This window comes from Euprymna scolopes, chromosome 14 (assembly GCF_053919585.1).
Source record: "Euprymna scolopes isolate OS-2025 chromosome 14, ASM5391958v1, whole genome shotgun sequence".
Lineage (NCBI taxonomy): Eukaryota > Metazoa > Mollusca > Cephalopoda > Sepiida > Sepiolidae > Euprymna > Euprymna scolopes.
Genome location: NC_136495.1, coordinates 72,711,072 through 72,783,160, shown reverse-complemented (window position 1 = coordinate 72,783,160; position 72,089 = coordinate 72,711,072). Strand labels below are relative to the sequence as shown.

Below are 72,089 nucleotides of genomic sequence, written 5' to 3'. Positions count from 1 at the left end.
TATATATATACTAGCAAAAGTACCCGTCGTTGACTGGGTTCAAAAACAGCCTACAGAAAATGGACTCTGATTTATGAAAGTATGATAGGTTATGAAAAGGAAGGCTTGTAAATTTGGGTTGAATTTGGGGGTATCAAAACCAAAGCAAAATATGATGAAAGTAAAAATAAAATAGATAAAATCCATAATTTATTATACCATACCTGTTCACACGGAAATACTTATCACAATATTCTGTGGATCTATATTAAAAAACCTTGTAAAACTTTGTGACATATTTCCATTCTATGGAAGCCAGGTGCGAAAGAACAACCCATAATTTTATTATACCATATTTCTTCAAACTGAAACATAATTATCAAAGTATACTTACGCAGATAGATATGAAAAGTCTTTATTAAAGTTTGTGCCTATTTCCATTCTATGGAGGAAACCCGGTTCTCCAACTTCCAACGTAGACCCCTACTACCATGTCTCCTTCTCCAACATCAGGGGTCTTCGTTCTAACCTTCCAGAGGTTGAAACCCAATTACAGGAGACTAAACCAGACCTTTTATTTTTAAGTGAAACTGGCATTGGACAGGCTATTTCCCTAGATGAGTTTGCAATTTCAGGATACTCTAACTTAACTTCTAAATCTGACCCCCAAGATCGCCATGGGCATGGAATATGTGCCTATATTAAAGATAGCTTTCCATGTGGGAGGGACATCTCCAGGGAAGATCCTAACTTACCCTATATGTGCTTCCGGGTTGCTTTAGCTCACACTACTGCATTTATATTTACTCTCTATCGCCCCCACAACAGCGGAGTTACTATCTTTCAAAGCATATCTGAGAAAATTGACCAAGTCCTTTCTACTTATCCTTCAGCTAACGTTCACGTATGTGGAGACTTCAATGTTCACAACGTCGAATGGTTGACCCACTCAAACAAGACCGATGATGAGGGGAGGTTCTGTCATGATTTCTCCATTGCCTATGACCTCACTCAGATTGTTCAGGAACCTACCCGTGTGCCCGATAATGACGGCCAGTATGCGAGCCTACTAGACCTTTTTCTCACAACTTGCCCTGAACTATGTTCAGTTTCTGTTCTGTCGCCTCTTGGATCTTCCGACCACTCTATTGTATCAATTAAGATAAAAATGAAATGTAATAAGTCCCCAGACGTACCTCTTCATCGTACAGTATATCGATACACTAAGGCTGACTGGGATAGCTTCCGTACATTTATATCTGATCTACCTCTGCATTCCATGTTTAAAAAGGATGTGTCCTCTATAGTATTAGACCTAACTGAATGGTTAATTGTAGGTATTGACCATTTCATACCCTCTAAAAAGTTTCAGCAAAAACCTAACAGCCAGCCATGGTTCTCTCCAGAATGTGCTGCTGCCATTGCGCACAGAAATCACTTTTTCCACTGCTTCAAACGTAATAGATGTATGGAAACTAAAGCCGTTTTCAGGACTGCCAGCAACCATTGTAAGAAAGTAATAAGGAACGCAAGAGTGTTGTATGCTCAATCTGTTAAGTCCAAAGTAGCTGAGCAGAGGCTTGGTTCCCACCAGTTTTGGCAAATAGCAAACAGAATCCTGAATAGAAGCGTGTGCTCCATCCCAACTATTATCAATGGACCTGAGGTAATCTCGTCAGCATCAGACAAAGCCAAACTCTTTGTCAAGAACTTTGCAGCTAATTCTACCCTTTGCGACCAAGACCGCCAACCTCCAATATTTCCTCCTGTATCAGAAAACACGCTATGTGATATACGTATATCTGTACGTGATGTTGCGAAGCTAATCAAAAACCTTGATTCGAGTAAAGCAACTGGCCCTGATGGTATTCCAATTATAGTACTCAAAAAACTTCAACTTGAATTAGCGCCCATACTTACAATACTGTTTAAACGTTGTCTTAAGGAGAATAGTTTCCCATCTCCCTGGAAAATCTCATCAGTATGCCCTGTATTTAAGAATTCAGGTGATCGCTCATCCCCCTCTCAGTACAGGCCAATAAGTCTCCTCTGCGTCATGAGTAAGTTGCTAGAATCTGTGTTAAATACAGAAGTAATCAAACATCTCAACAAAAATAACCTTCTTAGTGACACTCAATATGGTTTCCGTTCTGCTAGATCTACAGCAGATGTCCTTACAGTTATATCGCATAGGATTAGCAAATCTCTCGACGGTGGCAATCTTTCTAGGGCAATTGCTCTTGACATATCTAAAGCCTTTGATAGGGTATGGCATAAAGGTTTACTTCATAAGATCGCTAGCTATGGTATAGCTGGAAAAGTCTTCTCAATTATTAAATCATTTCTTTCTGATAGGTTCATAAGAGTAGTAGTTGAGGGGCAAAAATCAGAAGCTCACAGTATTAATGCCGGTGTCCCTCAGGGATCAATCCTGGGCCCAACTCTTTTCCTGATCTACATTAATGATCTTCCAAATCATATCCTTACATCATTTGTAGACATTTATGCTGACGACACTACCATTTATGGTAGCACATTAGACAGTAAACGACCAAGTTCTCTCCAATTCTCTCTCCTCTGATCTTGAGCACGTAGTACAATGGGGAAAGGAGTGGCTGGTTACTTTTAATGCATCTAAAACCAAGCTTCTCTCTTTACATCATCAACATTCTAATTCACATTTGTCATCAATTGAAATGAATGGCTCTCGTCTTCAGGAGGCCTCAAGTTTTGACAAGCTTCTGGGCTTGACCATTACTCCTGATCTTAAATGGAACACGTATATCAAATCTGTTGCCAAGGCCGCTGGAAAAATGGTGGGATCTTTCTATCGATCCAGTAGATATCTCACTGCTGATGCTATTCTCTACCTATATAAGAGCCAGGTACGTCCAAGGATGGAATACTGTTGCCACATCTGGGCAGGAGCTGCTAGAAAGGACTTGTCCTGCCTTGATAGAGTTCAAAATAGACTTCGTAGCCTCGTAGGAGATGTCCTTTTCTCCTCCTTGCAACCTCTATCTCACAGAAGAGATGTTGCGAGTTTGTCTCTGATGTATCATTAGGGTGGTAGAGAGCAAATTTATAATTCTTATTTTCTTTATGTAAATATAATCATATCTTGCTACGATGTGCAGATCGTTTCGATCATTATTGATCTAATCAGGCAAGAGAAAATTTGAAATTTATAAAAGTGTTAAGAACTTGAATCCGACTAAGCTTCTTTCCTTTAACGACTACAAGGACCCTTCTCAACCACCGATTTCCATAACAAATAACATATTACCCGAAAGCTCATCCTTCAAACTCCTTAGCTTAATATTCACAGGCAACATGAATCGGAACAAATGAATCGAGGACATTGCCAAGGCTGCTGCATAGGTGGGCTCCCTCTATTGTGCTAGGAAAATACTCACTTTTGGGAGTGTCCTAAATCCCTATGAAGCTACAATTCGTGCATGCATGGAGTATCGTTGCCACATCTTTGTTGAAGTATCCATCAAAGTGACACTTTGCCTTTTAATTTGTATGCCGCCGCAGCGTATATCAATGCGCATCAACAAGGTCTTCGTAGGATTCTAGATGCGATATGTTTCATGTGCGATGAGTAGCGAGATCACGTTTCTGAATTTTTGAGATGAGGATTTTTTTCTTCATATTATCTTCATTCTTTGGACTACTTGAGTGTCATTTTCACAACGTTTAGGTCGATCTAATCTCCGACCTTCTTCAGGTTTATCTTGTTGAACTCGGGAATGCTTCTGTCAAACTCGGGAATTTAGGTGGAATTTCAAACGGAACATTTTATTTTACTTCACGGAGGTAGCATGCTCTCATTCCGTCAGCCATGGCTGAATAGAGGTTTCAAATAATTCGCAATTGTGTTTTTTGGTCATCCACATTGAGATTTGAACCTTCAACCTTCAGGAGAATATCACTTTTATAATTGATGCTTTTTAAGTACTCTACGAGTCCTTATGATAAGATACACATGAAGAAGGTCGGAGGTTACATCGACCGAAACGTTGTGAAAATGACTCTCAAGATAAGAACACTAGTCCGAAGAATCCAAATAATACGAGTAGAGAGATGTTTGTTCACATTACATTTAAACGCCTAGTAAAGCCAGGGAAGCAGGAAACAGGGACGGAATTCCAAAATCTAGCAGTCCGAGGGAATAAACTATTAGAGTAGAAATCTTTTCAGCATCTAGGGACTTTGTACAGTGAAGGAGTTGGATTTTTTTTTTTTACATGACGGGTAAGACGGGATTTTTGTAAATTGCAGCATCCAAAACCTATTTCGTCGGAATTGGGACACATTCGACAAAAAAATAAAATAAAATAAAATAAAATAAAAACACAACTTGGATGGGGGCAAAGGAAGCTTTGCAAGTCAGTTAAAATTTGTTTTATATTTTTTTCAAAGTTGACCTTTCGAATTCAAAAAAAAAAAAAATAGAATGAAAGAGATGAGAATTTCGAGAAAATTACAGGAAAACGCTTTTTAGCTGCAATCGCTATTAGAGACAACCTACAGAAAAAAAAAATGTAAAAAAATAAAAGAAGAAATTTAATGAACTTAACAAAAATATGACCTCGTGAGAGCAATTTTCTGAATGGGCCAGCGATCGACTGTTACAGATTTGGATACTAGATGGACCAGATTCTTTAAAGAAATTCGTTCATAAATCCATCCATATATTCCTACAAGGTACCTTAATAAGTTTTCAGAGTTTTTTGTCCAGGCATTTAAAATTGCTGTAGACTCTTGGAAATTCAGTATGTTATTGCTATACATCTTATGAGATGATTGACCAATTTTTATGATTTCAGGTTCATATGAACAGCTACAGCAGGAATTGGAATACAATCTACTAAAGTCTAATTGTCACAACTGGGGAATTTCAAAAATGCAATCTGGACGCAAGGACACTTTATAAGAACGATATGCAATAAAATTCTGTTTTGAACTTAGAAAAAATGCCACAGAAACGTATAGAATGCTTCAGACTGCTTTTAGACTATCTTGCATGAATCGAGCATCAGTTTTTGAGTAGCATAAGAGATTCAAGAAAGGCATGGAGTCTGTGAGGGATGATGAGAAGTAGAGGAGGAGTACAGGCTCCTTCAGTCTTGGACAGAATAAGGATACTCACGAAGGGTTGTCTGCGCGTGAAACTTTTGTGGCAGAAGGTGCGCAATCTCCAACCACACCTCTCCTGCGACGACATTGTTAAATACCAGTGGCAAGATTACTTTGAAGGGGACTAGAGTTTCATATGTGTGCTATCAAAAGTGCATAATACGAAAAAAGTCTGGAAACTTATTGAAGTCACCTAGTATTTGTTGATAATATTGTACAACATTCAACCTTGGCCAGTTGAACCAGCTTCCCCCAAAGGAGCCAGTGTCAAGGGAATATTGAATTCACAGACGATCTCCAGTTGCCTGTAGTGTTTAATGCATTTTGGGTCAGGAAGCCAGTATCTTCAGACAGCCTGATCTAGTAGCACCAGATGCCCTAACAGGTATTGCTCTTCTGGGCCGAAGTTGATTTGAAAGCAATGGTAAATAAGGGGATACTCCACATTCTCCACAACGCCCAAACGGGACCTCATCACTGGATGTCTTTAAAGGTCATACCCAGGACAAACATATCTATTGTCATACTAAAATACAACTTCCACTAAGGCTTTTTTCGTATACACCTTAATAAAAAAAATATATGCTAAAATATTCCTCAGTTTTAAGAGTGAGTTATGTTTAAAATTCTGCTTTGAATGTTCTAATTATCCATAAATTATAATCAATTAAATTTAAATTTATGCCCAGCCCGCTCTGGTAAAACATTTACAACAAACACTCGTCTTTCTACAGTTACTATTACCAATTTAGCTTACTCTATCTACGATTAAAACCAAATAAAAATTCAATGAGCAAATTTTTTTCCTGGAACTGCCTGTCTGTGGAACATAATACTGCAGGGCTGCTTACCATCTGATCTTAAATGCACTAAATGTTGATGTTATTGTTTTTTTTATTATTTTTTACTTTCCCTTTGTAAAGCTTAATTACATTCTGGAATATAGGAACGCCGGGTCTTGTAACTACTGTCTTCCATAGTTGTTGTGGTTGTTGTCTCGCCATAATTAACGGGGATACAGCTACAAGACTCAGCATTCCTACCCCGTTGTGGTTAACCACCTGAAGAAGGCCAGAGGGTGAGTTGGTCGAAACGTGGTGAAACAACAACAAAAACTGTGACGATGAGGATAACAGTCCACAAAAAAAAAAAAAAATGAATATAAAAATTATGAAGGATTCCACAAAATAAAAATAAAAAATAAAAAACAAAAAATACAAAATACAAAATAAAAATAAAACAAAAAAAAAATAAAAATAAAAATAAAGACAAAAAAAAAAAAATAAAAAACAAAAAAATAAAAAGTACAAAAAAAATGAATATAAAAATTATGAAGGATTCCACAAAATAAAAAATAAAAAACAAAAAATACAAAATACAAAATAAAAATAAAAACAAAAAAATAAAAATAAAGACAAAAAAATAAATAAATAAAAAACAAAAAAATAAAAAGTACAAAAAAAAATGAATATAAAAATTATGAAGGATTCCACAAAATAAAAAATAAAAAATAAAAAACAAAAAATACAAAATACAAAATAAAAATAAAAACAAAAAAAAAAATAAAAATAAAGACAAAAAATAAAAAAATAAAAATAAAAAACAAAAAAATAAAAAGTACAAAAACAAAAAATAAACAAAAACAAAAAAATAATATGTAACAATTTTCCTCAACAAAACAATCAAACCAAACACCATGAATAAATATTTGAAGGCAGAAAGAACTTGAAGCATGAAATATTTTTTAACAAATTACTACCAAATACAAGGATATTTATTTTGTCTGAAATCTTCTAAAATGTTATTTCAGGGAAAATAACTGTCCTTTTATTTCTACAGAAAAAGCAACTATTTTTTTTAGGTCGATAATAAAACTTGTGGTGTAGTGGATAAAGTGCTTTGTAAAATTCAGTTGTAAAGTCACACTCTTCAATCGTCAGTCCAGGCGACATTCAAAACAAAATTGCGAATTACTTAGGACGTCTACTCAGTCATGTCTGATAGAACAAGAACAAGGTACCCTCGTTGATTAAATAAAGGGTTTTATTCAAAATTCTGTGCAGATTTTTTAGCTCAAGAGAAAGATTCGCAAGTTTGACAAAATACATCTGAAGAAGTTCGAAGGTTACATCGATTGAAACGCAGTATAAATAACACTCAATATGAGAACAGTAATCCAAATTATCAATCTTTATCTAAAAACATTCAGGAACTTAGTAAATACGACACTTGGAAATGGCTACAAAAAGGAAACTTAAACAGGGAAACTGAATCACTAATAACAGCCACACAGAATAACGCAATTAGAACCAACCACATCAAAGCAAGGATCGACAAGACACAAGAAAACTGCAAATGCAAACTCTGTGGACAAAGAGATGAAACATTAAATCACATAATAAGTGAATGCAGCAAACTAGCCATAAAAGAAAATAAAAATAAACACGATCAAGTAGGGAAGGCAGTACATTGGCAATTGTGCAGATAGTTGCATGATGAACACTTAGACAAATGGTAGAAACACAAACCGGCAGCAGTACTGGAAAATGAAAGTCACAAGATCCTATGGGACATGGATATACAAATGGATAAACCCATCCAAGCAAGAAGACTGGATGTCATAACAGTTAATAAGAAGGAAAAGTTCCGCCATTCCAGCAGACCACAGAGTGAAGATCAAGGAGACTGAGAAGCGGAGCAAATACACAAAACTGGCCAGAGAGCTCAAAGAGATCTGGAAAATCAAGAAAGTAAAGATAACACTACTAATAGTAGAAGCGCTAGGAAGAATACTGGAAAACTTTGCAAAAAAATGGGAGAGATTGGAATCAGAGGGATGGCTGATAAGATACAACAGGTAACAATCATGAAAACTGCAGAAATATTAGCCAGACCTCCGCTGGATAAGTGCAATGAGGACTGAGACCTTACAGAGGCTTATTGCCAGTCAAATTCCAATGAAGACCAATGGCCGCTGCCAACGAGAAATCAATGGTAATTGTCTGTTGCAATAACACAAATTCTTTTGCCAAGTTTATCAAAAGATGTGGAGAGTACTGGAAATCTGGGGAGACTAGTTGTCACTCAAACTCCAGAGAACACCACAAGTTGTTCTTAAGGAAAAATTTTTGATGATGGCCTGTGTGACTACTCCCAATGAGTAAATAATAATAACAACAACAACAACAACAACAATAACAACTACTACTACTATTACTACTACTACTACTACTACTACTACTAATAATAATAATAAATAATAATAGTACTGTAACATAGTGTGGACGGCTATATACAAATACTGAGCCATGAGTGACATGATGTTACAGTAAAGAAAAAGAAGACTATAAAAAGGAGAGAGCACGCTTAAGAAGATGATAATGTGAGAGATGTGGATGACGTTCGAGAGCACATCTGAGAAGACGATCGCATGACAGACATCACAACCGTAACGTGAAGTCATGCATGCCAGGATAATGAGGAAATAACTTCTGTTGTACAATAAAAAAAATGAGTTAAAGTGCTTTCCTATTCTTTGCCTACTTTGCGACTGAGGCTACAACGTGTTGGGTAAGATTACACTACTACTAGTAATACTGCTACTACTACTACTACTACTAATAATAATAGTAATAATAATAATAATGATAATATTACTAATAATAATACTACTACTACTAATGATAATACTAATACCACTATTACTAATGATGATGATGATGATGATGATGATGATGAAACATAGATTGGATGGAACTTGTCCGGAAGTAGAGCACCAACCAGATCTCCATTGAAAGGCCGTGGAGAGTTCTATAAACTTGTGGAGGTTATACAAGTAAAAGTCGTGGACCTTTTTTTTTTATTTTGATGCCTCGAAAGTTCTGTGTGGCAAAAGGTCATCAGAATTAAGCATGTCTTTAAACTTCACATTACACATCCATCATATCATTCTCATATCATTTCTCTCCATGCAACGGGTGTCCTCAACTCTCACTGTCTATTTCATGTCTATGCATCATCAAACGGCACACACAGGCTGGATAGACCCATCTCTTGAACGAAAGTGGTAATGCTATGCTGATTAGTATTGGAAGAAGTTCTCTGGCTTTACTCCGTCTCATCTTAACTTTTGCAATCGCTGTAGCACCTGCGTTTTTTTCCCCCAAGTAATTGTGGAAAGTTTTTTTTATATTGTTGGGCCAAAACTTCTGTCATCAAACACCACAATAAAAAAAAAGAAAAAGAAAAGAAAAAGGAGTTTCTGGCCTTAAAAGTACCCCATAATAATCAATCAATCAATCAATCGATCAATAAATCAATCAATCTTATTAACTGGCAGCATATTCATCTCACCAATTTAAATCTGCAAGCAAACCATTCTGTACTTCCATGTTGTTGACATTGTCAACTTTGTTTAACTTTGCATCTAATATAAACAGATCTCTTGCTTCTCAACTCCCTACACAGACATGGTCTCAAATATTAGGTTGGTGCAAAAACAATATCGTTTTCTCATATATGTTACTTTTATCTATGGTTTCAGAAGTAATTCATTGATATATATAGCCATGTTATATATAATTTTGAAGCGCGTTTTTCACTTTATCGCATTGTGTAATTCGTTACCGTTCTCAATTTCTTCATTCATTTTTTTGCAGGCTTTTCGACAGCATAGACAAAATTCAAATCCGGACGATTTTTTTAGTTCAGTTCAAACTAGGCCGAAAAGCTGCTGAGACAGCTCGTGATATCAATGATGTGTTTGGCCCGGGAACCACTAACAAACGAATGGCACAACGATAGTTCAAGAAATTCTATAATGGTGACGGGAGCTTCGAAGATGAACACGGTTGTGGCCGGCCGACTGTGGTTGATAACATTTGAAAGCCTTAATTGAAGCCAATCCTCGCAAAACCACATGAGAAGTTGCTGTTGAACTCAAGATCGACCATGCAACAGTCGTTCGCCATTTAAAACAAATCAAAAATGTTGGATAAATACCACATGAATTGAACGATAATAAAAAAAAAATCGTTGTTTTGAGGTGTCTTCTACGTTCCATCTGTACAAAAAACCCCACCTATTTCTCAAGCGGATTTTGACATGTGATGAGAAGTGGATCCTTTATGACAACCGGCGACACTCGGTACAGTGGTTGAATGCCAGAGAAGCTCCATAACATTTCCTGAAGCCGAAATTGCAAAAAAAAAAAAAAAAAAAAAAATTATGGTGACTGTTTGGTGGTCTGCGGCCGGTCTCATCCATCACAGCTTTTTGAATCCAGACGAAACGATTACGGCGGAGAAGATGAACTTGATGAAATGCACCAGAAGCTCCAACGTATATGTCCGAAATTGGTCAATATGAAGTGACCGATTCTCCTCCATGACAATGCTCGTACACATGTTGCTCAACTGACCCTGCAGAAGATGAACGAATTGGACTACGAGACTGTCTCATCCGCCATATTCACTGGACCTCTCACCAACTGATTATCACCTTTTCAAGCATCTCGACAACTTCCTGCATGAAAATTCTTCAAATGCAGAGATGATGCTAAATCGCCCTTCAATGACTTCATCGCTCCCAGAACTTTGGATTTCTATGCTAATGGGATAAATAAACTTGTTTTTCGTTGACAAAAATGTATCGATTCTAATGGTTCTTATTTCGATGAGTAAAGTTTATTATGAAAGGAGTTATGATCTTTTTAAGTTGAACATTAAAAACGACATTATTTTTGCACCAACCTTATGTTTAAATTGCACTGTGCTTTGTTAGTTGTGAATAAAAGTAAAAAAAAAAAAATAAATAAATAAAACAATGACTATTGCACGTGTGAATTGTTTGAACAGAGTAAGGTTTTAAAAAAAAATAAAAAAAACAAACAAAGTTTATATAAAATAAGTTTATTTTTCTTCAATGTTTTTTTAGTACATATTTTTTTTCAGTACATGTTTTCATATAAATTAAAAAAAAAATCTGACCATATCTACAAATAATTTGTACAAAAAGAAACCGAAATTTTTTTTTATGTCTATTCAGTTGACCAATTCGGAGGTCAAGAAAAAAAAATATTGGTGAAAGGGATCCTAACCCCCTTTTTTATGATACTTTTTCAGTTATGTTAAAGAGGTTTTTTGTTTTGTTTTTTTTTTGTTAAGTGGTGGGTAGATTTCGAGAGTTAGGGGGAAGAATACCAAAGCAAACACCTAGGTATATCACAGAATACCAATACCATTCTTTATTTAAACTTTGAAATTAACATGGTTATTATAGCGAAATTCGAAAGTAAAACCAATGATATCTACTAAACTGTCATGTCGCAGTCATGTGATACCCAAAAAGTACGAAAAGCTATAACAGTTTTCGAAGATAATTAACGAAAATGAAGGTTTGTTAAATAGGTTGAAGATTTCCAGTTTTCAGAAAACATTTAGCTCCCTTTTGTTAAAATTAGAACTCTCTGGTTTCTTTTTCTTTTCTTTTATTTTTTGCTAATTATCTTCGAAAACTATTTTCATTAATAATTCATTTTCTACTTTATCGTGTTTCGTAATTTTTGGATATGTTCATTATTGCAAAATAACAAGCGAGTAGATATCATCGGTTTCACTTGAAATTCAATATTTTCGAATTTTGAATTTCGTTACAATAACGAAAAAGAACCATCTATTCTTAAGTACAAACACTATAACGTTGATTAAAAAAAAGGTGTACACCTAAGAAACACTCCTCCTTATGGCCTAGTGTACCATAGCCAATCACAGTTAAGAAATGTCATATTAGAAATTATAGCAACAAAAAATAACTTCAATCTTATTCTGATTGTATTACTTTAATTGTTCAGTTAATTTAATGATTGTATTACTTTAATTGTTCAGTTAATTTAATGGTTTTCAATTTAATTAGATGGTTAACAATTGTTTTTTGTTCATAAAAATGCACAAAAGTTTTCCACATTTCATAAGAGGATATATCTCTAATCTTAAACAGCTTTTTTTTCCCCTAAAATTATATTTTGTTAAAAAACAGTCTTATGCTACAATAACGAAAAAAAAAAAAAAAAAAAAAAAAATCTGACAAATTAGGACACGATAAATGTATGACAAGAAACGGCAACTACTTCAGCTAATTCCTCTATTCGCATTATATTTAGGCACGTCATTCGAACAACCTAGGATTCTTATGTCAAAAACAAAAAGCAATGTAATTTAGACGGACAAGCATACTGTTTTTTGGGAGGATGGGGATGGGCGTAACAATCTTTATAAAAAATAAGCAAGTTTTTATCTACTTTTTAGACTGATGGGCTGAGATTTGGGGGAATTAAATAATTTACTTTTCACTGATTTTTTTTTTTTGTAAATATTTACGATTAAGAAACAACTCAAATACTAAAAGAAAAATATTAACGATTAAATTTTTTTTTTCTTTTACCTTTAGGGAACAGTAAAAAGTTATTTTTTTGTTTGACTCGTGTTTTTTTTATATTCCCCCAAGTCTGAAATCTATCATCGCTTAATCTATCGTGTCTTAATATCACATGAATAGAAACGCAGCAGAAGAAGTTGTACATTTGTCGTGTGTTACTTTGCCGTGAATGAACAGTAAAATCATTGTCGAAAGAGAAATATGTAGTTTTTTTTTTCGAACACAGGAACGGATTAATGTTTAAAAGCTACAAACAGCAATACAAGTCCATAATGAATATCAATATTGTGCAGGCCTGCCTGCATTGGAGAAATTTCAAATGTTTGCATTACAATAATTTGGCTTTGAAAAGATATTCTATTGAATTATCTTGAATGAAATTCACTAAAAGAACAATATATATATATATATATATATATATATATATATATATATATACATATATATATACATATATATATATACATATATATATATAATAATGACTGAGTTTTACGTTCGTTTCAGCATTAATTTGCAAGATGGCTTTCATTTTTTTTGCATCTCCTTTTTGTCACAGACCAGTTCACATTTTATGTCAAACTTTCCTTTTATATTCAAGCATTTGTTCTTATTCAAAATTCAACCTAATAAAAACAGCAATAAAATACAGAAAAATCTTTACGATACCGTACCTATCACACAACGAAGATGTCATATTCCAAAAATCATATAAATCGATTGAGAAGTTTTATTTTTATTTAAGAAAATCAAACTTTATGAGTATCTGACAAGCAACCGTTCCAACCGCCATTATGACAGAGATGCCAAGAATGAAAGAGAGATAGCTCATAGTTATTAGATTTAGGTTATAATGCCGACGAATTCCCATTAATCAGGTCAGGGTAAGTCGCTTAAAAATGGTTTTTCTTAATAAAAATGAAACTACTTGATCAATTTACGTACTTTTTGGAATATGACATTTCTGTTCCGTTACGAGTACGTAACCATACAGCTTCTTTTGTATTCCTTATTTATTAGGTTGAATTTTAAATAAAAACCGAAGCGTTACTTGGTCATTTTGAAGAACAATTTTCATAAATTTGGTACCCAGGTTTGTCGGTAATTTTCCCCAACATTAGTTCGTTTCAAAATAAACACACACACAAAACAAAAAAATTTTTTTTCAGCAGTTGACTGTTCAGAATTTCTTTTTTTCAACACTGCAAACAATATTGCAGTACGTTTTTTTTTTTTTTTTTTTAATTTATTTTTAACTTTTAATTCCTCTACAGTCTTAAAGTGTTTTTTTTTTTTTTTTTTTAATTTTTTTTTTTAAAATTTAAAAAAAAAAAAAATTTTTTTTTTTTTTTAAATACAATATTTCACATCCTTCGGCCACTTTTATTCGCTCTCTGCCAATTTGGAGAGAAAAAAAAAAAAAGGTGTCCTTTTCGATTTCCTACAATCACTTTCACAGCAATTCTACATAAGAGAAACACGAACTTGGGCCAATAGACATGCGACAATTGTCCATAGCAGAAATTCTATCCTTGCACTCTGCCAAAGAAAGATTAAATTTACAAAATGTCCACGCATATCTACCAAGAACGCATTCTAATGAAGCCAAGTTTTTTTTTTGGAAGCCGTGAAGGGCAACATAGCCAACCCGCGAACGGACCAAACTTCGTTTTTAGCATTGTTCTGTACTCACTACTGCAATTTAAAAACTACATTTAATTATATTAATATATCATATGATACATATAATATAGTATAATGATCATAAAAATATTGATATTGATAATAATATTAATAATTATATAAATGACAATATTAATAACGACCATCATAATGGAATTAATAGTAATAATATTAATAATGGTACTACTGATATTAATACTACTAATAATATTAATAATCATCATAATAATAGAATTATTAATAATTAATAATATTAATAATGGTAATTATACTATTAATATTTATAATAATCACAATAATACAATTATTAATAGTATTAATATAATAACATTAATAATATTATTAAAAATAACATTAATATTAATAATGATCATAATACCATTACAATAATAATAATAAGATTAATAATGATCATAATACCATTACAATAATAATAATAATATTAATAATGATCATAATACCATTACAATAATAATAATATTAATAATGATCATAATACCATTACAATAATAATGTTAATATTAATATTAATAATGGTCAACATGATGGGTGTAGTAGTAATGGTAGTAGTGGTAATAAAGTTGTTTGGCGGGCTTTTTCCATCTTCAATTGGATTTCAGTTCCAGGCGCAGAAGAAGGTTAATGGGTGCTAGATGTAGACCACAAAGGGTTTACGATTTTTTTGTTTGTTTCTGTTTTGAAATAATGTTCACAGCCCAAAATTTGTCATCATGTTTTTGCCTTTATTATTTTTTTTTTTTTGAAATTCAAAAAACAAAAAAACTTAGAAGACATTCGACAGCTGATCCAGATGAGGTGTTGTTTTAGTTGTCTACGGTCGTGTTGCCTAATCTCAGCACAGCTCGTCCGGTAATTCGCGACAGCGTGAGGTCTTCAAACACCTGGTTGGCATCTTCAATCGGGAAAACCGCGTACGAAGGCGGACACACCTGGAACAGAGAGGGTAGAGAGATTAATATAAGATGAAGCCTTCGCAACTTAATTCGAGCGAAAATTTATAGACAGATGAAGAGCTACCAATAATATATATATATATATATATATATATATATATATATATATATATATATATATATATATATATATATATAGATTTCAATGACTTAAAAACATTATTACAATGATCCAAACATAATTCCCAATGAAAAACCAAGACACGGAATAATAAAATAATGTTAAAAAATACACATTGTTGGTGACCACTCCCTTATTTAAATATACGTCTTTCTTTCATTGGAATTTCTTAACCCATTTTATATATATATATATATATATATATATATATATATATATATAAAACAGTAGATGTATGTGCGTGCCTGTGTGAAAATATTTAACAGATAAACTCTTGAACTACGGGTCACATAACACTGAAATTAACAGGAAATAGTGATCATGCACCAAGAATAGTTTATAATGAGTAAAATCTTTGTTTGGATGTATGAATAACGCGTACAAAAGTCGGCAAGTTAAAATACAAAATGTTCATTTCAACTTGCCGACATATTTGTATTACTTTTGCGTATTCATTCATATATATAATAATAATATATATACACACACACACATATATGTAATAATACACACACACATATGTAATAATATATACACATACACGTGTTATAATATATACACGCATGTTATAATATATACACACACATGTTATAATATATACACACATAATAATAACACACACACAAACAATAATGATACACACACACAAACAATAATGATACACACATACAAACAATAATGATACACACATACAAACAATAATGATACACACACACACACACAATAATGATACACACACACAAACAATAATGATATACACACACAAACAATGATATACACACACAAACAATAATGATATACACACACACACACACACATATAAGAAGGCTATAGCAATGCAGGGAACCAAGTTTTAAAATGATGTGCAGAATGGACAAAAATATACAAACGAAAGAGGGTCTTGTAGAACTTATTTTTATATTTTTATATGTCCATTAATTTTCTATTTTCCAGATAAACCACTGTTTGAGATCACTGGGATTGTAGAAGTCTTTGATACTTCGAGAATTGAATCTCTTTTTCAGAAAGAAAGGGACAAATGCATGTATGCACAAATGAGAATATAATTGTAAAAACATACGCAACTTACCCGTCCGGTTGCGACACACTCGACGAGCTCCGCTAATTGTTCTGGAGATCCTTTTGGAATACTCGTGATACTTTGTTGTTTTGCGGATAACTCATTTAAATTAATGCTGATTTCTTTCACTGAATTGCCCCCAACAATGATGAGACCCTCCTGAAAAAAGAAGGTAAAGGTGCCATTAGATAGTGCCATAAGAATATACATACATACATACATACATAAGCATAAGAAAATTTCTAATAACATCTTCTTAAGATGTATATATATATATATATATATGCACATATTCATATATATATACACATATATTGACTCCTTGTAAGTAAAAAATACTTGAGCTGAGATCGAAATCAAAACCATTGAGTCAAGTACGATAACCATAGTCCAGCTTGACAATATATATATATATATATATATATATATATATATATATATATATATATATATATATATATATATATATATATATATATATATATATAGTAATTTATAAAATATATATGGCGATTAAGCTACACTGAATATTCGGCGTTTCATCCACTCTAGGATTCCTCAGGCTTATGCGCGAATTCTGTGGTTGTTCATCGTTTTTATATGGTCCTCTTCTGTTGAGGATTTTAGATACTAGAAAACTGGTTGGCTAACTAAAATCCTCAACAGAAGAGGACCATATAAAAACGATAAACAACCACAGAATTCGCGCATAAACCGGAGGAATCCTAGAGTGGATGAAACGCCGAATATTCAGTGTAGCTTAATCGCCATATATATTTTATAAATTACTAACTAGCTCTACCTACGTATTGAGCACTTTTGAAGTAAATACTTGAAGTTTACGCATAAATCTATACTTTCGTATATTAATTTTATGTGAGTAAATGAAGTAGTTATATATGTATATATATATATATATATATAAGGTTAAAGATATTCGGGTTTGTATTACTGTACACATAGATTCGAAAAAGTTGTCAAAAAACAAATATATAACAAATAAATGTTATCAAAGGCAAGATAAGTTACTTTTCTACCAAACTAGATATATTTTTTGTGTTTTTATTCAATGTAACATTTATTCAGCTCGAAAAACATGCAGTGTTTACCGATGTATTGGACAATTCCAAATGGCGGCCGACTCTCTCTTAAACACGGTAAGTTCGGGAAAAGATGTTATAAATAATAAACTAGACATAATGCTATTAAAAAAACACCGAATATATGTCAACCTATGTCACGGTAATATATATTGAGCGAATTTCTTACAGTATTTTGTCTATTTTATTATTTATAACACCTTTTCCCGAACTTACCGTGTTTAAGAGAGAGTCGGCCGCCATTTTGAATTTTCCAATACATCGGTAAACACTACATGTTTTTCGAGATGAATAAACATGTTAAATTGAATAAAAACACGTGAATTATATCCAGTTTGGTAGAAAAGTAATATATTTGTTTTTTGACAGCTTTTTCGAATCTATGTGTACAGTAATACAAACCCAGATATTCAAATATAAAACCAATGAATTTAACGAGGTTATTAATATTGCTCAATAAAAAGAGCAGGATAAGTTTTTATTTTATTTTAAGTAAACAATTTATAAGTTGACCAAAAACATTGGCATTGTCTGTGTCATGACATTGTTTTGTGAAATTAAATAAATGTATTAGAGAGAGAGAGAGACAGAGAGAGAGAGAGAGAGAGAGAGAGAGAGAGAGAGAGAGAGAGAGAGCAATGTTTTTTTTGTTTTTTTTTACACAGTGATCACCACTTATCAAGGCCCGGAAGCCACTCAGGGATAAGGCTTATTGCAAGTACATTACGTTAGTGTGGAGATTTGATGAAGTGTTTTATTAAGGGGGCGGTTCATTAGGAATTTGTTAACATTGGACTTGAAGACATCCAAGTTGTAGTCCGGAGGGAAGCAGACAGACGGAACAGAGTTCCACGGGCGTGCAGTTCTAAGAAAGAAGCTATGTTCATGGAATCCGCGTTTTGATTTAGGCACAGATATAGAGTGGGGGGAAATTTTTCACAGTGGATTCAGCTAGACGGGTGTTTTTCGTGAAATTTGTGATTAAAATTAATTTCAAATTGGAAGATTCCCAAATGCAATAAGATATAATAAGATATTACTTACTTTGTTAAGAACTTGGAGAGATCGGTTCATTGTTCTTCGTGAGCTGATGTAGTCGATAACAACATCAACACCACCGCGACAAGTTTCTAGTGTTCTCTCAACAATATATTCCTCATGATCTGGAAGAAGAAAAACGAAACAGATTTGTGATTCGAGATGTTGCAACGAAATACGGCAATCAACGATGAACGTAAGAAGCTTCGGGAGAAATAAAATAAAAAACTACAAGAAAATATTCGAAATTGTACACGCGCTCCCTAAACATAAACAATCTCCCTAAACATAAACAAAGGTGCAAGACTGCAAGACAGTTCGACACACGAGACAAAGCACCGATGTTGTTCTGATCTTATATAACATGTATGAATACATATTAGGCTCTTGTTTGGGAATTTTTCTTAATAACTGAGCACTGTTGGGATTCTCTATCAATATATATATATATATATATATATATATATATAAGCAGGGCGCCCGGCATTGCCCGCCCGTAGAATACGCTTAAGAATATTTTGATCAATGCAGATTTCGTATTTATTATATTGGATTCAGCTCCAATATATAATAATGATTTTAAAAGTTAGAAACAATTAAAACATTAACCAATAACTATTACGTTACGCATGCATATTCGTAATGCCATCATTCAAACCTCACTGGTAAATTACATTTCTTTAATTTTCACACCTTTGCACCGATTTTCCCCGCCTAAAACCAAAATATAGTTTCGCATGGGTTTGAATACCCTATATATAAAGTTTCATGTCTGTAGACCAAGAAGTTTGGTAGGTAAATTTTTTAAAACAAATATATATATATATATATATATATATATATATATGCATACATAAATATATATAGAAAGAGGTTTGTGTTTACTATGAACTTTTAACGCAAATATTACGCAAGTATATATATATATATATATATATATATATATATATATATATATGATCGTTCACAAATAGTAATTTCATCGTTTACAACTCATCATTGTAGCTAGACATAGCCGTTGTATTAATGCTAACATACGTATTAATGTATACGATATGGTAGTTTATGTCATTTACTAAAAAGGAATATATTAACATTATTTAATAGAATTACGAACAATTTTTTAATATTAAGTTTTTAAAATGGAAAAAAAAAAATGTCCAATTCCTGAAATTCTCTGAAGCCCCTCACTCTCACCCCTCTATAAAATATGTGGATGAAAAGTAATCGAATGAGTGAATCAGTCATTTATAAGACCTGTCTGATTCTAGTTTACTGTTGGGTGGGGTTACTGAATTCGATTAAACCAATGTTTATTCTTTTTAAGACTTGATTGCTTACCTTCTTCATTCCAGTGGATGCAGTCGTAGCAGCCATGTTCCTGTGCGGTTAATAATCGGTCAATCTGCAAAAAGAAAAAAAAAAAAAAAAGGAAAGTTAAAAATATTGATGAGTAAAAATAAAAAAAAATACAAAAAATGTCAGACTTTTTTGGGGGGATTCTAAACAAGAACGGAATTTTGAATTACGCGTTTAAATTATAAACAAAAGTAAACCTGTTTAGTCATCGCTAGAATGTCTTCGTTTACGTCAAGGCCATATTAAGTTACAATGCTGTTAAAATGATAACTTGAGGAACTAAGATTGACCTATCACACCCATTTTAGTTCGAAAGCTTATAAGTTACGCATAGTTACTTATTCAAGCGTGGCCAACGTAAATAGAAGGCCCTTTCATCAAGTCACGTGACTTGCTGATATCACAGAATAAAGTACAATGGCCACAGTTAAGAGATAGACGACTATTCCGAGGATAGGATAACGTTACTAAATGATGGCGTGAATTTATTGTGAGGAAAAAACACCAGTAGGCATCATTTTTTTTTTCTGGTTTTGGTTAAATATTATTATATGAGGACTCTTTTCTATTGAAAAAAAACCCAACACATTTTGTATTGAGAAGCACACATTAAACATGTAAACATTAGATAAAGAATAACAAGTTATCCAAAATGGCCGTTCATTTGAACCATAGTGGATAATTTTACCTAATGTTTATAGGTGTGCATTTCTCAATACAAAATGTGTATTTCTCAATCGATTTTAACTCGAAAAGATTCCTCGTATCAAAATATTTAACAAAAACAAAAACTTTTTAATGCCTACACAAAATTTTTCTCCTTGCAATAAACTGACACCGTGAATTAGTGATTTTGCCAAAATACTGATGATCAAAATGATCGTTAAAAAATTTTAAAACCAGAAATGACTTTCTATTCGGCAGTTTAAATATTTTTAAATTTCAAAGCATCACGAAGTAATTCATTTTTCTTTTGACTATTAACGAAAGATTAACATGGCGGCGTGTTAAGGAAGTCAGCGAAATGCATTCTGACGGATTTAATTCCTCAATAAAAAAATATTTGGTACTTGTGTATCTATGTTGCCGTGCTGAAATAATGACGTTGTTTAGAAAGCCATTCTTAACATGTGGAGGGAGGGTGGTTTGTAATTATTCTGTACTTTCATCCAACAATTTAGTAAAGATATCGTAAAACTTGAAAATACTATTTAAAAAAGATGTGAATTTAGCTTGAAAATACTATTTAAAAAAAAATAGCACGATAACATACGGGCACAAGCACCAAATATTTAACAAAAAGAAACAAAAAAATAATATCTATACCGAAAAATTTTGTTTCTCTTTCTTTCTTTCTTTTTAAACTTACGTCATAATTTAATTTAGTTTAACGCATTCTGAATGGGAAATTCTAAGGATAAACTTACGCTGCTGTCGGCTGTGTATATTCTCACATTGTTGTTTTGTTCGCCAATCAAATACTCTGCCAATCGCAAAGTCCACAGACCTAAACCGCCAGCACCGACCAGCAAAACGTTAATAAGGGCTGCAAGAGTGGAGAGAAAACAAAGTAAATTGTTAAAAGAAATACCAATAAATAAATAAGAAAGCAAGACATTAAAATGAATATTTTTTTTAAACCTTTTTAGACTTAATAAAATCAATCGGTAAATTTGTACAGTTTTTAAAATCTAAAATGGCGGAAGATTGTGACGTCACTTAACCGTCTGATATTTTTAAGCATTATATTTTGGATCCATTTATAAAAAAAAAACATCTAATTTTATTTTCATAATATAATTGAAAAAAAAAAAAAAAAAAGCAAAAAGTAATATTTTCTTATAGTAAACCATTTTTTTTTATAACTGCATCCGAAATATAATAAAATATACCTAACAGACGATTCGTTGATATCAGTGTCGTCTGCCATTTTAGGTGAAAAACTACATTTTTACTCATGCACTAGGAAACATTAAAATGAAAAATTGTTCTTTGCTTTCAAAATACTGATAAAATATCCATCCAATAACTTCCACCGTAGATTTCTATCATTTTTTTTTTTCATTTTCGAGTTTATGCGATTTTTGAGACTCCCCTAATGATCGTCTCATGCCAGCCATTTTTTTCTTGTTCTAACTTAGCAGCTCGACACTGCTTGTGTTTCAAACTTAAGTTTTTAAATAAAGTAAAACATTAAAAAAACTCTTATCCAGGTGGGTAAAAGAATAACTTAACTTGCCTTTGGTAACAATTATATAGTTATTGATTTTTTTTTTTTTTTTACCAGTTTTTCGTTTTGTTGTCTTTAGTAAAACATGTCCGATACTTGTTTTCGTTTGAGAGGAAACATAAAAGATGTTAAAATCATCTAAGCATTCTAATGATGATATAGATTTGACAGAAGAAGAAAACAATAAAAGATGAAGAAAAGATGTATAAAAAAAAAGAGCTGAATAAGAAAAAGATAAAAAAAAGATGAATAAGAAAAAGATGAAGATAGTAAAGAAAAAGATGAAAAAAAAAATGAAAAAGAAAAAAAAGACGAAGTGAAAAACAGACATTTTATTATAATAATTAAGAATAAAAATTAAGAAAAAGATGAAGAAAAAGATAAAGAAGAGGAAGAAGAAAAAGATGAAGAAAATGACAGGGAAAATAAAAGATGAGAATAAAATGAAGATGAAGAAATAAGAGAAGAAAAAAGAAGATAAAAAAAGACCAGGGTAAAAACGAAAAAGATGAGGAGATGGGAACTATGAGGTTGTTTACTTACGTTTTGTTTCTGCAAGTTTCTCGATGTGGGGTTTGGCTTTAAGGACCGCACTGTAACCAGTGAGACCCCCACCGGGAAGCATTGCAGCCACAGCCAGGGACATATTCAATGGCAGTTGGTAGATTTGGTCGACATCTTTGATTGGTAAGAATTCGGTATAACTGTCGACAGAAAATAATGTTTCATATAAAAAAAGACGACAGAATTCTGCAGAAAGGAAAAATAAATATTTAAATACAATTTTAGCTGTCTATCATCCAGCATTCGCTCATCATCATATCGTGAAGATTGCAAACATCCTTATATATATATATATATATATATATATATATATTGTGAGGTCCCAGATTAGCTGGGGATATTTTTTATTCCGCCCGAATGGATCAGAGGAGATGGAAAATTGGGTTGTTATGATGACTGAACTTATGCATGCATGACCTGAAAATTACACATCTCTGTTGCAGATATTGACGGTTTGAGACTCTAAGAATTCAACCTCTATCATGGACGTTAGGCAGAGATGCTTCATTGAATTCCTGGAAAATGTTACTTGAGAATTCCTGGCGTTGATAATGGTGGTGACTATGTAGGCAAATAAATTCTCAGTGATCATAGCTGTAGAAACTATCACCGAGTGTCTAAGGTCCCTCTGTATAGAGGTTTGTCGGAACAAGCTGGCATGGGGATACTTTTTCCTACAAGCAGGGACATGCAGAGCTTGGGATTCCCAAACACCTGCCTGTTTTACCCATGTTTTAAAAGTGCCCTTTTCAGAGGAATTTTTGCCGTTTTTTTTTTCACTTGAGCACCTGCTCTAAAAACGTTCTCTGCAAGTCATTACCTAAAGTAAACCATGACTAAATATTCCAAATAACATATTATTCACAGCACAAATAAGACCTCACTAGGACCAACCTACACTGGCTTTTACAAGGAATTATTCACCTTCAAGTGATGTTATTACTAAAACCCAATTATCACATCTGGGAACTGTACACACAATTATTCATGAAGAACTGAAGATGTGGAAGATTTGTGCGAAGTTTGTCTCAAGACTCCAACAACCTGGCATGAGGATACTTTTCCATACAAGTAAACCCTGACCAAATGTTCAAAATCACATTATCTGCCGCCCAAATAAAATCTCCTCGGTATGACCAACCCATACCAGCTTTTATGAGGAATGGGGAGAACTTGAATGCCTACTAGACACTGTCCTCGAGAGTCTAAGGTCTCTCTGTACAGGGGTTTGCCAGAACAATCTGGCATGAGGATACTTTTTCCATAGAAGTAAACCCTGACCAAATATTCAAAATCACATAGTATTCGCAGCTCAAATAAGATCTCCTCACTACGGCTACCCCACAGCTTTTCCGAGGAATGGTGCACCTTCTCCAAATGATATAGCACGAAGCTGGATACTCCACCAGACTAGATAAATTCTTGTCCTGGAATTCAGTCAGACCAAGAGGCCAAAATGAAAGATATACTACAATGTATAAAAATGGTTAATTGGGGAGAGGAAAATTATGTTCTCAATTTCTTTACTAACTCAGTGTTTGAGAGATAAAGAAGTTAAATGGAACATTCGAATATCAATGTATCTCATATAGGGTTCAAGTGTTAGCCCCAGGTTGTGGGCACCTTGATTTCTGAGAACTTCGACTGAAGTAAAATAAAATGAAAAAGAGAAAAGCCATATTCTTGTGAAGTGTGTGGATATTCTTGACCTACAAAATCAGGTTTAGTCGTACATATTAGAACACACACTTTGAATGCCTACTAGACACTATCCTCGAGTGGCTAAAGTCTCTCTGTACAGGGGTTTGTCAGAACAACCGTGCATGAGGATACTTTTTCCATAGAAGTAAACCCTGACCAAATATTCAAAATCACATAGTATTCGCTGCCCAAATAAGATCTCCTCACTATGGCTAACTTACATTAGCTTTTATGAAGAATGGTGCACTTTCGCCTCGTGATGTTACCTCAAGTAACAGCACGAAGCTAGATACTACACCAGACTAGATAAATTCTTGTCCTGGAATCTAGTACGACCAAGAGACCACAAGAAAGATATAACATACTTAAATGGTCAATTGGGGAGAGGAAAATTATCTTCTCAATTTCTTTACTAACACGGTTTTTGAGAAATAAAGAAGAACTTTACTGGAATATTTGAATATCTACAGAGATCAAGTGTAAGCCTGAGGAAGGGGGCCCCCTTGATTTCTGAGAACCTCAACTAAAGTAAAATGAAACAAAGAAAACACTATGATCAGGAGAGGATTATAATGGCTGGCCAAGATCAAGCCTTGATGACTAGTGCTTTTAAAATGATGAGTGGTCTCAGCAATGTCAACACGTGCAGTTTCTGACACAGAAGTAAAAAGTGTGAACCACCTGACATTAGCTATAAGTTTCTGCTTGAGGGACGCATACTATACAATGTGACACAATGGAGTGTGCAAATATCTCCACTGGAAAATTTGTGAAAAAGTTTAGTCTCGAATGCAGCAACAAGTCCTGGGGACACATACCAAAAAGAACAGTTAAAAATAAGTCATGCCCAATCCACTGTGACTCTGCAATTTATACATCTACAGACCTTGAGAACGGAGCTATTAAACCTGACCTAATGATAGAAGACTAGAAAGAAGCAACCTTAGAAGTTAGTGTCCCGATGATGCAGTAAAATTAAATAAGACATCGTTTGTTATGAAATGAAAATGTTCGACTTTTAAAAGACTTACCCAGAATCGGCAATTTCTTCATTGGGGTAGATGATGACCCGATCGCCTGGATTAAGGTTTCTGTTTGGTAACGAATTACAGACTTCATAAATAATACCAGAGATTTCAAAGCCAGGCAGTCTGGGGCGATATCCCCTTCGCCGGACATGACCCTCCGAATAACACGCACCAGCAAAGCACACCTACAATTGCAAAAATAAAGACATACAAAATACAGAATTGAGGAAATAAAACCAAACTTGAAATAAATAAACATGCGTTGCATAATTGTATTTCAATATCTGAGTACATTTTGAAACCCCAACCAAAATAATACTGTTTTTTTTTTTTTTATTTAAAAAATTGCAGGATCTAATATAGCATTTACTAGCAGGGAGACATGATGTTGCCTGAGATTGAATGATGATCAAAGAATGTTTCACTCTTCCATACTTTAATTGTTATCGAAATTGGTGAAATCGCTCATTTTTCAATCAAACTGATTGACTGCCTGCTCTAGTAGTGGACACATCGTGGTGCACTGGGAAGAAGCTTCATATGCCTCCCTGCAGTAACTTAGCCCAAAATATATGGTAGCCTACATTGCATTGTAGAGAACCATCTTGCATAAATCGAGCATCAGTTTTTGAATGGCATAAGAGATTCGAGGAAGGGATAAGAGATTCTGTAAGGAATAAAGAGAGGTGTGGGAGGAGTAAGGAAGTCAGAACACTAGAGTTGATTGGCCAAATAAAGAATTTCATGAATAAGGACCGCTGTGTGTCTATAGAGACAATAAGTGCACAGTTTGATCTCAGTGTGGGAACTGTACACGCAATTATTCGCGGGGGGAATTGGAGATGCGGAAGATTTGCGCGAAGTTTAACTCAAGGGTGCTTCATCTTTGTCACAGACCAAGATGGGCATCAAGACAGTTCCTCATGCTCCCTATAGTGTAGACCTTACTCCCTGTGACTTTTGGTTATTTCCTAAGATCAAAGAAAACCTTAGATACTTTCGTTATGAGACAATTGGAGAGATGAAGGGGGGGGGGTTATGATGAGGGCCATTGACACGTTCACGTAAAGGACTTCCATAAGGCCTTCTTGGAGTTGTTGGAATGGTACAACAAGTTCATTGCAGTCGGAGGAGATTACTTCGAAGGGGACTAGAGTTTCGTGCATGTACTATCGATAAAGGTGGCCAAACGAAAAAAAGTCTGGGAACTTATTGAAAGCACCTCGTATGTTTCTGCATAAGTACAAAAAAATAGATTTCTGTAGAATCAGCGCTTCTTCCCAAAATAGGTTTCTGAATAATAAAGGCCGGCACGCACATCGTCGACCTAAAAATGATAACGTATCAGATGTGGTAAACAACATTAGCGGAAAGAGACGGAGAGATGGGAAGAAGCGGATGGGGCTTGTAATTACTTATGCCGCCGCTGCTGTTGGTTTCTACTTAGTTGTTCACGATGTAAACACGTGAAACCCACGCGAGGAAAACAACGAGATCATTTGGTGGTCGTTTTTTTTTTCTTCGATTATTAAAATAAGTTCATTTTCTCCCTCCCCTTTTTTTTTTCAATTCACTACATTTCAAAAATGCATTTAGCAAGGAAACATTTTTTTTCGAAAGCCTTTAAATTTCAATTTGAAGAGAAAGCAGCTATTTGCTATTGAAAGTGTTTTTTTTTTTGTTTTTGTTATTATGGAAGAGAGATTTGTTGAGTGGGACATTTTTCTCTCGGGACACGAAACCCAACAGAGGACCATTCCTGTAATGACCTGTTTTAATTGATTGCGGTATAATGCTGATACTGTGCAGTTCTAGGAGGTCCATCGTCCCAGGTTTTGCCTTCTCTCTTTGACAAGGTGTTAGTTTATTGCAAATAGCCCTTTACCATGGAATGCCATCGGGCCAGCTCAGGCATCCTTTGCAAGGTTAGAATGCTCCTTCTCGGGAGCGTTAACATTTCAATCTCACTTTCTGACCCCAGTGTCCCATTTATCGCGGTGGGAGAGAAATATATATCTATATTATGAAAAGGTCAAGTTTTTAGGAGTATTCCGATCTTTGTTGAACGAGCATCACATTTGAAATTGTCGACGACAAGTAGTTTTTATGATATTAACACCTTTATTATACAATGTTTTCGCAAATGGTTTTCAGTGGTCGCCATTTTGGTCAATTTTTACGACGTGCCCCAGCGTATTATAAACACCTTCACCTCCACATGTTAAGAACGGCTTTCGGAATACCTCTCCCATGTTAAGAACGGCTTTCGAGGTTGGGGAAGTGTCTATTCCGAAAGCCGTTCTTAATATGGGGAAGTTGGGGTGCTTATAATACGCTGGGGCACATCGTAAAAAATTGATCGCCATTTCTTTTTTTTTTCACTTAAATGCGCAGGTTCGCTTCGGTTTGTACCGTTAGCGGTGAAAAAATGGCGACCACCGAAAACCAATAAAGATTTTTTAAAATATACAAAATACTGTTAGTAAGCCACTTAATATTTGTTACCGTGACATATACTGGGTATGTTTCTAACAGTATTTTGTATATTTTTATTTTTAAGTCATTATCAAACCTTTAAATATTTAGGTGTCAACTCGCGGCCATTTTTCTTGTTCCCACCTAACGCTCGGCACTATTTGTTTTTCGAACCGAATAAACGTTTTAAAGTGAGTAAAACCGCTAAAATCTTTTCCAGACAGGTAGAGGAGGAGGACTAACTTATCTTGCCTTTGGTAACATTTATTTGTTATTTATTTTTTTACCACTTTTTCGTATCTCTGTGGATTATAAAACAGACCCGGAAAAGAGGAAATATGGGGCATTTACTAACAAGTAATTTAAGAAGAAATTACAGTTGAGAAAGCTAAGGTTTTATTAAGGTGGGGGTTGATAATAAATTGATAATTAAGATTATCAAGTTCCGTCCGTCCTTGTTTACATTCTTCGTCAGCTGATATTTGTTCTTCACGATGAATTCCCTGGAAAAGTCATTTCTGATTGATGTTTACCAGTTTTAAAATATGCAAACGAATTTAGCTTCTTTTTTTTTTTTTTTCAGAATAACAATATTTTTAAATCAATCAGAAGGGACTTTTTAGGGCATTCATCGTGAAGCACAAATATCAGCTGACGAAGAATGTAAACAAAGACGGACGGAACTTGATCATAACCTAATCAATAAATAATGAAAAAAGAAAAAGAAAAGGAAAAAGATGTGGTTTCGCTTACCTTAACAAGTGCTCCTCCTTTGGGGACTTCGGGTTGTTGCAGGCTGGAGGAGACGGAGGCCTGGGCAAAAGCTAAATTCCTGTTGAGGTTCATTTCGTCGTGGATAATTTCCAACTGAGGCATGGCGATTAGCTGATGAAAACCAAACAAAGATAGATCTTTTGAAATCTCTTCGTCACTCAACCCGATCGAAAAAATTATCAGCATATAAAATAATAGTAGTTAAAAAAAAAAATGGATTTTTTCTTTGAAATCCGAATATCAAAATTTCCCAAAGTTCAGAAAAAAAAAAAATGTCCCATGAAAATGATTAATGTATATGCATAAATGTATATATATACATATATAAATATCTTTTTCACTTTTGTATTGATAAAGCTTTAGTAGTTTCCTTTCCGAAAGAAATATTTGTGTACGAACTCATTCCAGGTCCGACAAAATAGGCGTCCTGTGTTCAACTGAAGCAAGTTCGAGATGCGCGTCAAAAAACGTAGAGACAATTAAAGAAAAAAGAAAAAAAGGAAAAGAACTAGGTTCACCTAAAAATGTTGTTTACGCGATGAAATCATTCGTTGAACTCGTGGCTAGGCGAAGACAACAAACAAAGCCTTAGAAAAAGAGAGATGGGATCGACAAGCGAGAGAGAGAGAGAGAGAGAGAGAGAGAGAGAGAGAGAGAAAGAGAGAGAGAGAGCGAGAGAGAGCGGAGAGTATAATATATTTTAACAAAAAGAAAAGAGGGGGTGGGGCGTGGTTTATATTACAAGTTTTGTTAAGAGTAGGAGGGAGGTAGAGGTGTGGCCTACGGTGTATGAAATATATAGAGTAATGTATGCAATATATGTAGATATTGTAATAGATCAGAGAGAGAGAGAGAGAGAGAGAGAGAGAGAGAGAGAGAGAGAGAGAGAGAGAGAGATCAGTGTCAAGGGCACCTGCCGACTGCGTGATCAACGAGTGTACAATGTGATGATTTTAACATGACGGAGGAGAACACTAAGCAGGGCCTGGCTACGAGGACTGGCATGATCAAACTTAACCATTGCCAAGCTACAACTACTACTACAGAAAAATACATAAATTATATACTTATTACACCTATTAAAAAAACCCTAAACTGCAAAAATAAATAAATAAAACTTGATGTAACATACCCGTCACGGAACGAAGATGTCATGTTCCCAAAATCACGTAAATTGATCAAGTAGCCACATTTTTTATAAACGAAAAACGTATTTCAACGATTTAAAGCGGTTAATGTGAAATCGGTAAAATTACAAGGCTTGAAGATTGAATTATATTGTGGGCTTATTTGTTCTTGTTTTTTTTCTTATTGTTTGTTTCGAGATGACGACGTGAGACAGCCCTTTTTTTTTTGCCTACTCATAAAATTTGATTAAATTGCGTGATTTTTCGAATATGACAATTTGGTACGTACATCATAAAAATTTCTGTGTATTTTTAATAATTAGATTGGTTTCTAAATAAGGACCTTAATTGCATTATAAAAGTTGTGCAAGGCTATTAAATCCACGAAAGAAATAATACAAAAAAGAAAAAACAAAAAAAAAAAAAAAAAAAAAAAAAAAACGCCGCACATTGTTTTAATTTCTTTTAACGTTTGCACTTCACATTTTGTCCTTCCAACATTGTTTTCTGGGTTTCCACGAAACGATCAATATATTTATTAAAGAAAGTAAATTCACGTTGATATAAGCAATCAAGTAATTAAATGCAAGCATTACCGTTTCTTTTATATGACCGGATGTGCGTAAAAACATGTATAGCAAATAAATGTTACCAAAGGCAATATAAATTACTCTTCTAAATAATTTTTACCGTGACATTTATTAGATGAGTTTCTACCAGTGTTTTGTCTAATTTTCTATTTTTGAGCGATTATCGAGACTCCAGATATGTCGGACATTTTTTTCCTCTTATATAACACTCGACATTACATGTTTTTTTTGTCGAACTGAATAAACACGTATAAAACCTATCCAGAATAGTAATTTATCTTGCCTTGGGTAACATTTATTTGTTATATATTTAATTAAATGTATGAATTACGTTCCATTCGATGCGTTAAAATACAATAAACATCACTTTCTAAATTTCGACGTGTCACGTGGTAATCCCAAGCCAGCCATAATAGTTTGCATGAAGTTGACCGTTCACCCTTTAAGCTTCAATTACACCTATACATTACTATTTATTCGACACTTTAAAGGTTTGGAAATCACTTTCAAAATTTCGACGTATCACGTAGTTAACTGTACGAGTGTACGCCAGCCTTAACAGTTGATATGAAGTCTACCTTAAACCCATGAATTACATTCTATTCAAGAGTTCAAAATTCACTTCAAAATGTCACGTTAGCTCCCAATACAATCGCCATGGTTGGTTGACATGTTTTCAAAATCGTGATACTTTGATATTAGTAGAGTAATTCAAAACCTTTAAACTGTCGACTAAACGTAACTTTGATAAAAAAACAACAACAAAAAAACATTTTTAATGAAGTCGAATATCAATTAAAATTACAAAAGATTATATATATATATATATATATATATATATATATATATATATATATATATATATATATATATAGAGAGAGAGAGAGAGAGAGAGAGAGAGAGAAAGAGAGAGATCAGGTTCTTATGCAGTTTACGTACCGTACTATTATACCAGATAGTATTTTTTTGTTTCTCAAATTGTTAGGCACAGAATTAAAAGAAAAAAAACAAAAAATCCCTCTTCTCTATGTGAAGAATAGGTTTCTAAATAATAACGTAATTATTTCAGAACGGTCCGTATTCTGTATAAATTCATCTTTTTACACAAGTTATATTTAATTTTTACGGCATCTTTTGTATATTAATGAAATTGTTACGTGAAAGTACGAACCAAGTCCTCTGCCAATGTTAAGAATGGGTTTCTAAATAATAATATTATTTCAGTACGGCTCATATTATGAATGACTATCAAAAACTAATACGATTTTTTAAAGATCTCATAAAATAAATACTGGGGAAACTGTATTTTTAATTAATTTTCTTTAAAAAGCTTTTCACCCGGGCAACGCTGGGTAAACTATATTTCATTATTATTATTATTATTATTATTATTATTATTATTATTATTACAAATTAACCGTTCATTAGACTTATCAGAAGGTGAAACTAAAAGTGCATGTTTTCTGCTGATAATGAAAACTATGTTGAAAGAAACAAAAATGGGGAGACGAAACGATACACAAAACGAACGAATACGTTTTCTTCGAAGAATGGCGGAAAGCAGCGCACATTTGGCGATCACGCTGTTTTGAAGCGAATGACACGCCTTCAGCACGTGAAAGCCAGCGCCAAGTGTCAGCTGATGATCATGATAACAACTATCGACTGCAGAAACACGGGGGGGGGGGGGAACAATTGAACAAGGCATCAGCATCAGCATCATCTGCTTGGCTTTTAGATCTTTAAATACGTGCTTCTTGTCTGCTTGCCTCAGAGAAATGACTATGAATGGTAGAGAAATGTACAAAAATTAAAAAAAAATAATAATAATAAAATAAGTGGCTTCATCTTTGGGTTGAGGCACACAAATGAACCTTAATGCTTGACTTTGGAACTTCCATTCTAATCTAGATTAACTTTACTGGATACGTCACCGCGTTTGAATTTCCTAACATACCCCCCTCCCCAGGAAACACAGTAAATATTATGTCGAACATATCGGTTTGATTGCACGCACGCACACACACACACACACACACACACACACACACACACACACACACAGCAGCCGAGAAACGTAATGCTGAGAAGCGAAGCGAAGCGTTAACTGTCGTTCGGGCGCTCGAGCTTCGATCCTGGCTTGAGGTAGTTGCCTGTCTAGCGGAACTGATGAGGCTGATGAGCTGTGATACAGCGAAACAGTACTGCATGTGGATGACTATATATATATATATATATATATATATATATATATATATATATATATGTATATATATATATATATATGTGTGTGTGTGTGTGTGTGTGCGTATAACGTGAGTGTGTATATATATAATATATGCAGTACAAATTGCGTGTGTGTATGAATTTTTCACTGTATGACTTAAAATAAACATTGTCTTGAAACCGCCTTTTTTCTTCCCTGCAACCTCTTTCCCACAGAAGAGACGTCACGAGCCTGATCTGCTCTCTATCGCTATTTTCATAAGTGCTCACCTAAACTCCAATCTATGGACCTGGACCTCGCTTGCCAAACTTTCACCAAAAACACTCGACTAGCTACAACCACTACATATGATTTTCCCCACTGTGTCTAAATATAAACGCAGATTCCATGAACAAAGCTTCTTTCCCAGAACTGCCCGCCTTTGGAACACTGTTCCGTCGGCATGGTTCCCAGTTAAATACAACATGGTAGCCTTCAAATCTAATGTAAACAAGTTCTTGTTAGGTCTTCCTCATAAATAATCAAATACTACCCAATTTCCATCATGAATGATTACTACACTACCACATAACATTCATTAATCCTTATCCTCAAGTGTTCTTCCGGCCTTGATATGTGGTGATCCTCAACTAAAAAAAAAAAGCGCTTTTAAGGAGGTCAATGTGAATGTCTTTCTTCCAATTCCCTGATTCTCTGGCTAAAATGGCCAGTTAAAGTCTGAAGATCCTATTCGTAGGTAAAATACATCGGGATCGGGTTAACTTAACGTTTTTAGTTTTAATCAATTATATATATATATATATATATATATATATATCGGATATTTTGGATTTAAAGTAATCATCCCTAAATTTTTTTATTTTTTTTATTTTTAAAGTTAATGAGTTTTATTCTTCTGATGTGTCAGGGCGGAAAATATAAAAAAAAATTGATATAATAGTTATATGATTGTTTCTGCGCTACGAAACAGGTGCTGTCTGGAATTTAACATTTTAACATACTGAAAGAAATAAATGGTAAAATAAAAAACATCTTGAAATTTGGAATATAGACTTTGCCATTTATTTGTATATGCTCTGTAGTTATATTTAACATATATCGAGCTTCATAATAAAAGGATTAGTATGAATAAAGAGTGAAATATAATTGAATAAGCATGTTTTTCTCATATATATATATATATATATATATATATATATATATATATATATATATATATATATATGGGGTGCGTGCGCTCGCGCGTGTGTATAAAAGTATAAGAAGGCTATAGCAATGCAGAGAACAGTGTTAAAATGATGTGCTGTATGTACAAAAATGGACAAACGAAAGGTTCTTGTAGAGCTTTTTTTTTTTTTTTATATATATCTTTATATATCCATTTATTTTCCAAGTCAGTCATATTGTTTGAGATAACTAGAACGGTATAAGTTTTTGATATTTCGAGAATATGATCTCTTTTTCATTAAGAAAAGGACAAAAAAAATGTTAAAAAGACATGGAAAATATCGTAAAACCGGAACCGGAAATGTGTACCTACTTGAGACGACATGCAGAATTAGGACTTCTTCCAAATTAGTTGAGTATTCCAGTCATTGTGTTATTTGCGTAAAACTGGTGTATAATTTTACTTTACCCAATAATATCACCGTTATATCATCATATTCACCCCTATTTTATTTATTTATTTATTTATTTTATTGGTTAGAGTTTTAACCCGAATGAACGCACAAATGACAAAAAAGATTTCTGGGGCGATCATGCGAGGCTTCAAATGCTAATCAATGTGAATATCTCTTAAATACCGAAACTTGTTTCGCTGGTTTTCCCCTTTGACTAAATGGAATCCGTTTTATTTCAGAAATTACAACCACGCATATTAACCTACTCGAGTGTGGTCTGCGTAATAAGAAGTACGTTCCATTAAAGTCACGTAACCTGCTGACGTTGCAGGTTAGGCGATAGACGACTATTAGGAGAATAGTCATTTTTCTGATTTAATTCAAGAAATTGTCGAGCGATTTATAAATCGTGACTGTATTTGGCGCTAACACATATTAATCTGCAGGAGCCATTACTGGGTGTCTACGTCATTACACCTCGTATCGAAAAAAAAAAAAAAAAAAAAATCATTTAAAAAATATTTTTAAATGGATGCATATTTAAATTAATAATTAAATACACCTCCAAATATAGAAATACTACTGTATTTTCCCTCTAAAATATTCCCTTTTTAATTGCATGTGTCCAAGGAGAGTGGACCTTCTAGAACTACACAGAGCACACAGAATCCCACTGCAATCAACAGGGACCAGATCATTATGGGAATAGTCCTGGGATGTTCAGATGTAAAATAATTGTTTCATCTTTCAGGGGGGGGGGGATACAGTCATTTTTGCCCCAGTTTCATAAATCCCGCGGTAATTCCTTTAAGGATTGAAATATATCACCGTAATAGTCATCTATCGTCTAACCGTGGTCATTGTACTTTATTCTATGACGTCAGCAAGTTACGTGGCTTTAGTCGAACGGCTTTCTATTTACCATGGCTTTACGTTGCGAGTGAAACAGTTGCATTGCGTTGTTCATCTTCCCTAAGCATGGCCGTCCAAATAGTGATGTGCCTTGTTTGGGGTGAGCGTTAGTAAAAAAGAAATTGACTAATAAACGAAAATATTCAGTTGTCAAAGGTCAACTAAAGATGATATTGTCCGTAGAGCCCTGTTTATGTAAGTCACACTCGAGTAGGTTGATACACGTGATTATCATTTCGGAAATAAAACTGATTTCATGTAGTCAAAGAGGAAAATCATTGAACCAAATTTCTGTTTCATTTACATTTGAAGACACGCCCACTTCTAAGTGTGCCTTAACTTAACTTTCTTAGAAACTGAATAGATTGGCAATCCTCTATTAATAGTAAAGGTGATAATAGTGGGCATCTATGCCGTTGTCCCACTCGCGGGCAAGATGCGATGCAAGGTCGAAAGTTAGGGATTAAAAAGTCAACACAAAAGTGACGTGTGCACACTGGCTCAAAAAAAAAAAAAAAAAAAAAAATGTCTGCGAATTAACACCTAAATATTTGAAGTCTTTATAATGACTTAAAAATAAAACAAAATATTATTAGAAACCCACCCAATAAATGCCGCGGTAATATATTTTGGGTGGGTTTCTAACAGTATTTTGTTTTATTTTTTTTTATTTTTAAGCTATTATGGAAACTTCAAATATTTAGGTGTCAATTCGCTGCCATTTTTCTTGTTCTCGCGTAACACTAAACACTATTTGTTTTTCGAATTTATATAAAAAAAAAACGCGCTAAAGTAAGAACTGCACGCCTGTGGAATTCTCTTCTGATTGCCTGTTTTCCAAGTGACTACAATCTGATTGTCTTCAAGTCTAACGTAAACAAGTTCTTGATAAACCGTCCCTCTAAGTAATCCAATTCACAAAATTCCCACTACTTAGGTTTACTATGCTATAATCACAATCACGTATACCCATTAATTAACCCTTATCCTCGAGTGGCCTCCGGGTCTTGATAAGTGGTGACTCCTATGTAAAACGAAAAAAAAAAAAGTAAAACCACTGAAAACATTTGTAGACAGATCATACCTTTTCTAATGATTTTACTGCGCAGCGCCAACGAGATTCCAATGCGTGAGTTTGCGAATTCCATAGTCTGAATGTCAGAAGTATATGTTTGGCCATTTGTGAAAAGATTTTTTTTTTAAACAGCTTTGCCAGAAGCAATCGAAAATAGTAATAAGAAAAAGAAAGCGTTTTGCATTTTTCTTTTTGTCACTAAGAGGAATGGCAGGATTCCAAACAAATGACTCTCGAGGAATTCGAGCTCCACAAATGCTTCTTGTACAGGAAAATGGCAAATTCAACATTTTTTTCTTTTGGTTTCGAAGCACAGCCAAGTTATACTCTTGCCTTCAAGTTTCACGCGAGCAATTGCTTTTCACTTGACAATTTAAACAAAAGAGTACAAAACCATTTCGAATTAAGAACAGCCGCGATGCCATGCGCTTGCATTTGTTTTAACGAAAAGCACAGTAAATACATTTCTATAATTAAATGAGATAAATAGAATGCACCAACCATAAGATAATTTATAATTCAAGATCAATAAGCAGCCACTGGCATCATATCAAATCCATTCTACAAACGCTCCAAGTTGTTTAAAATAAAATATTGTACTTGTTACTATGATATAAAAATAATTTCCATGTTACTATGATATAAAAACAATCTTCAAGTTTTTAAAAATAAAATATTGTACCTGTTATTATGATATAAAAATAATTTTAAGATATAACTCACTGGGTGCTTATTTAGAATGGTACTTATTTAAAAACCAAAAGTACACACAAATCTTCATGATGCACATACTCGTCACGGAACGAATATGTCATATTCGAAAAATCACATAAATTTATCAAGTATTTTTTAAATTAGGAAAATCAAATTTTACGACGAAGCGAGACGTAAGGATTTGATCGACCATGTTCAATAAAATAAAGGGAGACAACTGAAGTTGAATTCTCGAGATCAAATGGATACAATTTAATATTAAAAGACGTAAATATAGATTTTCTTAGTTAAAAACTATATTTTTTATTTATCTTTTTTTTTTTACTTACGTAAACAAGGCATATCGCCACTTGGACGTAAGGGGCTACTATTTGGGGCTATGCCTAGGAAAAATTAACATGATGTTGGTTTACGTTACATTTAAACTTCTGCATATCAGTACAGTCAGGGAAGCAGATAGCAGGAAGGAAATTCCAAAGTCTAGCTGTTCGAGAGAAGAAACTATTAGAATAGAAAGCATTCTGACATTTAGGGACCTCAACAGTGAAGGGGTGAGATTTTGTTGCTAAACGGGTTTGTCGGGGAACACAAATGCAGCGAAAATGCAATGATGCTTCAGTATTTCACAAATCACCTGAAGAAGGCCAGAGGATGAGTTGGCCGAAACATGGTGGAATTACAAACTTTCCTATCTGTTCTAATACTACACTTCACGTTTTCTGCCCTCGGTCAGTGGAGATGAAATCTTTTATGACTGAGACATTTTCTTTATTTTTTGTCTCTATCCAGAGTGCTCCTTTTTTGGGAGCTGGATCCCCCACCCCCCCTCCGATTCAAAACCGACCTTGTGTCTAACTCTGCCCTCATGGGGAGGCAAGTAAATAGGAACATGCTGTGAAGATGAGGGTAACAGTCCGCAAAAGATGAACACACACACACACACACACACACACACACACACACACACACACACACACACACACACACACACACACACACACACACACACTTTACGTGATTTTTGCAATATTTCTTGATGAGTACGTACATCATAAAAGTGTTGTATTTTTTTTTGTTTATTGTTAATAAATAATTATAAATAAGAACCCCCCCACACTTAAAAAAAAAACAAAAACAAAAAAAAAACAACAAAACAAAAACAAAAAAAAAACATTCATTCATACAAAAGAAGTAAATTTATTGAATGAAAAAAATCATCTATAAAAACAGTTGTGACCAATTTGTTAAGAGTGTTGAGTTATATATTTTTTATTCACTCTGAAAGTTTACAACAAAACAAAAATAAACAAAATATTAGACACAAGGCCACTCCAAAATTGGGGAGGGGGGTTGTCTATGGTCATTTTCGTTGCTGAACCTTTGCTAGTCTATGTTTGATCCTAGCTAAAGTTCTCATTCATCACAATACCTCAAGAAGCACACCGGGCGCCGTCCTACCGAAGATTTACAAATCATATCGTGTGTGTGTGTGTGTGTGTGTGTGTGTGTGCGTGCGTGCGTGCGCGAGTTTGTTTCGTTATTTATTGAATGACTGCAGCTTGAATTCCTTGGTTTAATGTATTAGCAGGGAGACCCGACGTTGACCCGAGATTGAATGATGATCAACGAATGTTTCACACTCTCATATCTTTTTTTATTATAATCGAATTTGGTGAAATCACCCGCTTTTCTATCAAATCGATCCATTACCTGCATTATCCACCGCGGTGCCGGTGCATGAAAACTTCACATGCCTCTTCGCAGTGACCTATTCCACAATACACTGTAGTCTACGTTGCACCGTAGAGAACTCACTGTTGATTTTAGAAAATTATTTTTCATATATAACGGCTAAAATTAAAGTTTAAAATACAAAAGTAAAGTACAATGATTCAGTTGTACTCGAAACAGAGACATTCATTTCGAACGTGCCACTGTCATATAAAAGAACTTACTGGGTATTTTATGTGCCTGACTTTTCTTTTTTTTTGGGGGGGGGGGTTAAAATGCAAAAGGTTAATTGTGCTTTAATTAGTAACGTTCATTTTAAACGCGCCTTTGTCATATCAAAGAACATACTGTTGATTTTATACGCTGGGTCCTTTTGGATTGAATTTTAATAAAACTTCTCAAATGCACCTGTTCTGTTAGATTGTGTAAGGTGTTAACTTTGGTCCAAATCGACTGTTCCTTCTTTCATCGGAGTTTTTCGATTATCGATAATTATCGAAGACATTCTGACACGCAACCTATCTAAAAACACTGCCATATACCTGAAGTACATTTGTGTGAAATTTCATAAAAACGTCCCAGTCGTTTAGGAGTCCGTACGGAACGAACTCACACACACACACAGACAACGTTACGTTTATATAATTGTACAGAACAGATACAGATGCAGACAGAAATCGTGTGGTTCTGTTTGTGACATAGAAATTTGGTTTGTTTACCCCGAATCAAGCCTCACGCACACACGCACAACTTAAAGTGTTGAAAAAGGAAGGGGGGAAAAAAGCACTAGAAAACGCAGAGTAGAAAGTCGGTCAGTCGCGACTTATTATTATTTATTTTTTTTTCCAGCGTATGCTTTTTCCCTCTGCGAAACAATCGTGATTTGGCTTGAAGTCAGCTTTTATCTGATTGTATTTTGTTACGTTGATTCAACGATATATTGACGCTGACTGCGTAGGAATACAAGTGCGAGTGTTCTTCTTAGTTCAACAAGAAATCGAAGCTGGTTAGAGCGCAATTAAGTGTTGTTGTTGTTTTTTTTAAGTGTGGGAGGGTTCTTATTTATAATTACTTATTAACAATAAACAAAAAATTACAACACTTTTATGGTGTACGTACTCATCAAGAAATATTGCAAAAATCACGTAAAGTGTGTGTGTGCGTGTGTGTGTGTGCGTGTGTGTGTGTGTGTGTGTGTGTGTGTGTGTGTGCGTGTGTGTGTGTGTGTGTTCATCTTTTGCGGACTGTTACCCTCATCTTCACATGTTCCTATTTACTTGCCTCCCCATGAGGGCAGAGTTAGACACAAGGTTCGTTTTTAATCGTGGGGGGGGGGGTCCAGCTCCCAAAAAAATGAGCACTCTGGATAGGGACAAAAAATAAAAAATGTCTCAGTCATAAAGGATTTCATTGTCGAAGAAAACTCATTCATTCATGTTGTATATAAATCAGAAGAGTCTATTGTTTGTTGATATTGGTTACCACGATATTATTTTTATTTACCATTCTGGTAAAACTTGCGGAGATTGCTCTGTTTTACGGTTATTGTAAAAATGGAACAGAAATTTAAATTTCGTCCCGTTTTGATCTTTTTTTTTTTTTTTAATTCTGCCCTCCCCATCCCAAACGAAAGTAATCGAAATAATAACATTCAACAACCGTACTTTTAAGCATAAAATTTTATCAACAAAAACGAAACAATTTCATTTTTAAACGAAAAATGTCAATTTGGTATATCCTTTTGTTATTAAAAAAAAATTTTTTTTTTTACAGTTTAAATAAATTAAGCTACAGTTAAAAACAAATTAAGTGTTAATTTTAACGACGTATTATCAACACCCCATCCAACCACCCCAGGTTAAGGACGGTTTTTGGAATAAGCACCCCCCAACCTCCCCATGTTAAGAACGGGTTTCGAGGTTGGGGTATGTTATTTCGACATCCGCTCTTAACCATGGGGAGTTTGGTGTGTTTATAAGATGGGGCAGTGGGATGGGGCAGTGGGGCACGTCGTAAAAATAAAGTTACAGAAACAGTAAGACCCAACAAGTGATCATTATTCGTATTATTTAGGATTTTTCGGACTACTATTCTCACCTTGGTAAGAACGATGGTCCGAAATTTCTACATAATACGAATACGCAATCCTTATCTAACAAATTCAGAAACCTTAATTGATTATTATTTAAATATATCTCTTTACGAAAATGATAAAACTTGAATTAATAGTGACATGAAATATACACAACTAATATAAACAATTTGGGGTTCTATTGGGAATCACACAGATTCGAAAAAGTTGTCAAAAAAACAAAAAAACAAATATATAATAAATAAATGTTATCAAAGGCAAGATAAGTTACTTTTCTACCTAACTGGATATGTTTTTAGTGTTTTTATTTAATGTAACATGCTTATTCAGCTCGAAAAATATACAATGTTTACCGATGTATTGGAAAATTTTAAATGGCGGCCGACTCTCTCTTTGACACGGCAGGTTTGAGAAAAGGAATTATAAATAAAAAACTAGACAAAATACAGTTAAAAACTCGCTCAATATATATTACCGTGACATAGGCTGACATATATTCGGTGGGTCTTTAACAGTATTTTGTATATTTTTTATTTTTAACTTCTTTTTCCCAAACTTACCGTGTCAAAGACAGAGTCGGCCGCCATTTTAAATTTTCTAAAATATCGGTAAACACTGTATGTTTTTCGAGCTGAATAAACATGTTACATTGAATAAAAACACTAAAAAATATCCAGATAGGTAGAAAAGTAATTTATCTTGCCTTTGATAACATTTATTTGTTATATATTTGTTTTTTGACAACTTTTTCGAATCTATGTGTACAGTAATACAAACCCAACAATAACAAACAATTTACATTTTCTGTTGACGAGGAGAGCAACAATTCACTAAATAGCGGAATTTGCTTGATTATTTAATTTATATATATATATATATATATATATATATATATATATATATATATATTTCACAATATATACAAAGAAAAATAAATATTCTTACCAGATTAAAAGGTTTTGGTCTTTTTGGTTGTTTTAAAATAAAATCAAGTCTGTTTTATTTTATTTTTTTTTTGGTCCGATGTAAAATAAGTTTTCACGATCAATGAAAAAGTCTCGATTAAGATGACGCGTTTTTTACAACGCAAAGGAGATAAATAATTTTAAGGAAATAAACAAAAAAAAAATTCCTTTAATGTATTATATATATGTATGTGTGTGTGTGTATGCATATATATATATGTGTGTAAGTAGGGGGTTGTTATCGGTAGCGATATTAGTTGTATACAGGTCCAACACGCTGATATAGTTACTTCAAAAATATATGGTTATTTGGCGCCACAACACTGCTTTTATATAGGAAAATATCAGGTCAATGGAGGAATGGGCGGGGCGAATGAGAGGGTCAAGAGGCGCAGGAGGAGGAGTAGGAGGAAAAAGGAGAAGAGAGAAACGCACTCCCTCCCTCCGTCCGCGTCGTTGGTTTTTATCAGGCAGTGTTCACGTGTATTCAGCGTGCTTATAGTAAATACACAATGTGCAGCAAGCGCCTGACTACGGCGGGGACATGACAAACTTTTATCGCCCCCCCCCCTGTCTTTCGTGTTGCTTTCTTTCCTCTTCATCTTATTAGCAGTTGCACTTTGTTTTGCCTTTTCTTTCTTCTTGTTTTGTGGTCCGACAGCTCTTCGAAATTCCTACGACTACAACACGATTAAAAATAAATAAATAAATAAATACATAAATAAAATCTTACGTAACGTCATCGTAGTTGAGCTATTTTTTTCTGTCTCTCCTCTGACTAACGCACAAAAGTACGCGCAATAAAACTATGTAACAAAATCGATTGTTAAAAAAATGTTTCCTTAAAGGTGACTTCCAATGAATGGAAGAAATACAGGAATAACTTTTGCGACATATCTATCTATCTATCTATCTATCTATCTATCTATCTATCTATCTATCTATATAAAAGGAACTTTGTGTGTGTATGCGTGTGCATGTCTATGTGTGTGTGTGTGTGTGTGTGTGTGTGTGTGTGTGTGTGTGTGTGTGTGTGTGTGTGTGTTCGTTCGTTCTTTATAGACTCGAAAACGGCTATGTCGGTTTTTATGAAATTTCACACGAAGGTGCTGTATGCGCCTGGCAGTGTTCTTAAACAGGTTTTGTGTCGAAATGTTTTCGACAAGTATTGGTAATCGATAATCAAATAATAATCGAAATAATAAGGAACAGGCGATTTTGATCAAAGTTAACACCTTACACAACCTAATCTTATACAAGTGCATCTGAGAAATTTGATTACCACACAAACCCAAAGGCTTGACATATATAATGAACAGTAAGTTCTTTGATTTGACAGCGGCGCGTTCGAAATCAATGCTTCTGTTTAGAGCACAACTAAAGTATGACACTTGACTTTTGTATTTTAAACTTTCATTCAGGCCATTATATAAAAAATAATTTTCTAAAGTCAACATTAGGTTCTCTACTGTGCAATGTGGATTACAATGTATTGTGGACTAAGTCACTGCAAGGAGGCACGTGAAGCTTCTTCCCGGGGCATCGGAAGGGGTCCCCAATTAGAGCAGGCAATCAATCGATTTGATTGAAAAATGGGCGATTTCACCGATTTCGATGACAATAAAAATATGAGAGTGTGAACATCCGTTGATCATCATTTAATCCCGGGCAACGTCGGATCTCCCTGCTAGAGGGTTACTATTTTGGTCTCTCTATATTTCGTTAATTACATCTTTTAAAAATCGACATTAATTCCATACTCTCTCCAGAACTCCCAAATGCGCGACATCGGCTGACGTGTAACGTCATATCAAGGATTCCGCCCCAGTTTTGTCACGTCGCATACTATTTTCAGATCTTGATGCCCAACACGCGATCAACTGTGGTCTCTGGTCAGTGACGGCATTAAGGGTTTAATCACGAACCCATACCGAGAGTTCATCATCAATCCGCCTGAGGGGTCCATTGGTCAACACTTCCCAGGAGTACATCAAGCACTCACGCCAAGGGTTCATCCATTCAACATCCAAACATTAATTGAGCCACCATTGCTGTAATGCTGTGGCCTAATTTACTCACTAACCACAAATCTATGAGACGAATCTTTAGGCACAAACCAATACGTTAAGCTTCTTACACACACACACACACACACACACACACACACACACACACACACACACACACACACACACACACACACACACACACACACACACACACACACGCACGCACGCACACACGCACGCACGCACGCATCTATATGTTTTTGTTAGCGATACTTTTTGAATGAATTCAATTATTTATACGAAAGTGCATTTTTACCTAAATGCGAGTTGGGAATAATTTCCCATTAGACTAATTTGGTACCCCCAAATGGGGAGTTCCATATGTATTATTTTTTTTGTATTATATTATATTATATTATATATATATATATATATATATATATATATATATATATATATATATATATATATATTGAGGATAAAGATTAAATAATTGTAAATCATGAATCAGTTTCAAAAGGCGAACCAATCAAATGGAATGTACGATCGTTTCGATCTCTCTTTTTCTCTCTCTCTTTCTCTCTCTCTATATATATATACTTCTCTCTCTCTCTCTATATATATATATATATATACTTCTCTCTCTCTCTCTCTCTATATATATATATATATATATATACTTTTCTCTCTCTCTCTCTCTCTCTCTCTCTCTCTCTCTATATATATATATATATATATATATATATATATATGTATCTACTTCAGAATAGTTTTTATTTAACAATTAATTGTTATGGAAACGTGAGATTGTAAGGTTAACAAAATATTACTGGTAGTAATATTCTATAAGTTATCCCATCTAAACAAAGAATTGATCGATATGCAAGACAGAGCAAATAAATTAAATTGTAATTCAATGCATTTCAAAAAACTCTCATTGAAATGAAATGAAGTGGTTGAGTTTCATATCAAAGAATTTTTATTATTCTAAGCAAGACAAAGAATGCTTTAGAGAATTAATCTCCTTAACCTATAGGGTTTCGATGTCTACCATCTCATCAGAGGAGAGAAAATATTAGCTAATACTTATAAAGGTATGCACCCTATTTGCTAAAGTCAGTGAGACATGGAAAGTCAAAGTGAAAATAATAAATTTATCAGAAGTCCTGTAGCAGGGGGATTTGCAGAAAAAGGATATGAAAGTATACTTTTGCAAGCAAAATCCGATCCTGCATTTTGGCAAGGAAGAAGAAAAGAAAGAAGAAAACAAAAAGAAACAACACACTGAAGATAGAGGATACCTTCGAAATATATTTATGTTATAAATTTCAAACAAGTAAAATATTTATTTATTTTCCTAATATTACGTTGTGATTTGGCTTTCAAGCGCATTTGATGCGTATTTTATTTTATTCAAATTAAAACAACGTTTCTATATGAACTCTCATTGTTTTATATATATATATATATATATATATATATATATATATATATATATATATATATATATATATACTATTTAAATCTAGATAAGACGCCTGCACTATTCTACCGTAGAAAATCATATGATTTAATGTCATAACTAATATATGAGTGTTTAAATACAGTACTTATCTATAATAATAAATATGAAAGTGGTATCAAATAAAATATAATATTTACGCATTTTACAATCGGGCAACGCCGAGCGGCGTGTTATTATATATATATATATATATATATATATATATATATATATATATATATATATATATATATATGTGTGTGTGTGTGTGTGTGTGTGTCTGCGCTCGCGTGTGTATAACACAATTTAAAACTGTAAATTATACTTTCCATGAATTTATTATTCGACAGGATACTCAAATAAGACTTCTTAAGATTTCTTATGTGAGCATGGTGTCGAACAATACATTCTTTGTAAATTATAATTTAAAATCTTACATTGTGTTCTACTATGACAAGCTCTTTTATCCTATTTTGGTTGTATTGAGCTTTTTTATTTGGTTGAGATTACTATATAAATATTAATATTTATATTCGCTTTAAGATTACGGAAGCTTTTGGATTGCAAACTAAATTTTTACTTCTGGATTATATATATATATATATATATATATATATATATATATATATATATATATATATCGTCATCCACATACAGTACTGTTTCGTTGTACTTCAACTTATCATTGCGGCTAGACTAGTACCTTTCACTAGCTGCGGATTATATCAGGTAGGGTATTATGAGTCACGGCAATCAATGGTTTAGAAAGGGTTGCATGTAATATTTTAAAGGAAAACGATAAAGATAGAGGTAGAAATTTAATGCAATAAATTCTTAACGTACAATACATTAAAACCAAATAACTAATAAAAAACGAAATTAAACCTCGGTAAGACCAAGTAATTATTATAATTGAGCACGAATGAGTCAAATCCTTGATAACGCGTCACATCATTTTATAGCAATCACTAACCTGATTATCGTCTTATGGACCATTCAGCAGAAAATGGTGACATCCGGAAATAGCAGGACAATGTTGGCCGATGGTTTGGCTGCCCCATACCCAGCGTTATAATCTTCAAAGTAAGAAAATTAAACACACACACACACACACACACACACACACACACACACACACACACACACACTCTCTCTCTCTCTCTCTCTCTCTCTCTCCCTCCCTCCCTCCCTCCCTCTCTTTCTCTCTGTCTCTCTCTCGTCACTATTTGGAAAATTCCCACGAGCATTTTTTTATACATGTACACCCGAAAAGAGAGTAGTACGAATTTAGGCAAACCCGCTCCACTTTTTAATCGCCGTCTCTGAACGCATATATCATGCCCTGAATAAGGTAAGGAGAGCTAGGGAGGTAGCCATTGATAAATCTTAAATCTTTTACAAAGTCTATTAGGAAGAGCTTCTCATGAAAACTAAATTATACGTTTTTTTTTTTTTTTTACATAGGCGTCACCACTTATCAAGGCCGATAGGCCACTCAAGGATAAGGGTTAAAGAGTGTAGAGTAGTCAAAAGGACAATATAGTAATCGATAGTAATGGAAGTTCGGTAAATTTGTTAACTTAAGTGGAACGGCTCATCAGAAACTTGTTCACGTTGGTCTTGAAGACAACCATATTATAGACAGCTGGAAAGCAGGAAAACCGAAGACAATTCCACAGGCGTGCAGTTCTAGGAAAGAAGCTTTGATCATGGAATCTATGTTTAGGTTTAGGTACAGATAAAGAGTGGGGAAAATTATTGATAATGTTTTCAGCTAGTCTAGTGTTTCTTGTGAAATTTTGGCGAGGGGGGACCATAGATTGAAGCTTAGTTGAACACTTTCTGTACAAATACTTCACATAGTTTCAAAGGTTGTCACAACCGGAGGTGGTAGTGGGGGTAAGCTCCTTCTCCCTAAAAGTGCCTTCATGGTGTGCGTCTCAAATAGCCTTTGATAACCAAGTCCAACTCCTAGCTTTGTCGTGTGGTTTAGCTACCAAGGCCGGCGAAACTGTTTATACTAACTGCGAGAATGGGCAAAGGCGTTCCACCGGCGCCTTAAAACCAGTCACATCGGCCAGGTGGGGGATCGTCAACTTTGGATGGTAGCTCACCTAGGAGAAACCTACTCTGATTCAAAGCCTCTGCTGCCTTTCGGGATTAACCCATCAGGGTAAAGGGCAAGGAAATAAATCCCAATAGAAAATCCGGAGATGGAGTCCCTAAGGCAGTCTAACTTTATATTGTCATCACCAGCAACTCCTGCGGTGCAGTTAGAGCCAGGCTGTGTCGACTCTATCTTTTCCTTGAGTCGTCTGGCTTCTCGAATAGGGGGAGATTGCTGCATGAGCAACAGCTTCTGGGCTTGACCTTTACTCCTGATCTGAAATGGAACACGTACATCAAGTTTGTTGCCAGGGTCGCTGGAAAGATGGTGGGTTCCTTCTACCGCTCCAGAAGATATCTCACTACTGATGCAATTCTCTATCTATATAAGAGCCAAGTACGTCCAAGGATGGAATACTGCTGCCATATCTAGGCAGGAGCTGCTAAAAATAGCCTATCCTGCCTTGACAGAGTACAAAATAGATTTCGTGGCTTAGTGGGGGATGCGCTTTTCTCTTCCCTGCAACCTCTCTTCCACAAAAGAGACATTGCGAGCCTGTCTTTGTTTTACCGTTATTTCCATGGCAGGTGCTCGTCTGAGCTCCAATCTCTGGTCCCCCCTCGCCAATCTTTTACGAAAAACACCCGTCCAGCTGAGGCCACTGTAAAAAATTTTCCCCACTCTCTATCTGTGCCCAAATCAAAACGTAGATTCCATGAACACAGCTTCTTTCTTAGAACAGCACGCCAGTGGAACTCTGTTCCGTCTGCCTATTTCCCACCTGACTACAACTTGGATGTCTGCAAGTCCAACATAAACAATTTCCCGATGGGCCGCCCCTTTAAGTAGACGCTTTATGAAATCTCAACACTAACGTACAACGTACTGTACATGCAATAACCCTTATTCCTGACTGGCTTCCGGGCCTTGATAAGTGGCGACCTCCTTGTAAAAAAAAAAAAAAGAAAAAAAAAAAAGCTATCCTCCCATATCATGCTGCCCAGGCTATGTAACCCCACTGCCACACCATCGAAAGAAGGGTGCAAAGTCGTAGTACTCCTTCTAAAGCTAAACCTGGGTCTCTTTGGACTTGTGGGTCAGCACCGAGTCCTGCTGCCACACCCAGAGTCTGCCAGCGGCCACCTGATTGCACCAGGGGATCACCACACTTTTCAACACATCCAGGTACACTTTAGTGTTGACTTTACAGTCGACTTCTAAGATGTGAGGTGACATGGTATGGCCCTCACTTGAAACCACACCAATGATAATAACAGTGTGCTCTCAAGCGTTGAACCGTCCGGATTTGCATTTAACAACTTAACATATAATCGGATCCTTTCTCACATCAAAAGGAAAATCCAGGTTATTTTCGATAGCCATGCATTTAAACACCGTGTGCCTTGGGGTCGATTATTTGGATCTTTATTGTTAAAAGCTTGGCATCGAATGTTATCATCCATTTTAATGTAGGTAATTCTCTAAGGTTTCGGCCATCACCTTAGGTATGTGTGCGTTCCTTGTTCCTCATTTCTGTTGTATCCTCACCAAGTATATCCACCTAGGCGAAAGATGCCATAGAAACATACTATTTCAAACCGAAGCATGACATGCCAAATAACTAACATATAAAACAGTGAGCACGCCCCTAAAAATGTATGAGAAAAGAAAATAACCTTCTGTCAGTAATAGAACGGAGCTATAAAAGGTTGGTAACGTTTAATGCTAATAAAACTAAGCTTATTTCATTTAACAACTACAATAAAAGCCTCTTCAACCGTCGATCGGCATGGCAAATCACACCATACCCGTTGGCTCATCTTTCAACCCTCCTAACCTAACATTCACAGTTATTGGAACAAACATATTTAGAAGATTGCCAAGGCTGTTGCAAAAGGATGGGCTTCCTCTACCATGTTAGAAAATTATTACACCAGAGAGTATCCTATATCTTTGCAAGGCCTCAATTCACCAATAAATGGAGTATACATGGGCTGATGCATCTACCACTAGTCACTCACTCTTAGGCATTATCCCCCCCCCTAAAAAAAGTGTAAAACCTTATTGTCTCCGTACTACCGGCCAAGCTCCAACCTCTGTCCCATCGTCGCAATGTTGGATCCCTGTGCTTGTTTTACAAGTGCTTTAATGAAATGTGCTATGGTGAAGTTAGAACACTTTTGTCATCTCGACGTACATATTTCCGGCTAACCCGACAAGCAGCAAAATCCCACCTCTTCAATGTTGATGCCCTTAGATGCTGAGAAGCCTTCTACTTTATTGGTTTCTTGCCTCGAACTGCTAATCTTTGGAACTCCCCTGCTTCCCTAATCGTACTAACACGTAGAAGTTTAAATGTAATGTGAGCAGACATCTTGCTGATCAACTCGCCTCGTCCTCCTTTTATACACGATCACAAATAATGTATATACCTTCTCAAAAAGTATATAAATGCAACTTTGTCTGTGTGTGTGTGAGCTCGTTCCTTATAGACTCCGAAACGGCTGAACAGATTTTCTTTAAAATTTACAGAACTTTGTTGAATAAGTCTGGGAGCAATCTAAGTTAAGTTTGTCTCAGAATACCCTCGATAATTACCGATAATCGAAACCATTATTTTTATTTATCTATCATCGGAAAAGCCATTTTTTCCCCGTCGTCGCTTAGCAACAATGATAGAACAACGGGCTGTGAAAATTCTGCTGTGGTTAATAGCGTGTTTTTTTTTTATCACGTGTCTGTATGTTCAAACTTTGCCCGTTAATTCCTGAATTTTTTTCATTAACTGCAAATAATGTTATATGACTTGAAAATTTACGTGTTTTTTTTTTTTTCAAACACTGCATGTAAATTTGTTTTTTTCGTTAACTGGAAAGAAGTTTATACAAAATAATTTTATAAAAGAAACAGTAGGTTCTCTAGAGTGCAATGTGGAATAACATATATTTTGGAATAAGTTACTGCATGGAGGCATGTGAGGCTTCCTCTTCACGGATTTCGATGATAATAAAAATATAGGAGTGTGAAATATTCGTTGATCATCGTTCAATCCCGGGCAACATCGGGACTCCCTGCTAGTATATATATATATATATATATATATATATATATATATATATATATATATATATATATATAGTAATTTATAAAATATATATGGCGATTAAGCTACACTGAATATTCCGCGTTTCATCCACTCTAGGACTCCTCAGGCTTATGCTCGAATTCTGTGGTTGTTTCGCGCATAAGCCGGAGGAGTCCTAGAGTGGATGAAACGCGGAATATTCAGTGTAGCTTAATCGCCATATATATTTTATAAATTACTAACTAGCTTTACCTACATATTGAGCACTTTTGAAGTAAATACTTAAAGTTTACGCATAAATCTATACTTTCATATATTAATTTTATGTGAGTAAATTAAGTAGTTTATATATATATATATATATATATATATATATATATATATATATAAACTACTATATATATATATATAATAGATTGTTCAAATCAGTACTAAAAATGTCGAGTGAGTTAAAACAATTTTAAACGAAAATAAATCTGACCTCAGTCGACATTCCAGTTTTTTAAGGCAGAGAAACGCATTCAGTCACGTCACTGAGTTTTGACTTTTCCTTAATTTTATTCAAACGCAGATCGAAATGTGTCAAACATAGCGGATTTGAAACGTGGAACTTCTACCTCCTCTCTCCATTATCAAGAATGCCAAATGCCAGATGATTTAAGCTTAGGATAGAACCGAGGAGAGTAATAGCCATTAAGAGGCAGCTTGAATAAATAGATAATATACATACCTTAAATATTCCCATGCACAAAGCGCCTGAGTGATATGACAGAGACTATGAAATTCGGCAAGTCGAGTTCAAATTCATTGCAAACGCTTGCATTTAGTTAAACTGTCACACGATTTGTGGAAAATATAAAAATCCATCTTCCTAACGTCCTGCTTGTACCTTTTTTAGTTATTCCTTACGTTACGCTTTGAAACAGCTAATCCTTATGTTACGCTTTGAAAAAGTTAATTCTTACGTTACGCTTTGAAAAAGCTACTCCTAACGTTACGCTTTGAAAAAGCTAATCCTTACGTTACGCTTTGAAAAAGTTAATCCTTACGTTACGCTTTGAAAAAGCTACTCCTAACTTACGCTTTGAAAAAGTTAATCCTTACGTTACGCTTTGAAAAAGTTAATCCTTACGTTACGCTTTGAAAAAGCTAATCCTTACGTTACGCTTTGAAAAAGCTACTCCTTACGTTACGCTTTGAAAAAGTTACTCCTTACGTTACGCTTTGAAAAAGCTACTCCTAACGTTACGCTTTGAAAAAGCTAATCCTTACGTTACGCTTTGAAAAAGTTAATCCTTACGTTACGCTTTGAAAAAGCTAATCCTTACGTTACGCTTTGAAAAAGTTAATCCTTACGTTACGCTTTGAAAAAGCTACTCCTAACGTTACGCTTTGAAAAAGCTAATCCTTACGTTACGCTTTGAAAAAGTTAATCCTTACGTTACGCTTTGAAAAAGTTAATCCTTACGTTACGCTTTGAAAAAGCTACTCCTAACGTTACGCTTTGAAAAAGCTAATCCTTATGTTACGCTTTGAAAAAGTTAATCCTTACGTTACGCTTTGAAAAAGCTAATCCTTACGTTACGCTTTGAAAAAGTTAATCCTTACGTTACGCTTTGAAAAAGCTAATCCTTACGTTACGCTTTGAAAAAGTTAATCCTTACGTTACGCTTTGAAAAAGTAACTCCTTACGTTACGCTTTGAAAAAGCTACTCCTAACGTTACGCTTTGAAAAAGCTAATCCTTACGTTACGCTTTGAAAAAGTTAATCCTTACGTTACGCTTTGAAAAAGTTAATCCTTACGTTACGCTTTGAAAAAGTTAATCCTTACGTTACGCTTTGAAAAAGCAACTCCTAACGTTACGCTTTGAAAAAGCTAATCCTTACGTTACACTTTGAAAAAGTTAATCCTTACGTTACGCTTTGAAAAAGTTAATCCTTACGTTACGCTTTGAAAAAGCTACTCCTAACGTTACGCTTTGAAAAAGCTAATCCTTACGTTACGCTTTGAAAAAGTTAATCCTTACGTTACGCTTTGAAAAAGCTAATCCTTACGTTACGCTTTGAAAAAGTTAATCCTTACGTTACGCTTTGAAAAAGTTACTCCTTACGTTACGCTTTGAAAAAGCTACTCCTAACGTTACGCTTTGAAAAAGCTAATCCTTACGTTACGCTTTGAAAAAGTTAATCCTTACGTTACGCTTTGAAAAAGCTAATCCTTACGTTACGCTTTGAAAAAGTTAATCCTTACGTTACGCTTTGAAAAAGCTACTCCTAACGTTACGCTTTGAAAAAGCTAATCCTTACGTTACGCTTTGAAAAAGTTAATCCTTACGTTACGCTTTGAAAAAGTTAATCCTTACGTTACGCTTTGAAAAAGCTACTCCTAACGTTACGCTTTGAAAAAGCTAATCCTTATGTTACGCTTTGAAAAAGTTAATCCTTACGTTACGCTTTGAAAAAGCTAATCCTTACGTTACGCTTTGAAAAAGTTAATCCTTACGTTACGCTTTGAAAAAGCTAATCCTTACGTTACGCTTTGAAAAAGTTAATCCTTACGTTACGCTTTGAAAAAGTTACTCCTTACGTTACGCTTTGAAAAAGCTACTCCTAACGTTACGCTTTGAAAAAGCTAATCCTTACGTTACGCTTTGAAAAAGTTAATCCTTACGTTACGCTTTGAAAAAGCTAATCCTTACGTTACGCTTTGAAAAAGTTAATCCTTACGTTACGCTTTGAAAAAGCAACTCCTAACGTTACGCTTTGAAAAAGCTAATCCTTACGTTACACTTTGAAAAAGTTAATCCTTACGTTACGCTTTGAAAAAGTTAATCCTTACGTTACGCTTTGAAAAAGCTACTCCTAACGTTACGCTTTGAAAAAGCTAATCCTTACGTTACGCTTTGAAAAAGTTAATCCTTACGTTACGCTTTGAAAAAGCTAATCCTTACGTTACGCTTTGAAAAAGTTAATCCTTACGTTACGCTTTGAAAAAGTTAATCCTTACCTTACGCTTTGAAAGCGTTACTCCTTACGTTACGCTTTGAAAGCGTTATTCCTTACGTTACGCTTTGAAAAAGCTACTCCGTGGTAACGCTTTGAAAAGGGCCACGTTTGCGATTTTTTGTATTTTTTACGATTTTATGCAGCAGACATTTCTGGTTGTGCGATGATAAAACCCAAATGCACTTGTGATGTTAGACTGTATAAGGGTGTTAACTTACTATGTTGAGAGATTAAATTTGCCTAATTATTAGTTCTTGAGATAATATTGAAGATTTCATTTTTATGCAAGATGAAGCTCCTCTACACTTTGCTATTGTTGTTTGTGAATGGCTGAGTGTTTAATTCCCTGGAAGATGGATTGATAGTCGCGATTCACACGAATGGCTGGTTAGACGTCTTGACTTAACGCCTTGCGACTCTCTGGGGTGGCTGAAAGAGCAAGTCAAACCAAGAAATTTAGAAGCTCGAATACATGAAGTTATGACTACCATTCTGCAAGAGTTTCTTGTGAAATCAGTTCATGCGATGCCTGGTCAACTTGAAAAGCTGGTGGCAAATGAAGTGCCTATATTTAATCTATAATATAAATCTCACCTGTCTGTTTAAATGTATGTATGTATGTATGTATGTATGTATGCCTAAAACTTTCGATAGAGGCGACGGATTTTCACAAGACTGATATCATTCTGAAGCTCGATGTCTCGGACGACAAATATCGAAAAATTGGCCCAAAATATTAATTCCTTCACCTTCAACTGGACAGTTTTTTTTACAAGGAGGAGTCGATTTTTTGCGAGCCATGTTTGCAAGTCATCGTATCGGTTAGATTGACTTTGCCTACTTTTAATGTTCCAAAATCCGGTCGCGTCGTGAACTAGCAGTAGGACGTCAGATTTTCTTTCACTTTCTTTTCCGCCTTCACATCACGAGTTCGAGCCTGCCTGCCTACTACCACTTTTTTTTTGCTCAACACACATCTCCAAACACCCGGGGAATGCCGGGTACCCAGGCTAGTTTTAAATAAAAATCGATGAATTATACTTTTTCTTTTGTATTCATCAATTGTATAAATTATATTTGGAAAATAAATTGTATGTATTTTAAAATATGGAATTACTTTTCAATCACCATGTATATAATATTCTACTTGCACCGTCTTTAGTTAGTCGGTTTTGAAAAAAGCCAAATGCAATTTTTTAAGGCCAAAATGCTTCATAAAAAGGCCACATTCACGAAATCTGGCTTTAAAAAGGTAAACCTGGCAGCATTAGAAAAGAATGAGAGAGTGATCTCCTTTTGATATAGCCTCGTTTTCGCATATCATTGTAATAATATATAATCATTATTGTAATATTGTGAGAAAGAAGCTAATAGTAATTTCGACGTATAGCCGTTCTTCCCCAACCAAAGAAATCAGCGAAACATTACATAAAAATAGAGAACATTCGACAGAAACAGGGGGAAAAACACTGTCTTCCAAATGGTATTGAAATAGAGGATTAAATTAAAGATTGTGTCTTACAATTTGTTTTTATTATTTGTATTGAACTATATATCACAATATTACTTGCTCATTATGTATTAGTACTTATTCATTTATCTCATTTGAATCAGTTCTATAGTTAAAATAAAATAGAACCCCGGGATACGTTTTTTCAGGTTCCGACGTGGAATACGATGTTTTTTTCCGGCCGCTGTTCACCATATTTGTTCCGCCTTACGGTGTTATTTATAATGTTATTTCATTATATACGTGTGTATTATATACTGTACTGCATTTTGTTACTAAATTTTTCATGCCGTATCCCGGGGTGCTACAGTACAATGGGCACTATTTTCATAGAAATGTTGCTGCGTGTTATTGTTTTTTCTACCCAAAAACCTTTTGCACGATGCAGAAAAATATCAACTTTATCAAACATATTTCTTGGTTCAATGTAGTTCTCATTCCGTGGAGTTGCTACGAGTCCTTCTAGTTAAAGGTTCTACTTAGAGATAATTTGTAATTAATTCACCAGGGTTAATTTTTTTTTTATTCATTTTTACAAAGAAGTCACCACTTATTAAGGCACAAGGGCCACTCGAGGATAAGGGTTAATGAGTGTACAGTGGTCAAGGGGAACCTGTTAGTCGATAGTAGTGGAAATTTGGTAGATTAGATTGCTTAAGAGGATGGCTCATCAAGAATTTGTTGATGTTGGACTTGAAGACGGCCATATTGTAGTCAGTTGGAAAGTAGTAAAACGGAACGGAGTTCCACAGGCATGCAGTTCTAAGAAAAAAGCTTTGTTCATGGAATTTACGTTATGGTTTAGGTACAGATAAAGAGTGGGGGAAATTATTGACAGTGGTTCCAGTTAGACGGGTGTTTTTCGTGAAAGTCAAGCCAGTGGGGACCATAGATTGGAGCTCAGACGAGCACTTGCCATGAAAATAACGAGAAAGCAGAGACAGGCTCGCAACGTCTCTTCTGCGAGAAAGAGTTTTCAGAGAAGAGAAAAGGGCATTCCACACTAAGCTACAACGTCTATTTTGAACTCAGTCAAGGCAGGATAAGCTGCTTCTAGCAGCTCCTGCTCAGATGTGGCAACAGTTCTCCATCATTGTGCGCACTTGGCTCTTATACATGTAGAGAATTGCATCAGCAGGTAGATATTTACTGGAACGGTAGAACGATCCCACCATTTACCCAGCAGCCCTGTCAACGGATTTGATGTACGTGTTCCATCTCAGATCAGGAGTAAAAGGTGAAGCCCAGAAGCTTGTCAAAAACATGGAGCCTCCTCAAGATGAGAGCTATTCATTTCGATTGATGCCAGAAAATAACGAGCCACCGCTTTCCCCATTGCACCACCTGCTGAAGATAGGAGGAGGAGGAGGAGGAGGAGGAGGAGATTAGTCTCTGTGTAAAAGTAAACCCCCCGACGAACGTTTTAGTTTACTTTTTATCGTACACGTAAAAGTAAATATTTTAAGAAAAGAAAACGTTGCACAACTACCGGAAGCCAGCATGTACAAATGTAAAAAAAAAAAAAAAAACATGGAATAGTAATCTTCAATGAGTTTATTCCACCCTTACCACTCACATGGTATATTCCGTGACCCTTCCTATTGTTTTTATTCCTCCCTCCCCATTTGTCTCATCTCCCTTCTCGTGTACGTATTTGACTGTTTATTAATAAACAGAAATCAAATAATCACCACACGTATAACATTGAGATTTCCTCGCTCTGGCATTGATATTAAAATCCCAACCCTTCCTTTTCATAACCTATCATACTTTCATAAATGAGAGTCCATTTTCTGTGGGCTGTTTTTGAACCCAGTCAACGACGGGTACTTTTGCTAGTATATATATATATATAGTCTTGGATGTTTTTTAACCTTTAAAACTATGTAAAAAAAAACTATTTTATTTTTATATGTTTTTATCATTCGTTAGAAAACTTTTTAGTCAGTATATCATTTAATCACCTGCAATCAAAAGTACCCGTAGTATACAACTTATATATGGGTCGTGGAATTGCATTCATCTGCAAAAGATCTAGCTAATTTGCATATTCTTTTAAATATTCATTTTAATTAATTACCTATTAGTTTTTTTCGGTTTTCTTATGGGATGATCATCTTTAGTCAACTTTTGCGTGTAATTATATTCGTGCAGATATTCTGCATGGTTTATATTTGCGTAATATTTGCCTAAAATATTATAGTAAACACAAGCCTCTTTCTATATATATATTAATGTGTGCATATATATATTTGTTTAAAAAAATTGCCTACTAAACTCCTCTGTCAGTGTTTGGTCTACAGACATGAAAATTAATATATAGAGTATTCGAACCCATGCGAAACTTTATATTTGAATTTTAGCCGGGAAAATCGGTGCAAAAGTGTAAAAATATTTTTAAAAAATGGAATTTTCCAATGTAAAAGTCAAACGACAGCATTCCGAATATGCATGCGTAACGTAATAGCTATTGATTCGTGTTTTAATTTTTAGCCTTGCAGCAAACATGTCTTCATAGCTCAAGCATAAACGTCAAAGAAAAAAGTAAATCGTAAGCTGAACGATATATTGTGTCTTCGCTGAGGATTGTACCTTCAAATGAAGGTCAGTTTTCAACTGGATTTTTCTAAGTACTCTAACCACTTCCGGACGATTTTGTCATGTGTCTGTGTCTATATGTGTTCACTGCATAGATTGGGATCGTCTCCTCTTTGCTTCGGCCCAAAGTTGTTGATGGATTCCAATGTCGAAGCGGAGACCCCAATCAGTGCTGCAGTAGAAATCGTGCAAATATATCTTGAAATTCATTTTGAAATATTTGATGAATGAATGATTTTACGAAATGAACCTGGCCACTGACAACCTTGTCCGTCTGATTTAATTCTATTACATTATTTTTTTGCGGGGGAGGTGATTAGTGGGTGAATATATAAAGGCCAATGTCTATGCCGATAAACCAGACACAATAGACCATTTGGAAGATAACGTTGGACGCATTATAGCCGAAATACAATTTAATTTAATGCGTACAGTTTGAAAAAATTAGACGTGTAGATTACGACATATAAGTCACATTTCCGAAATTGTATTTGGATTATAAATGTCAAAAACTAATCTTCGAGATCAATAATCAAAGCGACACATGCGCAAATATACATTTATATTTTTAACAGCGTAATTTTTTAACGTTTATATAAGCGTATGTGTAACAGAGCGCGTGTGAGAAAATCAGCAGCAGCCTAAGGATAGCTGGCTAGCGAAAATATTAGCAGCAGCAGCAGCAGCTGTAAAAAAAATATGTAGCAAGTTTACCAAAACACATTCCATTCAAATACTTGTAAAGAATGCACAGAGATACAACATTGCGCGGATGGAACCGAGGTTAGAGCTTGATTGATAGTGGGGACTCTTTTGTCGATCTTGTCCAAGTGGGAGATAGATAGATAGATAGATAGAGAAAGAGAGAGAGAGAGAGAGAGAGAGAGAGAGAGAGAGAGAGAGAGAGAGAGAGAGACGCTACGTGCAACATCCCAGATGTGGCAGCAATACTCTATGCATGGCCGAATGCTGGCCTTATAGAGGTATAGGATACTCTCGTGTGTGGGTAATTTTCTAACAGAGTATAGAGAGCCCACCTTTTTTATGTGCCTTCGTTTTTCCCTCATATCTATTATAAATCATAGTGGCATTAGCAAATAGATCCATCTCTGATACTATTTTATCTGGTAGGTCTTTTATGAATATCAGATATTAAAGATCCAAGAATTGACCCGCATTAATATCACGTTGTTTATGCGTACGGCCGTCGAGAACAACCTGGATTTTCCTTTGTTTAGAAAGGACCTGACCATGATTAGCACTCGTATATAAATACCGTATATTTTTATTTTTATGAGGAACCCTTTCATAACAAACGTTGTGAAAGGCTTTAAATATATCAAGTGCTATCGTCCTACTTCGTCCCACTTTACCCAGTATAAGATATATGCATTCAGAGATAAAGGTTAAAATAGCTGCGGTGGAACGGGTTTGCTTTAATCTATACTTTCGGACAGAAAAAAGTTTAGCATTTACAAAATGATGGATTAGAGCCCGCTATATAAACGACTCACGGATTTTAGCGAAGTCAGGAACAGATAACAGGGGCGATGATCAGTTCTTTCTACCTAAAAGCGGATCAGTTCTTTCTACCTAAATGGTGACGACCTTAAACTATATCCGATGGTGAGGCCCCAGCTTGTGGGCTCAGGGGAGTATGGAGCCACTTTAATTGCCATAGCTCCCAGGTCCACTCTGACCCGGAGTGGTAGTACCTGTTAGGGTCCCAACTATGGGTTAAATAGAAACTGACTTGCAAAAAACAAATATATTCTATTAAAAATATTTTATTCAAAATCACCGGATTCGGCATTAAATAACCTGAAAAGGGTTGATATGCCGTAAAACAAAAACAACCAACCAACCAACCAACCAACCAACCAACCTAAATGGTGGCTTTGTATAGATATAGGACCCTCTCGTGTGTGGGTAATTTTCTAGCACAGTATAGAGAGCCCACCTTCTTTGTGTACCTTTGTTTTCCCCTCATGTCTATTATAAAGCATAGCGGTATTAGCAAATGCACCCATCTCTGACACTATTTTATCAAGGATCAAGGAGGTCGTTTATGAATATCAGGAATAATAAAGATAAAAGAACCGAACCCTGAGACACAACTGCATTAATATCACGTTGTTTAGACGCACGGCTATCGAGAACAACCTGGATTTTCCTCTTGTTTAGAAAGGATCTGATTATATTATTATTCGTATAGAAATACCGTGTATTTTATTTTCTATGAGAAGCTACTCCTGATAAACTTTGTATACTACTCTGGATCCATCAATGGCTACCTACCTAGCTTCCGTTACCTTATCTTATATGATATATGCACCCATTAAGATATCTCAGTTCAATTTCAACAGATAATAGATACCCCCTGTAAAGATAGCTGCGCGTGTAATTGCGAGGCAAGAGTTGCGCAATCATCACCCCACATCTCTCTTGTATCGGTACTGCTTGAGTCCACTGGCAATGAGAAGTGCTACTGGAAACAATGCCGAGATAAGCAGAGAGCACACACGGCACCTGGAATTCCAAAATGGTCATCCATTTTAGTACTGACCAGACTTAACGTTGCTTAACTTCTGTGATCTAACGGGAAACGGCGTGTCAACGTGATTATGGCGTATAGCATAACCTCTAGCAACCTTCTGTGTTTTAAACAGAAACATTAATTTCAAACACGTGAAATACGTGAAGTTATGGACTACCATTCTACAAGAGTTTCTTGTGAAATCAGTTAATGTGATTCCTGGTCATCTTGAAAAACTGGTGCCAAATGAAGCGACTGTATTTAATCTATAATATAAATCTCACCTGTCTGTTTAAAAGTATGTATGTATGTATGTATGTATGTATGTATGTATGTATGTATGTATGTATGTATGTATGTATGCCTAAAACTTTCGACAGAGGCGACGGATTTTCACGTGATCAGTATGATTTTGAAACTCGACGTCTCGTCAAAAATTATGTTCCCATCGATGGCGGTTCAAATGCAACCGTAGATGGCGGTTAAAAAAGTGGAGCGGGCTTACCTAAATTTCCTGTTTTCGCGTGCACACGTATGAAGAATGGCCATGGGAATGTTTCAAATAGTGACGAGAATGCTTGTGTGGTGTGTTGGTTTAAATTACGCCGGATGTCACCATTTTCTGCTAAATGGTTAATAAGACGATAAACAGGTTAGTGATTGCTATAAAACGATGTGTTATCAGGAATATGACTCATTTACGCTCAATTATAATAATTAATTGGTCTTACGAAGATTAATTTCGTTTTCAGTGGTTATTTAGTTTTAATGTATTGTGCGTTCAGAATTTATTGCATTCAATTTCTTACTTTTACTTTGTCGTTTTCCTTTTAACAATTACAACCTTCCCAACTACTGATTGCCATGACTCATAACACCATACATCATATATATATATATATATATATATATATATATATATATATATATATATATATATATATATATATATATATATATATATATATTTATATAATATATATATAAAATATATATATATTTATATAATATATATATATAAAATATATATATATTTATATAATATATATATATATATAAAATATATATATATTTATATAATATATATATATAATTTATATATAATATATATATATATATAATATATATATAATATATATATATATATAAAATATATATATATAAAAAAAAATATATATATAATATATATATAATATATATAATATATATATATATTTGAAATTGGTATATGTAGGCAGCATTTTTTCATTCAAGCAAACATTATTAAATGAAACGGAGACACTTTGCTTTATGATTCTTTTTTTTTTTTTTTAATTTTTCAATTTTCCGTATAATCTTTTTTGTATCAAAATCAAAAATATTAATAAAAGTTCCGTAGTTGTTGCTGTCACGAGCGCTTTCGATTCGTCCATGAATCATCATCAGGTGTTGAAGTAAAAAGTCCGAATGAGAAAAAATGAGAATTAAAAGTGAAAACTAAAATATACAGTAAATGGCGATAAGTTAAATTATATAGAGTCGATGAAAAGTCAATTAAAAATATAGGTCGATTTAAAATTCGAGTATTAAAATCAGCAAGTTCGTGGACACTGTTAACAAAGTCCGTCCAATACGAACTACGCAAGACATTTTAGAACGTTACTACTTTTCTCAAATGCGATATCATTTATAGTGGGTTGAAGGGTTCTAATATATAACGCTTTAAGAATTTTTAATTTTTTAATATTATTTTCCTGTTGTATAATTTTTATGTTGTCAACGAGGACCTTTCTAAGATTGGAGGGGGAGAGTTATGTTCTTTTATCAAATGTTTATATATAGAACTAGTATTATTTAGATGCATGGTTATTCGCCAAGACAACGTTGTCGTTGTATGTCCAATGTTTGTATTATTTTTGGAGTTACATTCTGCCATAGAACATTTGAATTTATACACTACATTGGTTTGTTCCAACGTTTTTATGGCGAATGGGGAGTTGTTTATAACCACAAGGTTTGTGTTCTAAACTTCTTGTCGTAGATAACAAATTTAATTTTAGAATTACTGTCAACAAGCCCCAAGTATCTACGTATGATATTTTTAATTGTGTTTTCTTCGATTCTGATGTTAGGTGTCATTTGATTTTGATAAAATATATTAATGGGGTTTGCATTGCAGTATTGGCTAATATTATTAAGGTTTTCAAGGGATTGTAGCATTCGTTTTATTTGTTCATCAACGATGTAATTAGGAAAATGATTATTGATGAGTACTTGTTTAATGTTTTTATTTTCAATTAGTAATGCTTTTTTGTGGATGATATCATTTTAGCGCGATATATATATATATATATATATATATATATATATATATATATATATATATACACATTTGGGTGTGTATGTGTCTGCGTGTATGTGTGCGTGCGTGTGTGTGTGTGAATCAGTTCCCTGTAGACTCCTAAACGATGGATCTGATTTTTATGAAATTTCACACGAAGGTACTTTATGTGCCTGTCAGTGTCCTTAGATAGATTTTTTTTTATCGGAAATGTCTTCGATAAGTATCGATAATTAAATAATAATCGAAATAATCCGATGAAAGAAGCAACAGGCGATTTTGACGAAAGTTAACACCTTATACAGCCTAACCTCACAAATGCATTTGAGAAGTTTTATTGCAACACAAGCCGGAAGGCCCGACATATAAATTCAATATTAGGTTTTTTTGATATGACAGGGGCGCGTTCGAAATGAATGCTTATGTTTTAAGCACAATTGCACTATAATACTTGACTTTTTCATTGTCAAGCTATTATCACGACACAAGCAGTAAGACCAGGCATATACAACAAGCAGTAGGTTCTTTAATATGACAGTTTTAATATGGTGCGTTCGACATGAACGTTTCTGTTTAGAACACAATCGAAGCATGATACACGACCTTTGCATTTTAAACTTTAATGCAAGCCATTATATATATAAAAAATAATCTTATACAATCAACATTACGTGCATTAAGAATTTCTTGCATTAAATTTCTACTATTATATTTATCGTTCTCATTTAACAATTACAACCTTCTCAACTATGAATTGCTGTGACCCTTAACGCCATACCTGAGAGTTCATCTTTCGATCACATCGACTTAACATTCACAGAAAACACAAAATTAGAACAAATACATTGAAAACATTGTCAAGGCTGCTGCAAAGAAGGTGGCCTCCTTCTACCGCTCTAGAAAACTACTCAGACATGCCAGTATCCCGTATCTATACAAAGCCACCATTCACCCATGCATGGAGTATTGTTCCTATTTATTTTGCCTCTCTACGAGGGCAGAGTTAGAGATCAGGGTCGTTTTTTAATATGGAGAAAAGGAACAAAAATACAAATTGTCTCGGTCGTAAAGGATTCCCCCCCCCACTAACCGAGAACAAAACGTTGAAGTGTAGCATCAGAACAGATACTACACTTTGATCTTGACCCGATACATGGAGTATTGTTGCCACATCTGAGCTGGTACTTCTCCTGCTTATCTACCTCAGATTGGGCCAACAAAAAGAGTCTTGAATCTAATAAGCTTCTCACTGTTAACCAAGCTCCAACCCCTGTCCCATCGTCACAATTTTACATCACTGCGTCTGTTTTACAAGTACTTTAATGGAATCTGCTGTGACCAACTCGTAGCACTTCGACGTAAATAGCGCCGACTAACCCGACGGGCTACAAAATTCCACGTCTCCACACCTTCAGATCCGTAGATGTCAGAAATCTTTCTGCTCTAATAGTTTATTCCCTCAAACTGCTAAACTTTGCAATTCTCTCCCTACTTTCTGCTTCCCTGGTGGCATCAACATGTTGAAAGTTAAATGTAATGTGAATAAGCATCTGGCTTCTCAACTCCCTTCGCAGTGTCTGTGTAGATATGAATCAAAACAGTAGTCATTATGTGACAATATGCCTTGTTTGGGGTGAATAATATTTAAAAAAAAATGTTCAGTTGAACCTAATATCTATATAACAACGCTTATCTATCTGATATATACCATGGCTCTTAATGCCATACCCAACAACTCATCTTTTAAACTCATCGGCTTAATATTCACACGTAACATAAAATTAGAACACAATACATTGAAAACATCGTCAAGTTTGTTGCAAAGAAGGTGGTCTCCTTTACAGTGCTAGAAAACTATTAAGACATACCGCTATCTTGTATCGTTACGAAACCACCATTACCCCATGCGGGGACTATTGCTGCCACATCTGGACTGGTATTTCTCTCCCTCTCAGAAAGAGACCAAAATAGATTCTCTAATTTGATAGCTTCTGCAACTATCAACTAAGCTCCAACTCCTGCACCATCGCTGCAGTTTTGCATTCCGCTACCTGTTTTATAACTACTTTGGTCGAATGTGTTCTGAGAAGCTCGCAACACTTTGGTGTAAATACAAGCAGCAAAATCGCACCCATTCAATCAAGAAATCCTTAGATGCCAGAAAGCTTTCTACTCTAATAGTTTCTTTTTTTCAGCTGCTTGACTTTGGAAATGCCCCACCCTTTCCCACTTTCCTGACCGTACTAACATGCAGAAATTTAAATGTAACGTGAACAAATATCTTACTTTTTCATGAGACTGCATTTAAGTACAGTTTTTTTACAAGGAAATCCCCACTTATCAAGAAGGCAACTCAAGGATAAGGGTTAATGAATGCAAGGTTGTGTCGTAATCGTTAATGGCGTAGATAGGGTAGAATTTGGATTATTTAAGCGGACGGCTCAACAAGAACTTGTTTACATTGGGCTTGAAGGCTACGATATTGTAGTTGGTCAGGAAGCAAGCCAGTGGAAGAGTGCTCCCCATTCAGGCAGTTCTAGGAAAAAAATCTTTGTTCATCGAAGCTGCGTTTGGATTTAGACACAAATAGAGAGTGGATGAAATTGTTGACAGTGGTTGTAGCTAGTCGAGTGTTATTTTGTGAAAGTTTGGCAAGAAGGAACCATAGTTTGGAGCTCAGACGAACATCTCCCAGGAAAATAAGGATTTCCAAGCCAGTCAAGGCAAGAGAGGGCGTGGCGAGCAGCTCCTGCCCATATATGGCAACAGTCCTTCGTTTTAGGCTCTTATACAGGTAGAGGATTGCATCAGCAATGAGATAACTACTGGAGCAGTAGAGTGATCCAACCATTTTTCTTGCCAACAGAATTGATGTATGCGTTCCATTTTAGACCAGGAGTAAAGGTCAGTCCCAGAAGCTTTTCAAGACATGAGGTTTACCCAAGACAAGAGCCATTCAGTTCAATTGGGGCCAGATGGGGATCAGAGCGATTGTGATGAAAAGAGATAAGCTTGCCTTTCGATGCATTAAAATGAACCAGTCACCCTTTTCCCTAATCGACCACGTGCTCAAGATCAGAAAAGAGAATCAGTAAAATCTTTGTCATTGCCGGCCTTTGAAGTGCACCTAATTCTTGCTTTTTAGATACTATTTGTACTTTTGATAATGACGTGCCATTCGTTCCTCTTGGGTGTCTGGTCGCGAATAGGCCACCTTTCTGGCCTTCGGGCCAAGATCAAAGTGTAGTATCTGTTCCGGCAGATGCTGCACTTGGGATAGTTTGTACCAGTCAATGGAGGGGAAACCCTCTATACTGGGACAATTATTATTTTTGGTAACCAGAGTGACCCCTTTTAGGGGAGCTGGTTTTTACCTCACATTAAAAACGGCCTTGTGCCTAATTTGCTCAGTGGGGGAGCAAATAAATACCATCTGTTCCGGCAGATACTGCACTTAAGATAATTTGTACCAGTCAATGGAGGGGAAACCCTCTATACTGGGACAATTATTATTTTTGGTAACCAGAGTGACCCCTTTTAGGGGAGCTGGTTTTTACCTCACATTAAAAACGGCCTTGTGCCTAATTTGCTCAGTGGGGGAGCAAATAAATACCATCTGTTCCGGCAGATACTGCACTTAAGATAATTTGTACCAGTCAATGGAGGGGAAACCCTCTATACTTGGACAATTATTATTTTTGGTAACCAGAGTGCCCCCTTTTTGCCTACTTTTAGGGGAGCTGGTTTTTACCTCACATTAAAAACGGCCTTGTGCCTAATTTGCTCAGTGGGGGAGCAAATAAATACCATCTGTTCCGGCAGATACTGCAAGCAAAGACCATATGTGGGGGTAACCCCACATATCAGACCTTGGTCAATGTAGGGGCAACCCTTCATACCAATTATCACTATCCAGCTCCCATTTCCCACCCATCGGGAGCTGGTCCCCTTTTCCCTCCCCCCTCCCTCTCTCTCCACATTAAAAAATGGCCTTGTGCCTAATTTGCTCAGTGGGGGAGCAAATAAATACCATCTGTTCCGGCAGATACTGCACTTAAGATAATTTGTACCAGTCAATGGAGGGGAAACCCTCTATACTGGGACAATTATTATTTTTTGTAACCAGAGTGACCCCTTTTAGGGGAGCTGGTTTTTACCTCACATTAAAAACGGCCTTGTGCCTAATTTGCTCAGTGGGGGAGCAAATAAACACCATCTGTTCCGGCAGATGCTGCAAGCTATGACTAGCTATGACTAGCTATGACTAGCAAAGACCAGATGTGGGGGCAACCCCACATGCCTGACCATTAACCAGCTCCCATTTCCCACCTCTCGGGAGCTGGTCCCCTTTTTCCCTTCCCCCTCCCTTCACTCCTCACATTAAAAATCGGCCTTGTGCCTAATTTGCTCGGTGGGGGAGCAAATAAACACCATCTGTTCCGGCAGATGCTGCACTTAAGATAATTTGTACCAGTCAATGGAGGGGAAACCCTCTATACTGGGACAATTATTATTTTTGGTAACCAGAGTGCCCCCTTTTTGCCTACTTTTAGGGGAGCTGGTTTTTACCTCACATTAAAAACGGCCTTGTGCCTAATTTGCTCAGTGGGGGAGCAAATAAATACCATCTGTTCCGGCAGATACTGCAAGCAAAGACCATATGTGGGGGCGACCCCACATATAAGACCTTGGTCAATGTAGGGGCAACCCTTCATACCAATTGTCACTATCCAGCTCCCCTACTCCCCGGGGAGCTGGTCCCCATTTCCCCTTCACTCCTCACATTAAAAATCGGCCTAGTGCCTAATTTGCTCGGTGGGGGAGCAAATAAATACCATCTGTTCCGGCAGATACTGCAAGCAAAGACCATATGTGGGGGCGACCCCACATATAAGACCTTGGTCAATGTAGGGGTAACCCTTCATACCAATTGTCACTATCCAGCTCCCCTACTCCCCGGGGAGTTGGTCCCCATTTCCCCTTCACTCCTCACTTTAAAAATCGGCCTTGTGCCTAATTTGCTCGGTGGGGGAGCAAATAAATACCATCTGTCCGGCAGATACTGCAAGCAAAAACCCTATGTGGGGGCGACCCCACAGATTAGACCTTGGTCAATGTAGGGGCAACCCTTCATACCAATTGTCACTATCCAGCTCCCCTACTCCCCGAGGAGTTGGTCCCCATTTCCCCTTCATTCCTCACATTAAAAATCGGCCTTGTGCCTAATTTTCTCGGTGGGAGAGCAAATAAATACCGTGTCATTCGTTCCTCTCAAATTGCGGAACGATATTTTATGGTTCTAGTACGTGATCTTGAAATCAGATCACGTCCAACCCACAGGAAATATTTTTAGACTTTGATTATCTTTTGAACACACACACACACACACACACACACACACACACACGCACGCTAAATTTAGCCCTCAAAGCCAAGATTAATTTTGTCCCCTGTGTTCGAATCCCGCAACTAGTAGTAATTATCAATCGTGCACCAATAATTTCTCGAGAATGCAAGCATTATTATCTGTTGATGTAAAAATATTAATATTTATTGAAAAAATAATTCATCATTCAAACACAGTAGTGTTTGTGAATGAATATATGGCAAAGTGGCAGTTTAGTCATTTAGAACCGTTTTAAAGCTTCACTGCTTACTCATTTTTCGACCAAATTTCAAGCAATAATTACACCTTCTTAGCTTTATTGCGAATAAGTTTTTTTTTTTCAATTTTCGTTCAGTAAAACAAAAGTTATAATTAATTTTCTGGTGTTCAAAATCGTAAAAATATGTAAGGAGGTGAGCGACGCTTTTTATGACTGGTTTCCATAGCAACCACGTCGCCTCGGCGACTACTGCTGTCTCGAAAATAGAAGTAACAAGTGAAACAGGGGGAATGAAAGCATGAAACGGAGATAATTGGGGGATTTTATTGAAAGCAGATGAGTGCCGTACATTGTTATTACATATGTGTTTATGGGGGCAAAAAAATAAGACTGAAATTAAACAAAGAACAAATGAATTTATTGGATGCCTGGAAAAATCATGGATTACAATAGAAAAAAGCTTAAATATGGAAAAGTAAAGAACTAGTTGTTAAAACTGGAATAGAAAAGGACAAGATCTTTTAGTAAAAAATATAATACATTTATAACTTCAAATATTGCAGCATTAAGAAATTAAAAAAAAAATTCAATTGATAACATTATATAATCAATTCTTAAGGCTGCAGTATTTTAAGTTATAAATTTATTATATTTTTTATTAGAATATCTCGTCCTTTTCTTTTCCTGTTTTAACAACCAGTCCTTTTACTTTTCCACATTTAAGCTTAACCATATTACTTTTCATGCTCGCATTTTCTGTTGTAATATACATAGATATTATAAAGTCGTATTCCTGTTTGTTTGTTAGTTCACAATTTGATTAATATGTACAAAATGTACACTGTTTTACAAATTACTTTTCATACATAAAACGGACGTACATACATCTTTATTCCAATATGATTTCTATATATACTATGCATTCAAAAGAAATATACACTGAATAACTACCTTCATTTGCATGTTACACCAAAGAAAACCTATTTTAATAATTAGATCGATTTTATTAATTGTTTTTTGTAATAGAATCGTTTTAATCGTACTATTTAAAATATTATTTAAATCTAATTTATTTTAATAGTTCGTTCTCTATGGACTCGTAAACGGCTGAACGGATTTTTGTGAAATTTTACACGATGTTTCTTTATGTGCCTGGCAGTGTTCTTGGATAGGTTTTGTATCGGAAATGTTTTCGATAGGTATCGATAATCGACAATAAAAAAATCCGATTAAACAAGGTGATTTTGACTAAAGTTAACGCTTTCTACAGTCTAATATCACAAGTGCATTTCAGAAGTTTTATAAGCACACAATCAGAAAGAACCAACATATAAAATCTTAAACTTAAATTACAGTCATTACCATTGTACACCTAGAAAAGCCCGGGAGATAAAATAGACGGTAGGTTCTCTAATATGACAAAGGTGCGTTCGAAATGAATGTTAGTGTTTAAAGCACAATTGCCCTATGGTACTTGACTTTTCATTTTAAACTTAAATTCAAGCCATTATCACCGCACAAGCAGTAAAGCTAGAATATTAAATCAACAATAGGTTCTTTGATATGATAGGGATGTTTCTGTTTAGAGCACAATTGAAGCATGATACTTGATATTTGAATTTTGAACTTTAATGCAAGCCATTATATAAAAACGATTTTATAAAATCAACAGTACGTTCTCTACAGTGCAATGTAGACTACAATGTATGGTGGACTAGGTCATTCCGAGAGGCAATTGAAGCTTCTTCACGATGCACTGCGATTGATCCTCTTACTAGAGCAGGCAATCAATCGATTTGATTGAAAAATCGGGCGATTTCACCGATTTCGATGAAATATGGGCGGATGAAACATTTGAACATGTTTTGGTCCTCATTCAATCCCGGAAAACGTTTGGTCTCCCTGCTATTATTTGATTTTTTTAATATTTCATCAAGCTGGTTTGGACTGAATTGACGTCTTATATTAGTTCGGATATATATATATATATATATATATATATATATATATATATATATATATATATATATATATATATATATATATACATACATATATATACATATATATATACATACATATATATATACATATATATATACATATATATATATACATACATACATATATATAAATAAATAAATATATATATATATATATATATATATATATATATATATCTTAAGGCGTCCAGAAAGCTCGTGCCAAATTTTAAAGAAAATGGCTATTATATTTCAAAACATGCTGGCGTCATATAAGCTCGACATTCTCACGTCCAAAAATTAGGGTCCATTATTCACGCATTTATATTGTACAGTTCAAAGGTGACGGTGGCTAAGTGGTTAATGACATGGACTGATGACTTGGTGTTCCAAATTCGAATCTAGTTCATTCCACAAATTTCACTTTAGATGTTGGTAACCTTCTCGTGGTCCCTCCCGTAAGCACCCGATGTCTTTCTAGAAATAATTCTGACTAGAAAGTTATCAGGACAACCAATGCCAACAATAGAACAATATGGCGATGATTGCACAGCTATGCTAATTCTAAGAGTCACGTGATTAAATTAAAACTATGTTTGTATACTTACCATTAAACTTGTTATTCAAAGACTCCGCTACAGAAAATTCGTATCTTTCCATAAAACACGCTTGTTAAATAATAAGAAAAAGATTAATTTATTTCCAAAAATCTTTTGTACATATGAGGGTGATTCCTCCTATTTTCTAAAAAAAGGCGATTCCTCCTATTTAACTAAAAAAGTTAAAGGTTTACGAAGACGGGAGTGGTACCATTAAAACGAGCGATTTTATTTTTGTCCAGTTTTTTTGTTCTACATGGTCACTGAATGCACTTTTACCAGCAACAAACGATGGCTGTGCATGGTCGCATGGTGCACTCTTTGTCATACGAGGGTCTTTCAAAAAGTAAATGTTCCTATATTTTTTTTAACTAAAAAAGGTGAAGAGCTACGAAGATGGGAGTTGTAACATTAAAACGGCGGTAGCTGTAACGTTGTCCGCGAACCAACACGTTTTAGTTTCAGTCGAAAAGGAAACAAAGAATAAGAAATAACTCGATTTTATTTTATTTTTTTGTAAAAACGACATTTATTTTCTTCTATTCACCCACCACGCGTAACTTTTTGTTGTCTCTGTGACCTCAGCCACATCTCTAACGTAATCATCATCTCTATTGTGCTCTTTCTCCTTTTTATAGTCTTTCTTTTTCCTTAACGTGGCATCATTTGGCACACGGCTCGGAATTTGAATAAGCGCGTCCGCGCTCTTGTACATAGCATGCTCTCATTCCATCTGCCATGACTGGATTGAAGTCCTAAGTAATTTGCAATTGTATTTTCGGCCGCCCACACTGAGAATTGAACCTTCAATCTTAAGAAGAATTCAAAATCGAGAAGCGTAATATCGAATGCCGGATTGCCCTGTCCACGTCACATAAATAGTTCTCCTTGTATGTCTAATTAGTTAATGTTTGTATACTGTCTTCCTCTTTATGGTTACAACCCTTCTCTAAATACACCTTTTGCTATTGACCTTTCGACCAGTGAAATGTAAAGAGCTCCCCCTTTTGTACTTGAGTTTCACCACTTATAAAGGCCCGTAGGCCACTCGAGGATAAGGATTAATGAATGTAAGTGTAGTAATCGTTAATGATGTAAGTTGGGTAGCATTTGATTAGTTATGGGGACGACTTAACAGGAACTAGTTTACATTAGATTTGACCGGTGCTTCCAGATCGGTCTGTCTGAAGATATTGGCTTCTTAAGACGAAATGCACCTAACATTGATGCTTTCTGTTTTTCTACTTCCTTTTGCAAAACTTAATTATGTTCTGTAAAACCAAAACCAAAAAACAACAACCCACCTTTTCCCGCTTTTCTTTCGTCCAATTTCCCCTTTCTCTTTCTATCTCCTCCAATTCCTGACTGGTTTCCTAACTTATAATTTACCAAACATTAATACTGTAACCCTTTTCCCTCTCCCATTGCAAAACTCATTCATGTTCTACAGGGCAGGGAACAAAAACAATAAAATCCACTATAAAA

General features: G+C 34.9%; 1 protein-coding gene across 3 annotated transcripts; it reads right to left on the bottom strand.

Moving 5' to 3' along the window:
- Positions 1-13,887: 13,887 nt before the first annotated feature.
- LOC145293085 (alcohol dehydrogenase-like) lies at positions 13,888-60,750 on the bottom strand. Of its 3 annotated transcripts, none has more exons than XM_080139446.1 (9): positions 60,603-60,750; positions 28,666-28,797; positions 25,441-25,622; positions 22,688-22,848; positions 21,342-21,460; positions 19,897-19,960; positions 18,562-18,680; positions 16,427-16,576; positions 13,888-15,191 (listed from the first exon to the last, which is right to left on the bottom strand). In XM_080139446.1, the coding sequence occupies exons 2-9, from the start codon at positions 28,786-28,788 to the stop codon at positions 15,066-15,068; spliced, it is 1,044 nt and encodes a 347-aa protein (XP_079995572.1). In that variant the 5' UTR covers positions 28,789-28,797; positions 60,603-60,750; the 3' UTR covers positions 13,888-15,065. The 3 variants fall into 3 exon arrangements, with proteins under 3 accessions (XP_079995572.1, XP_079995571.1, XP_079995570.1); XM_080139445.1 differs by lacking the exon at positions 60,603-60,750 and adding an exon at positions 41,722-43,794; XM_080139444.1 differs by lacking the exon at positions 60,603-60,750 and adding an exon at positions 36,249-36,392.
- Between the last annotated feature and the right edge of the window lie 11,339 nt (positions 60,751-72,089).

What these genes read in the sequence shown, in the direction of transcription:
- LOC145293085 (XM_080139444.1), bottom strand. Translation starts at nt 36,344, where the DNA reads ATGGCCAAACATATACTTCTGACATTCAGACTATGGAATTCGCAAACT. An exon ending in CAGTAAAATCATTAGAAAAG is followed by an intron (nt 28,798 to 36,248) that starts GTATGATCTGTC and finishes GGTTTTCATCAG; the next exon opens with CTAATCGCCATGCCTCAGTT. An exon ending in CATCCACTGGAATGAAGAAG is followed by an intron (nt 18,681 to 19,896) that starts GTAAGCAATCAA and finishes TTCTTCTTCCAG; the next exon opens with ATCATGAGGAATATATTGTT.